Here is a 71,654-nt window from a genome sequence, read left to right on the forward strand (position 1 = left end):
CAGCGGCTGGACTGGTCTGAAGAGATCCAAGTGTAGCAACTCTAGTGGACGCTTAGTTGAGACTGTAACGACCCGATCCGGAGTGGGTGGCGCCGGGGTAAGAAGGCCTGAGCAAGGAGCGGCCCTAAGGGATGGCGAATGGGGCAGGAATGAACTGAATCCTACATCGAAAATGGAGAGGGACTGATTGGGGCTTATTAGTAAAATGTGAATCCAATACATGCAGATGCGTTTTAAAGCCGTGAGGCCCAATGTGTTGGAATTGGGCCAGAGCGGACAATATCTACATGGTATTGGACCTGGGTGTTACAATTGGTATCAGAGCCGACTCTCCATGTACGATGTGTGGTTCGGGGACGAACCAGGCGGAAGCTGGTGGGCCTGTAACGACCCGATCCGGAGTGGGTGGCGCCGGGGTAAGAAGGCCTGAGCAAGGAGCGTCCCTAAGGGATGGCGAATGGGGCAGGAATGAACTGAATCCCACATCGAAAATGGAGAGGGAGTGATTGGGGCTTATTAGTAAAATGTGAATCCAATACATGCAGACGCGTTTTAAAGCCATGAGGCCCAATGTGTTGGAATTGGGCCAGAGCGGACAATATCTACATGGTATTGGACCTGGGTGTTACAGAGACAATGTTTTTACTGTGAAAAGATTTTTTAGTTTGTTTTCCATACTGACAAGCATTGCATAATTGATCCTTTTCGAACTTAAGTTCTGGCAGTCCCTCAACTAATTGCTTTCTTGCTAATTTGGCCAGGAGGTCCATGCTTAAGTGACCAAGTCTCCTGTGCCATAGCCAGGAATTTTCTTTCTTTGACACTAAGCATATATTTTTTGAAAATTTCTTTTCCAAATTCAGCATAAAGACATTATCAACACGAGGGGCAGTTAAAATTAATTCATTTGTTTTTTCCTCGAGGATTTTACATCCAGTGTCATCAAATATAACTTTTCTGCCGTTGTCACACAGCTGAGCTACGCTCAGTAAGTTATATTTAAGTCCACTGACTAGGGAGACTGACTCAATAGTAGGATTACCACCAACGGTTCTTGACCCTACTATCTTACCCTTTTTGTTGTCTCCGAAACTTACGCTTCCACCTCGTTTATGCACAAGTGTGATGAACTAAGTTTCATCACCAGTCATATGCCTCGAGCATGCGCTGTTAATGTACCATATCTTTGACTTCTCAGCACACCTCAGGCTTACCTGCAATATAGCTAGTTATCTTTAGGTACCCAAGTCTTTTTGGGTCCTTGTTTGTTAGGCTCAGCAGGTAAAACATCATATTTAATCTTATGATGACACACTTTGGCAGTGTGCCCATTTTTCCCACAGAAGTCACAGCTAACCTTCCATTGGGAATATCTCACTGGCTGGTCAGCACCCCAATGCTGAGCATGCCAGCACACCTTTGTGGTGTGTCCTTTCTTCCCACAGAAGTCACAATGGACATTCCGCTGAGGATTCCATCTCTGCTGACTAGTACTTGCGGTACTGAGTGTTCAGAGGAATATTTCTTTTATTCGAAACCTTGAATTGGTTCTGAATAGATGTGATGTCCTTTCTCAGTTTCTTAGAATCTGATTGGACCTCAGAGACAAACTGTTGCATAATTTCTATGTTGTTATGCAAAGTTGAGTTGTCTTGGAGAAGATATCGAAGGTCAATGAGTTTGACCTCTTCAATCTCATCACATCGCCTGCTGAGTGCTCTAACCTTCTTGTTACACTTTTTGATAAGTGTGTAGAGGTCACTCAGGGCATTTATCAGTTCATTTCTAGGCAGGGATAGTGACATTACCTCAGTTGAGTGTTCCTCATTGTCAGATGCAATGGAGGGGTCAGCATGCTCAGAAACACAAGGCTCAGCAAGCTCATCAGCCATGAAGCAAATCTTTGCTGACTCGATGGCATCAGCTTCTGATGATGATGACTCATCACTGTCACTCTAGGTGGCCACCATTGCCTTCTTGCTGTTCTTCTTTTCCTTTCTCAAGGTAGGACAACTTGATTTGATATGGCCAGTTTGATGGCATTCAAAGCATGTGATGGGCTTTGAACTGTCCTTTTTGTACTTGCTGTTGATGGACTTAGCTTTGTACTTATCAAACTTCTTGTAAGGCTTCTTGGAATATTTATCATTCTTTCTGAACAGCCTTTTCATTTTTCTAGTGAACATGGCCATTTCTTCATCATCTGTTAAGCTCCCATCAGTGGAGTCAGCTTTCATGACAAGAGACTTTTGCTTCTTGTCCTCAGACTTCTCCTTCACCTCAAAGTTCTTCATTGAGATCTCATGGGTCAGCAGAGATCCAATGAGTTCATCATACTTATAGGTGGTTAAGTCTTGAGCTTCCTCAACAACAGTTTTCCTGGCTTGCCAGCTTTTGGAAAGACTCCTCAGTATCTTCTTGACTTGCTCTTCCTCAGTAAAGATCTTGCCAAGTCGTTTGAGCTCGTTGATTATGTTGGTGAATCTTGAGTTCATTTCAGAGATTCCTTTAGCATCATTCATTTCAAACAGCTCGTATAACCTCATGTGTTGGTTTACCTTGGACTCCTTAACTTTGCTGGTTCTTTCATAGGTGACCTCCTGTTTCTTCAAGATTTCCTGTGCTGACTCACAACCTGAATTTTTATTGTACTCTGCAGCATCTAACGCACACTGAAGCATGTTTATAGCCGAAGCATGATTTTGTAGCTTTTTGAGGTCATCTTCTATCCACTTAGCCTCAGCTTTAACAACCGTTTGGCCGTCAATAGTTTCAACAGGAACAAATGGGCCTTGGACTATAGAAAGCCATGCACTCATATTTGTTGCCTGAATGAAATTTTTCATTCTGTTCTTCCAAAAGGTGTAGTTAGACTCGAAGAACAGAGGAGGCCGAGTAATAGACAATCCCCCAGGAAGAATCTGAGTTGACTGATTTCCTAGGAGGAAACGAGTGATGTTCTCAGCCATTGTGGGGATCAGCTCAAGATAGTTATATCTTGCTCAGTGAGCTTTTAAGCTCTGATACCACTTGTTGGTCCCGTGCAACGTGACAAGATTAGTTCCAAGGGGGGGGGGGGGGATAGGAACTATTCTAAATTTTTGTCCGTTAAGGCTGACTTTTTTTTCTTAAGAGAAGATTTACATAGCGGTGCTGAGTAATTTAAGACACAAGCTTAGTCAACTAGTGACTAAGATTGTTTCTTTTCTTGAGTCAGGAGATAGCACTTGAGTCTATTCCTGAACTCAGCTTCTCAGTGCACTAAACTCAGCGTGAGTCCGTTACTTAGTCAGTTTTATAGCAAGCAATTTATATAAAGGAGTTACGGGTTAGAAATATGTTACTCAGCAGACGTATCCTGGTTCGGCCTCTCCGCCTACGTCCAGTCCCCGGAATTCCTTCCGAGCTTTTTGAATCCTCTACTGAGCTTTTTAAAGGTAGAGCACGAAACCTTTTACAACAAAAGCTGAGTATACAAGAGTACCTTCCTCTATTCCTCTACTCACTCCTATCTCTACTACTGAGTACTATACTGAGTACTCAGCTTCTCCTTTCTATACTTCTAGAAATGATAAATGTTTGTCCTAAACAACAATTGCTAAGACACTTTAGATGAATGAGATCACTCTAGACTTTTACACAAGATTGGAATTGGTGTAAGATTTGCTTTACTTTTCTCACAGAACTTCGAATATCAATTTGGTCAGCGTTTCGACTTGATTGAAGATCTGCATCGAATGAAGCATTTGAGAGACCTATTTATAGTGACACTTGAAGCACCGATGATTTCAAATTTCGAAATAACTGTTGGAGGGAAACGGCTTCCTGTCGCTTTCACTCAGTACGTGCTCAGCGTCCTCGGCCAATAACATTCTTGTATCTTCTGTCTTCGACAGTGCTTAGCAGCTTTTCGTCAGACAAAATAGAATGTTTCCACATTTATAGTAAAGTCTTCCAGACAGCTTTCTGCGTCTTCTGAGCTTTACCCAAAGTAGAAATACTTTGTCTCTAAGTTTGTTCTGTTCTGCCGCTGACCTGAGTACCTTGTCGCATAACTCAGCAGCTTCATCTTGAAGCTTTTGGTAGAAGGCTTCTCGATCCTTCTTAAAGCTGGCCTTGCGTTTTGACTCAGTACGACTGTGTTTTGGTCCTCTTGGGCCGTGAGGCTTTGATCTGTTGACTTGGGCTTGATTCTCTTTCATGGGCCTTGGGGCCATTTAACTTAATGTCTTATAAATCAAATAACTCAACATTGAACAAACACATTAGTGTGAATAAATCAAAGCATTTAAATTTAATGTGTTAGAATATTTTTTATCATTTAATATGAATAATTTTGTCAAATCAAAATCATGTGGAAAGGTGTTTCAACAAAGCCTTTATTAGAGGTGTGTACTTCTCTGCCGCCTCTGGAGATTCATAATTGGAGTATTACTGATGTGGTGGACTCGGAGGGAGATTGGATTTGGTCGAATTTTGAGGCCTACCTTACTCTGGAAACGCTCCTGAAGATTAAGGGGGTTAAAGTGAGCAGTAAGGAGGAAGATGGGGATATTCACTGTTGGTCCCTTACGAATAACGTGACCTATTCTTGTAAATCTGCGTTTGAGGCATTCTATATCAACTTGAATTCTCCTCCTTCAGTCACTTGGAAGAACATTTGGGCCTTGAAGGTTCCCTATCGCATTAGGAGTTTCCTGTGGCTTGGTGCTAAAGACAGGTTGCTTACAAACGTGGAAAGGAAAAGGCGCCATTTAGTAGAGGCTGATACTTGTAGTAGGTGCATATTCCAGACTGAAACTACCTGCCATGCTCTTAGAGATTGTGTGAAGAGCAAAAATGTGTGGAGGGAAATTCTGCCGGGTCATTTGCTTCCAAATTTCTTGGCATATCCTGGTCATGATTGGTTTATAGATGGTCTTATGGGTTTATTATTGTCTGAGCTGGAGCATGGTACTATTCTCTTTGCCGTTGTTTGTCACCAGCTTTGGCAGTGGAGGAATGCTGATATTTTTGGAGAAGGGGCAATTATCTTTCCTAATTTACTTGCTTTTTTCTCTAAAAAAAATTAATACTATTATTAAGAGCTTTAAGGAGGAAAGTTTATCTAATACTAGCCAGAGGAATGAGGTTCATTTAGTGGGTTGGAGTAGACCTGGTGAAGGGATAGTGAAGTTGAATACTGATGGTTCCTGTCTGTCAGATGGAAGGATTGCGGCTGGTGGGGTCTTGAGAGACGCTGGTGGTGCTTGGGTGTCTGGCTTTGTTCAGAACCTAGGTGTGGGATCTTCCTTCACTGTTGAGCTCTGGGGAATCTTCTCTGGGCTTAGGCTCGCCAAAAGTCTGGGTGTAAAAATTCTGCTCGTGGAATCTGACAACTTAGAAGCAGTTAAAATTATCTCTGAAAATAAAGCTTTATGTTTGAGCAGCCAAAATTTAGTAAAAGGGATCAAAAGGTTATGTTCTTCCTTCGACACCATCAACTTTGGACATGACTTCAGGGAGCAGAACAAGGTTGCTGACCGCCTTACTGCTGAGGGCCATGTGAGGATGTTAGGAGTCTCCACATTCTCGTCGCCCCCGGACTTCCTTTTTTCTATGCTTTCTGATGATCGAGTTGGGGTTAGCTTTCCCAGGCTAATCCCGGGTTATTTTTTTAGTGTTTTGTTTGTCCTTTCTTTCATTTTTCTACCAAAAAAACTGTGGTTTTAGCTGATTTGTAAAGATAGTTCTTGTGGTTTAAAAGTTTGCAAATAAATATTTTGTACTTTCCGTAGTTTACAAACTCAGATAGTCAATCAAAAGTTATTGTCGCGACTATTTAACCAAAAATGAGCGATTTTGGCAATTAAAAATACTGACTTTGTAAACTATCCAAAATATATTGTCTAACTTTACAAATTAAATAAATCACAAGTATTGTTTAACTAAAAATTGACCCAGTCATCTTTTAAATGCAAATTTCACAAAACACAGAACTCATGTTTGCAAATTTTTAAATTATAATGAATGTCTTTGTAAATCGGTTAAACCACATGGTTTATTTTTATAGTTTTCTCAAATAAAAAATATATAATCTAAGAAATAAACCTTATACCTAAATTATAAACTCAAATATTAAAATATATGATTTGTCATCAAATTATTGTCCCGACGCACGAATAGTGTGGTGCGCTGAACATATAGTGTAATTTATCATATCAGGGTTTGAGGTTGCTCAACCTTACTTTAGGTGATCATTATCCCAATTAAAATATATTGTGTACATTAAGATACAAGTTTGAGATGTTCAATTTAAACAACTTGAGATCATTACTTCTCAAGCTAACACTATAAGAAAACATAATTTTTTGTGCGAAAATATTTCGCTACTAAGACCAATATTTTGATATTAAAGCCCTTTGTAGAAAAAAAAAATGTTCTCCCAAGATCGCCTCATTAGAGCGTCTCAAAAGATCTTTATAGGGAAGATACATTTTGCTACAAAATGTGTATATTTAGTGGCAAATTATTTTGGCCACTAATATTTACTCTATCCATAAATATTGATATTCTAGGATTAAAAAAATAACTTCCGTGGGGAACAATTTCTCCTGAAATGATCAATATCCATTGGGGAAAGCTTAATTCGACAGAAATGTTATTACTGACACAATTTTTTGTTAGTGTAGATGAATATTATTTGGTAATTATTTTGCCAAAAGGGATAACCAAAGGGATTAATTTTTAGGTAAATACAAATGATAATCCTAAATTAGTTTCCATTTCGAACAAGATAACTTCTGATGAACGTTGCGAGATAATAAAAACTCTAAAGAAACATGTGGGTGCTTTCGTTTGGTCATATGACGATATGCCCTGAGTGGTTCGAGAAATCACTAGACATGCATTCTGATGGATCCCAAATTCAAGCTGATAAAAGAAGTTGAGACTGCTCCGTCGAGAATGGGAAACACTGGCCAAGGTTAAGGTTGAAAACAATTGAAGGCTAAATTCTTAGAGGTCGTTAAGTCCAGAATAGCCGGTGCACAAAGTACCAATGGTTAAAAAGGATGGAAGGGTTCAAACGAGGTTGGATTATCGAGATCTGAATAAGGCTTCCCCAAATGATGACTTTTCACTTCTACATATCGATGTTCTCATAGACATTACGAACAGAGCCGTGATGTACTCCTTTATGGATGGGTTCTTGGGGTATAACCAGATGGATGTGCTCGATAGGCTCAAAATGGAATTCATTACGGAATCAGGGATATATTGCTATAAGGTGGTGACGTTTGGACTGAAGAATGTTGGAGCAATATATGAGAGGGCAGTAACCACATTGTTGTACGATATGATTCATAAGGAAGTAGACACTGGTTGATTTGGCAACACAAGAAGAGCGTCGTGCTATTCTCAACATATTATTTACTTGCATTGAGAAATATCACCTCCAATTGAACCAGAAAGAGTGTGTATTCAGAATTATCTTGAGAAAGCTGTTAGGTCACATTGTAACTTAAAAGGGAATTGAAATAGACCCGAACAAAATCAAAGCAATCAATGAAATACCAACCCCTAAGACAGAGAAAGAGGTCCAATCCTTCTTAGGATATTTGGAGTATGTAATCAGCTACATTGCCCAACTCATTTCCACGTGTGAACCCATTTTTAAGCTTCTAAAGCAATAATAGTTAGTTGTTTGGAATGACTAGTGCCAAATCGCCTTTGACAAAATAAAAAAGTACTCAATGAACCCTCTAGTTCTTAAACCTCTAATTCCATGAAAGCCTTTGATCCTGTATTTAGCCATTGAGGAGAACTCGGTAGAGGCAATGTTGGTATAAGAGAAAAGGTAGTGTGAGCACGTTGTGTATTATTTTAGCAATAAACTTCTTGACTATGAATCTCGTTGTATAATCGTGGAGAAGACATGTGTGACCATAGTCTGGCTCACAAAGAAATTCATACACTATTTCTAATCTTATAAAATTCAAATTGTAGTGAAGGTCGACCCTTTGAAGTATTTATGTGAGGCCTCATCTTTGGTTGGAAAGCTCTCTAGATAGTTGCTTTTATTATCTAAATCGTGAAACCACAGAATTTTTTTTAAAACTAACCCCCCCCCCCAACACACACACACACACACACACATATGTTCTAGCTAATGGTGCTCACTTGATCATTTATTGGTCAAATCAATTTGGCATGTCACCGTTAGATTTTACGCTTATTAAATCTAAACTTTAGAATAAGATTAATCTTCACCATATGATTTCATCTGAATACCCCTTTACTTCTAGCAGACAACCAAAAGGATGTCTGTTGCAGCCTTTTCATCCATCCATCAACCAATTGGTATATACCAACCGGTTGATAGAGATTAATCCTATTAAAATAACTGAAATTTCTTTTAGTTTAATAAAGTCATTCTAACTAATTTAGATAGGAAAAATGACCTGAATAGTGATATATTAGCCATATGGAAATGATTTACTTTTCCATATCTACATGACTGTCATTTATGTTCCACGTGGCAGAATTTTTTTTTTTTTTTTGTTTAGACATTATAATTTTAAATAGTTGAATTAAGTAAATAAAAATTATAATTTTTTATTATTATATAGGTGTCTAATCATATATAAAAAAATAGTTTTATTTTTTTAAAAAAAAATAGTTTTATTAATGTGGTTGTCATGTTACTATTTTGATTATTTGAACGAGATAACTCTGTTGAGATAAAAAAATCAATAAATTCATTGAAATAAAATGAATTTGATTAACATTTTTGAAATATTTGAAATATTAGATTTTTTTAATTAAAAAATATTAGATTTTTTAATATAAAAGTTATCCAGCTTTTCATTAGATTTTTCATATAGTCATTTTACCTAGATTTTGATAATAATTATAAAAAAAAAACACATATAAACCATATTTTTATACATAGATTGAAAAATATTTTAAAAATATATGTCAACAAATTCAACCTAATCAATTTCATTCATTCTTTCCTTTCAATTCTCATGTCAACAGAACCTAATAACATCAAACTATATATATATATTTTTTTTATTTTTCAATCTGCGTTCAAAAATCCGATTTATGTGTTGTTCACGTATCATTTTCAATGATTGTTATTTTCAATGACTGTTATTGCTAAAATCTGGATAAAAGAATTATACGAGAAAAATATGATTTTGATATTAAAAAATAAAAATTTATGGTATTAATGTTCCATTCCCGATACTTGAAGTACTATAGATGCAATTAACCCCAAAACATAGCTTTTCCTATCTCTTATGTTTCTACGCCGTCATGCCACCCCATCCCCCATAGCATTTCCTCCTCTACTGGTGTTCTCTTCCTCTTTCTAGCTGGTCTCTTCTCTGATTCTCTGGCTTTCCTTCTCAATTTGCTGTTGGTCTTGCCGCCGTTTGGCCTCTCCCGTTCTCTGTTGGACCGGTAAGCATCCTCTTTACATAAACTTCCCTAATTTTTTTTTTCCTTTGTTTTTTTTTTCTAGTTTTTCTGTTATGATTCGTAAGAGGTCAAAATTCTCGCATCTCATTTCAAGGCATAAAACTGAAATCGGTACTCATTTTCATGAAACTGTTTTTGTACTTGAGATTCATTTTGGGGTCTCAGATGCCTTTGCCTTTTCCTTGATGCGGGTTCTACTGTTTGGAGTTTATTTACAATTAGAAGAATTTTAAATTGATTTGATTATTCTGTAATTTTGATGAAACATTTATTCATCCATAATCCATTCATATGGATATGCTGGTTTCAATTTATATAGAGAAAGCTATTTCTAGCATTTCCTCGACGCTCTCAAATCTCCATTTCCGAAGAATGGCAGCTTATTCAGCCTCAAAGATATTAGCGGCTGCAGCAGAGAAGGTGGGACCGACGGCCAGAAGACAAGCCTTAAGCCTAACGGAAGCTGCCGCTGCTAGAGTACAGCAGCTGCTGCAGCAGCGTCAACGCCCTTTTCTCCGGTTGGGCGTCAAGGCTCGTGGCTGCAACGGCTTATCCTATACCCTCAATTATGCAGGTTAGACCTACCAATATATCCTAATTATCATGTAGAATTGAGGTTGCATTTGATTTTAAAGCAACTATATTAATTAGGGTAAAAGCTTTGTAATTGAAAAACGCAGATGAGAAGGGAAAGTTCGATGAGTTGATTGAAGACAAGGGTGTGAAGATTTTGATTGATCCCAAGGCTCTGATGCATGTCATAGGAACTAAGATGGATTTTGTTGATGATAAGCTCCGGTAATTACCATTATCATTATTTTCTACTCTCCAGTTTTATTTAAATTTTGTCTCAGTTTAAGATGATTATGATTCAATACCTTGAAAAAGTGATAGTCTCATCATGAGCTGAAAGCTTGCTTGGACTTTTTTTAAATGTTTTTCCCAATTGTATTCCATTCTAAGGCATCAGGAGCTAGCTTTGAGTAATTCAGATGGAAAAAAATATCCATATGCATCTGTTTGAGTATCTCTCTTTTTCTTTTTCTCTGAGCTTTAAGCATTCAATTCAAGTAAGTTCTATTTATACCAGATCTGTTGTTTTGAAATAGATAACATGAAAGAATTCCAATATTTTCTTCAGAAAATAAGCTAAAATGAGGGAACTACATAACATGTGAGAATTTAATTGAATCAATTTCTTTCGTATGATCTTTTCTGAACAATGTCTTGAATGAAGTGTTTCTATATGCATATTTGCTACAAATTACAAGTTGGGAAGGAACTGTTGAATTTCAATCCCAGGATGTTTCAGCTCTTTGCTTTTGTTGCTCTAGATGTGTTGCAATGGACATATGATGAATTCTCTTTTGTTGCAGATCTGAATTTATTTTCGTCAATCCCAACTCTAAAGGACAATGTGGTTGTGGAGAGTCTTTTATGACAACAAGTAACCGCTGAGACTGCTAAACGTGGCGCTCAATAATATGGTTTCAGCCTTTTATTTGGTATGACTCTCACATGATGCGGTAGTATGGTAGGTAGGAGAAGATTACTTGTATACACGATGTCGTAAATATTCAGTGATCATACAATAAGATTTTAACTTAAAAAAAGAAGGTTGTATTTTCTTTTCCTTCAAAGTTTTGCATAAATAAGCCATAGAGAGAGTGAGTTCGGTGTTTGAGAGCATTGGAGTTTTCCTTTTAGTCTGAAGGAGCTGGTAGATACAGAAGAAAAAAAAAATTGCAATTTACATTGCTCAGTATCAATAAGTGAATGAACAAACATGTCTAGATACATCACTTTGTCCAATATTAATTGCTGTTATCCCTCTTAAATTTGGTGACCTCTTCACAATTTATCACATGGATATGTCACCTCCATGGTTGCTGAAATATGATGGTTATGGTGTAATTTTCTTCAAAATTCTCTAGTATGGACTCATATTATTTTTTTCGGTTCTAGAACGTCCGAGAATTGATTGGGGGGAAGTAGTTTTAGAATTTAGAGTCTGCTGAAGATTCTTTGCACGTAGTTGAAGCATTAAGGTATATGTATTAACCTATGAAGCACAGACTCTTCCTCGGGGTCGCCGTGGCCGAGTCGGACTCGCCGGACTCGGGGACTCGGCGGGACACGGCCGGACACGGCGGGACACGGCTAGGGTAAAAAAAAAAGTTAAAAATTAGGGTTTTTTTAAATTTTTTTATAAAATTTAAGGATCAATTATGCAATTTGTCAAAAATCCTAAATTATAATCTCTAGCGCACGAATTAGAATTAGGTCTTATCTCCTTCCTGCGCAAATCGCGATTTCAACCCCTGTGCTGCGTACATCGCAGTTCTCCTAACATCACGATTTCGTTTTTGTTTGGGAATAATCAGAAACAATTTCTTCTCTCCTGGGTTCTTTCTTCTCATGCGCTGCGATTCTTCTCCTGGGTTCTTCTCCTAACATCACGATTCTGAATTGTGATTTAGCATGTTTTTTATATATTTTTATATCTAATATATATATAATTAATTATATAAAATTTGCCGTGTTCCCGCCGCACCCGTGTTTCATATTTTCTAAAAATGCCGTTTGCCGTGTCCGCACCCGTGTCCATGCTTCACAGGTATTAACTTGACTGTAGAAGTTACTGTGTCACATGAATTTATTTTTGTATTGAATACGGGATTTGGATTTGTGTTGTCAATGGATATTGCAGCATCGTAATTACTGAACTTCACCCTGATCAGGCCAAGGCTCTCTCCAATTATAAAGCTAGATAACCGCTGTGTAATATATATATATATATATATTGATTGTGATTCTGGTTTAGTGTAATCAGTTTTAGTTGAAGATGTAATGAACCTGCAAAATTTGATTATGTCTTTCTCACCATAGCAAATTTGACTTCTCTCCAGTTCTTACGGATTTTGTTTGCATAAAAGAGAGGATACAATTGCCAAAATTTAGAAAATCATTCTATCAGAAGTAGAATTTGCCTATTCAGTTGCATAAATTGCACTTGTTCGCCTTATGGTAATTAATAATTGATGCAATGACAAAACAAATGTCTACATACTCGACTTTTGTTTTTCAAATTTTAGCTGAAACAACTATCATATGTTAGCTCCAAATCTTATGTAATAGAGCATAAATTTTTGTATTCAAATGGAACGATTCTGTCTGTCATGAAATGTAAATTCCATCAAAAGCAAGAAATCCATTGATGTGTAAATTAGCAAACATCTCGGAATGCTTTACTTCTACTTTAAAACCAACTCTGGAGTTTTACATTATTATATAGTATTTCATATTTGAAAAGAATACATGTAAAAACTTGGGAAATGCAAAGAACTTCAAATGTCTAATAATCAACTTCACTGTAGAGAAGAGTCCTTAGGCTTTATATCAACAGCAGCATATTTTTTTCACATGCCATTTGCAAACACAATAACAAAAAAATTGCAATTGCATCACGGATCATTTAACATCCAAGTATTGACTAGGAAGCACCTTGATGCTCTTTAACATCATCATCACTACGATATCGATCCGCAAAAGTGATATGAACTGGTACACACTAATTTGATCTTTGAACGTACTAAGTTGGACTGGTGGACTCGTAAATCCAAATGCTGAGATATTCAAACAGAGTTCTGGTCTCTGTCGGAACTGTCAGGTTTCCAACGATCCTGCTCAATGGGATTGCGACTTGAAGAATGATCCACATAACTGCTATGATTTTCCCTTGTTCTCAAATTCTCAACATCAGAATTTCTTTCAATACTTCTCCGGCTTGAATGACTTCTTATGCTCGAATCCCCGCCAGTTTTCTTTCTTTTTAGGTGAGATTTTCCTGTTTCAGTTTCTTCACGGTAGTTCTTTTTGGATCTCTTTGCACCAAAACCTTCATCATCTGAAACATCTTCATCACTTTTCCTTCCATGCCTCCTTTTATGAGTCTGATATCTTTCCTCGTCCTTGTCCAGCAATTCACTCGAATCAGTATCATGAGTTCTATACTTATCGTCCCAATGATCATCTAAGAAATTGCTCTGGTGTCTAGAGCTGTTCTTCCTAGGATGAACACGCCTTTCTCCTCCTTTATCTCTATAAGATTCTTTGCCATCCCCAAGATTATCCGCAGACTTTATTTTCCCCTGGTGTCTAGGACTTCTCCCCGTGTGACCATGGTGGTTTTCTCTACCTCTACTTTCAAGTGATGCCCCCGTTTTTCGGTGTCCTGAACTTCCACTATGAGCATGCCGTGCTTGTCTGCTCCTGTTCTCCTCAGACCACTCATCAGAATCAGCCTCCCAGTCCTTGGTCTTCCCACCAGCCCAATCAGGGGATTGTTCTGACATTTCATCCTGTTGTTTTGACCTGATCCTTGGACGAATACGACGTTTCTTTCTTTCTGTGTCTACATCAAAATCCTTGTCAGATGAACCTATATCAGAATCAGAATCATGGCTTCTGTGATCACTATGATGATTGTCTTCTTCATATGATTTCTCATCAAGGTTTCTGATTCCTTTTCGATTATCATCCCTGAACCTGCTAGTGCCTTCTCGAAAATCATACTCATTTTTACTCTTTTTACCAGAGGATGGCAAATGATCTATGTCACTGGATCTAGATCTTGTTGAATGAAACCTGAATAGGATTTTAGAAACTGAAAAGGTCAGAAAACAAATTGTGCGTGTTCCCCTAAAGCCCTAAAGGGTAAAAACTAAAAAAAAAAAAAACTGGATTCACTTGTATAGCCTTAACAGCACATATATATGAGCCTAGCCATCAAAGGCAGCTTCTTCCTCAAGAGATTTGCTTACTCATCTCAGGCATTCCTCCTCCATCTATCAATGGTGGACCAGATACTCTTCTTTGGATGCATAGTCGTTCAGGAAAGTTCTCAATTAAAGATAAAAGCCTTATAAAGCAATTTCAACAAATAAAAAGAACAGATAAATCACAAGCTTTACAAATTATCACCTAAAACAAATTAGAAGATTTAACTATAACCCTTACATAGTTTTACAAATTTCAGATTATTATTTTTCGGAAGTGCATAGCATGTGCAGTTTTCAAAATGAGTAGTACAGAGACAAGCTTAGATTCTGTTACTCCAAACCAAACGCAAAATGAGGACTATCAAGCCAGATTTTAGGAATAAGAGATGATATTCTGATATATTGCTCAAAGCCATAGTTTACCTGTCTGTATCTGATTGTATCTTCCTGCTAGACATTCTCCAATGCTCAGTTTTTTCTGGATCCATGCGTCTACATTCATCAGAATAACCAAATAACGCTGCCATTTTTTTCACCCAATATCTGGGTGGTGGTTTATCCCAATCAGCCCATTCGTAGTCCCCACCCGGATTACGGAAACAGTGGATAAAATTGCAAGCAGTTCCACGAGAACATTCCTGATGAGTACAACAAAAATCCATAATACTTAAAAAACTAATTGTCAAATTGTTAGGAAAATAATATCTATTTATTTGTTTATTTCTTCTCAAGGAGATAATACCTATTTGTCCATCTAATTGGATTATTTTAACTTTTCGAATGAAAAGATCCATACTTTCTTTGTTTCAATAATGTAATTGTCAATTGAAGAGGTTTGGTTTTGAACCTAGGACCTCCAACTTCTATTTTATGGAGATGATGTTTGTTTGACCATTAATAGAAGATAAGTCATTTAACCCTCAATAAAGACGAACTCATTTCAGTCTTCATATATCATATTACATGGTTACTCGAAACTACTCGGTGCACTTACATATTAAAACTAAACTAGAGGAAATCCAAATTGATCAACAAGGAGCTCCGGACTTGATTGAATACTACACACAGAAGTATGCCCAATAACTATACCTTGAGTCTTGACTTCATATACTCCCCGCATATAGCAACCTTCCACCGCGTCACATTGATATATTCACATTGTACCTGTTACACAGAAGTATGTGATTTTTGTCCAATTTTGGAACAGTTGTAAGCAGTCACATAGAAAGTCGCTAATAATACAAAGCAGGAATCAATTAACCACTACAAAGGAAGGCATGGGAATTAGAATAGCTCATATATTGGAAATGTTATATATGTATCTAGGGTTAAGTCGGGTGTGCTACTGAATTTGGGTGCTGTTTTTTCCTTTGTCAAAAGCAATCTGGGGGAACATGGGGCTTACATGATACTAAACCAATCAGTCTTGTAATAGACCATGTAATACACTAGGAATACATGGGATACCATGTAGATTAAGAGTCTACATTGATATATTATTTAAGAGCAATACACACATATATATACAAGGTTCTCCTTCAATCAAGGACACAAACTGGCCCTACCAGTAGTTCTAGCAGCCCTACAGCAGCCTTAGGCATGCTATTCATTAATTCCATTGACTTGTGCTCTAACAATTACATTGACTTATACTCTAACAAGTCTATTTAATACATACACTAAGATAAACTGCCCTAAGAAAATCGCTAGTGAAGAAATAGGCCTGAGCTGTTTAATTGATAGTATTCTGTAAATTAACTTCTATATGTTATCTTCAATTGTCAATTTGTTTATATCCTATTGACAAGAACTTAAAGTTTACTTTATAAAGCTTCTCTAATAGTTTTGCATTGCACCATAGTTTTAAAAGGCGAAAGGCGAGTCAAGGCGACAAGGGCAAAATATCGCCTTGAGGCGAGGCGACGGCCTCTCGCACGTGAGGCGACAAAAAATTAGAAAATCAAATGCAATTAAATTAACTCAATAAAAACTAGTAGTACTTAAAGATAGTTTAATTTTTAAACTTGTAAACCAAAATAACTTAAAGTCTAATAATAGAGTGCTAATTCTTAAATCAAAATAGCATAATATCAAGCATCTTCATCCCCCAAATCCAACTCCTCATCAACTCCTCATCAAGATCTATTACACCTGCAAAATTCAATCAATTGAAAACATCTTAATAACAAAAATGATACACAAGTAATTTATTATAATAAAATTCCACAAAACAGAAAAAAAAAATCAATTCAAAGCATAAATTCAAATCACATCTCAAAGCTAGAATTTCCCTCAAAAATTCGGCAGCATAACAGCACAATTACATGGAAAGAAAGAAAATATAAGAAGAAATAGTGAAGAAGAATTAGAAACCCTAACCCTAAACAGAAAAAGAAAGATGAAATAAAGAGGAAAGGAAATAAAAAACATACCGGTGGTGCTTGATGACCGGGCGCCGGTGAGAGAACCGTTGGAGAAGAATCGGTGGTGTTGTGAAGAGAGAGCCGTTGGAGAAGAGAGAACGTTTCTGTTCTGCTTTTAATTGTATCGCTGGCTGTCTTTCTTCTGTCTATTGGTCTTAAAGTCTATTAATTAGGGGTTTTTTGTTTTTTTTTTTATAAAAATACTGGTTTATCGCCTGACCTACAAGAGGCGACCGCCTCTCGCCTCAAACCGCCTCTCGCCTGAGAGGGTGAGGCGGTCGCCTCTTGCAGGTCCATCGCCTTCCATTCTGGAAGGCAATGAGGTGATCGCCTCTGTCGCCTCTCGCCTGAGGCGACCGAGGCGATCGCCTTTTAAAACTATGCATTGCACTAACATATATATATATATATTGAAAGACTTCCGAATTTATTCCTCAACTTGCCAAATGCCTCAAATTATGCAACTGGTTATGAAAATAGAGAAAACCTTTATGACTTATTTATAGAAACATCAACATCAGTCATCTATTTATGGTGTCCAGAGATGTTGATATGCATATGAAAGTGATTCCTATAATAAGCTATATCATAATATTGTAGCTAATGTGTCCCATAGTGTAAAGATGAATTTGATTTCAACACAGAGTCATTCTATACTCACCTCTGATTCTAAAAGGCCCTTTTTTTCTGTGTTTTCTAGCCGGGTTGGTAAAAAAAAAAATCCTTTATGACCCCCCAAAAAATATATTCCATTAGATTCAGGACTGCTGGCCAAATATGTAATCCATCCATAGAGCAAAATATCTAGCTAGAAGAAATTACCACCAGCAAAGTTACAGCAACTAACCATGACCCATTATCATATTGTTTCTGGACAGTTTACTCTTAGTAAGTACAAAAGAGAGTAAAACTCGTCCTAGAATTCCTTTAAAGAAGAGGGAAGCAAATCATATGCTAGCTTCAAACCAATACAAATGCTAGTAATAACCTTCTGTAAAAATAATAATAAAAACAATAAGTTTGTACCTAAAACTCTAGCAAAGCGAAACCACAAGAGCAGTTATTCAATTTTGAGTGACAAAAAGTACCTGTTTGCCAGCAAAATAGCGACCATTGAAAGAATGATAAGCAACTACAGCTGAATCCAATGACTTATACTGCACATAAACATTTCCTCGCAGGTGGAACGAACTATTTTTACAAACCTGCCATGAGCAACGAATTTATCATTCCAAGGGAAGAGCAAAAACAATCATGCTAAGAGGAGAAGAAAACTTTTCAGACCTCAAAACTAACATAACAAACATTAGCCAATCTTTAGGCAACAAATGAGTTAAATAGATATTATCTTCATCAACATACAACAGATTGAGATGAAAGGAAGAGAAGAAAGAGGAATCAACTTCATGTACTATTTTTTACTAGTGAAATCCATCTTCATGGTACTAATAACAACTCTTTTTCAATCTACAAAACTCAAAATAACAAGATACTCAGATAAACAAAGCAGATAATCGAATTCCTCAGTGACAAAAGGAAATAAAACACCCAACTGCGAGAATTGATAGCAATTATATAAATAACAGACTACCAAAAAAATTGATTGCGATTAGCAACCTTTAAATTTACTATTTCCCCGTACTTCAAAAACTCTGTATGCACATCCTCATAAAATTCTTCATAACATCGTTCAATCTCTTCGTCAGTATGCTGAAAAACGGAAAATGGTAACAAAATCAAGAGAATTTTTCTTCTATGCAAGTATAGTGAATCTACATGGACAAAATCGTAAATCTGGAAATCATAAAATTCCAAGATGTGTTACATATATGCAGTGTGCAAAATAAAATTAATTTCCAAACTTCAAGAAGACTCAGAAGGAAGCCCATATAAACAAGATAAGGTATCAGATGAAAAATAAAATAATTCAACTATCTATCTAACTAACAAAACAATGAAGCCCTAGTTAATGCTGTATAGTGATGCCTGTTTACAGTGGTGTCCAGACTTATCTAATTTGACAAAATATGATTTATACTGCATAATCCAAGCAAAAGACACAAAATATAAGTGCACTCTTCAAATTTACTTTTTCCTTCAGCACATTCTTAAGTCAGTAATGAGTTCCAACTGCGCACACTTATAATAGGCATAGCTGCCTTCTGTCAGAATCCTTGAGAAGTAATAACTGTCCTCAAGAACACTGCTCCAGCATCCCCAGATATGCCCAAGAACTACTAACTGTCAAGGAGTGAGAACTTCTGGCGAAAATTTTACCCTAATTCACTACAAAAAAAACTGCCTAAGCCAATGTGAAAAATAAACCACAAGAAAACACTAAAAACATTAAACATGCTAACCAAAAATGAAAGGAAAAATAGGTAAAATTCAATTCTTCAAAACAGCAGCATCATAAAGCAGACACACGGTATACCACATCTAATAAATGACGAGAAGAATAGACAAAAAAAATTGTAATTATACCAAATAAGTATCTAAGGTCAACCCTTAATTGATAAGCAACAATGAGATAAACATATAATAGAGATACTCAGTAATACCAATTCCATTTCCAATAAGTTGGGTACAGCCAAAATCTTTTCTTCAACCAAGCCCATAACCATGGACTTCCATCGAAGTGAATCTTGTGAAGAACCTCTGACTTAACTAAGGTCAAGCACAACAATAATAATCTTAAAGTGGAAAAGGAGAAAACGACTATACGTAATTAAAAGGATGACCATCAATGATGCAAAAGATTAAAATGATCCTAAAACTACAATGTCAGAATTTTTTTTGTCGTTGGCGGTAAATAAAAAAAATGAGAACATGCAATTTAAGCAAATGGAAAGAAGAATTTGCAAGTTTAGAAGTGACTTTGCCCCAAAACAATAATGCACCAAAGTGGCAAAGTCAATAAAGCATTTCTACAAATCACCTTTAAACGCTAAAAAATGAGGATACAAGTCTTAAAATACCACTCCGTCATTTAAAATTTCAGTTACTTTCCTAGAGATGTAAAATAATTAATCTGATCCACTTTTTCCACACATAAAAAATATACTAAATAGAAGCAGGGCAATGAAGAATATGCTTTCAACAATTCTGCCTCAGCAGAATTGCTGGATTTTATATCAGGATACATTACACAGGAAGGCAGCATTTAACAGACCTCGAGCCCCTCATCCTGCTCCCAAGCAAGGCCAGGACCATTATACATGTTCTTCATTAGTAGTGTACATGCTTTATCAGGATAAAAATGAACTCTGCTGCAGCGCTGGCCAAACCGACAGGCTCCAGTCTTCAAATGAAAAGGACAGTGTGCTTTATCCTGCCACATATACATATGAAATATTAGCAATGATTATAATTATTAAACTGACAGGAGCTTATGTTAGGACATAAAAAGTATGAACCAACAGCATGAATCAAGGTTACTGAAAAAAGTACACCAGCACAAAAGCATACCTGTTCAGTACCAAAATTAGGTACTTGTTGAGCAACATTCTCAAGAAGCTGTTCTGCTGAAGTCGTAGATGCACTATGGTAATCGGCAAATGCTGTAGATTGTGGAGGAAGAGGATTTGATGTAGGTCGATCAGAAGCCTGCTCCAATAAATAAATAAAATGCTGTCAATTAAAAGGTAAAGAATAGCGGACAATGAAATGGTTAAAACTAAGCCAAAAAAAATGTTGCTTCACCTCATTTCTACTTTGTTCATCTGCATTCTTCTTTGGAACCTTGACCCTTTTCTTTCTTACAATTATCTCATTTCCTTTCCAAATTATTTCTGCAGGACCTTCTTCTACATATTCCCAACAGTCATCCTCATCACAATTCTCTTTTTCAACCTGCAAGATGTAAAATTATTTAGTTCCACGTACTTACAACACCAACATGCTCCCAGATCCTATTCAGTGACCATTTTTTATTGGTATCAAACACAAATTGGTATCAACCATTTTTTAGTAGTTAACATGATAAGAAAAAGCATTATCAAGTGTACATAGCAATATCAGCATGAAGAAAATGTGCACACAATAAGTCATTAATCTCAAGTTGTCACATCAACTTTACAACCACAGCAATTATCCATTTTCTATTCTCTTATTTCCATAAAAGACGAAATCTGGCCAGAAGATAAAGAACATGTACCAAAGATGGGAAAGAAAACTAATCAAATTGTTTGACATTTCAAACAACATTTCCAATTCCATGTTCTTCTTCATACTTCCTCAGCATGAAAGCATCCAAACAAAACAAAAGAACATAAAATAAAAACAAAAAACTACATGAAGCAAGGCAAATTAATTCCACTCATCAATCTCAAAATACCAGCAAACAAACAAATGTCAGTACTGCAACTGCTGAACAGATAATGGAACAGTTGGTTTCAAAATCTAGCTAAATAAGGGTACATTTGGTAAAACTCAATTAATGTGTATAGATTGTATCAAAACATTATGTATTATGAAACTAAAACACTTCTCTCCAACGTCATCTATTTGAACCAGATGGAGTGCATAGTAAATGCTTCAAGACAATTCTCTGTGTCAATAATATAGGGACCCCTCATCTGTGACCCAGCCTGAATATGCAGCGTGAATTTCGTCCGATTCTAACTGTTTTCACACTTCACATTAATATAATTCTTTCTCCAACCTTGACTCAATGCTTTCAACTGAGAAAGCATGTGATGAGTTGCTGTATATATGGCCAGGCTCGACCTACACCTAATTAAATTACTCTTGGCTATTTCCCTTGTTCACTAGAATCAATGGCAGGCCTACAATTCCTTACTATCATCATTTTGCTTCTACTTGTAAAAATCCATGGCCACAGCATTAGAGCAAGCTCTCATCAAGAGCTAGTTCCAGCTAGAGCACTCAATCACCTTGAATCGGAGGCAAGAAAATTACTCCAGCAATTGATTGATGGGGTGGACCATTGTCATAACAATAGGGAATGAATAACCAAACTGTAGGGAGTCAACCTTAGTCCAAGGAAAGTAATTATCAATATAATGTGAATAAATTTTTAAACAGAGAAAGTACCTGCAATCTCTTCGCATCTTCCTCTTCTTCTAGAGCTCTTTTGCTCTCCTCTTCTTCCTCCTCCTTCCTTCTCTTCTCCATCTCTTCCAACCACTTCCTTTCTCTCTCCTCAAATTCCTTCCTATCCCGCTCCATTCTCCGTTTCTCTTCTTCCTCCAGCTCCATAGCTCTCCTCTGCTCCTCCGGATCATTCAGTTTCGCCTCCTCCTGTTCCCTCTCCTTCTCCGCCATCTCTTTCCTCAACTGCCTCCTCTTCATCTTCTTCATCTCCTTCCTCTTTTCCTTCCTGTTTATTTCCACTCCAACCGCCGATTTAGCATCTTTCCCTGTCTCTCCTTCTCTTGCTCCTCCTCCCTCTTCTTCCTTAGCAATCGACTCTGCCATGGTAAATTTGACTAAGATTGTTTAATTATCTGCACTGATGTGGTATCAAGGGTTAATTTTTGCAGCAGGTGTAAAAGAGTGCTTGGAGTGTGCTAGAATTTCAAAACCAGATTTGCAATTTGGTGCCACTTTCACGTCGCTGCAAAACCCCACAGTTCGTTCTTTCTTCGATTTTCTTGAGGTAATGGAACGACGTCGTCTTTGTAGTGTTTAGGGATATTAGGGAAAATTTAAAAAATAAAATATGTAAATCAGTACTTAAACCTAGGGAGGCCATATAGGTCCAACGGGCCAGCTACTGATTGCCTCTGGCAACCGCCATGCCTTTGCTCGTGCGTATTTACCAAGCTAAATACCTGATGCATAAGGCTCCTCCCGACTCGGACAGAAGTGGCCTTCTTATGACCGCGTTGTATGGGAGTATAGTATTTACTATGAAGAATTTTGCTTTACTCTGCCACCTTGGTCTTGAATCGCCAACCTCTACTTCTAAACAGGTGCTGCCCCCATTAAGGGCATTGTGTGGCCAATGATTTCTATCAAATGTGGCACGCCTTCAGCCAACTTCTCTCTTTCAATGCCTAGATCCTCAAATATTCTTCGTGTTATGACGTTGACAGAGTTACCGATGTCTACAAAGACTCTCTCAATCCTGCACCTATTAATTAGCATATTGATCACCAAAGCGTCGTCATATCCCTCTTGGGTCTGTTTTTGACGATGCTGAATAAAAAATCCAAGTGTGGCTCATTGGTTTGGACGACACCAGTTTTATCCTGCCTTCATTGGGTTCAGAAACCTCTTGCCACTATATTTATTACACCATGGGAAATTCAGCTATCTTGCCTTTTCTTTTTCTCCTTTTTGCTCTCGTCTCCATATTTTTTTTATATCTTACCACCTTCCACCACCTTCTTTAATTTAATAGCCAGTTGTCTGTGATCTTCCGCCTCATGTCCTTCGCTCTTGTGAAAGTGACAATACTTTCCGTTGCTTCAGCCCTTTATGAGCTTAGACAAATATTTGATTCACATCTTATTATCCTCCACCCAAAAGAACATCTCCTTTCGGGGAGCGTTAAAGGTAAGATGTGGCTTATCCATTTGCTCCCGAGGCCTATTCATATTTCGGTTCTTCTTGTCTTTATCTTTGAAAGGTTTGTCATTATCGGGGTCCATTCCTTCTTCAGCAAAGGATTGGGTTTATACTCGTCCCACCGAGTATAATCTTGGGCTCTTTTCATAAGCTCTTAAAAATCTCTCGGGACAAGCAGTGATGATACTTTGCTGAAAAGCACGGCTTCATAATTACTAACTGTGGCATCTATAGCTCCTCCCACATAAAATTCCTTAACTCGAATCGCCAGGGTTTGGAACTTCTCAATGAACTGGGCCATGGTCTCTCCCTCGGTTTGAACCGCTCAATTGAGATCTAACATGGTCTTTCCCTCTAGAATCGAGGTGATGAAGTGGTCAACGAATGATTCTGCCATTTGGTTGAAGTTGTAGATCGACTCAGATAAGAGCTGCTCATACCAAAAGGTTGCGGATTCTTTTAGTGTCGTAGGGAAAATATGGCATAGTAATGTATCAGTAGTTGTAGTTGCTTCCATTATTCGCCCAAAGTTCTTGACATAGGTGACATGACCTCCCACTCATTGTCCGAAGGTCGGAACCCGAAATCCCGGGGCATTGGCTACTGCCGGATCTCTTTGGACAAAGGTGTGTTTGTCTCTGCCAAATCGGAATATCCGTCCCAAGAGATGGATTAAAGTAGAGTATTCATTTTTATGAGTTCTAATATGTCCCCTTTGCTGAGTGGTGTGTCGTCTTTCGCCTTCACCTTTTCAAGTTCGGACTTTCAGTGGCGGTTACTTGGGGGTTTCAATGAGGAATGACGTTTGCTTCGCCCAAGGGATTGTCCCTTGTCTTTAGGGTCTTTCTGCTTCGTATGGAGCCTGAGTGGGCTTCTTGATCGGGAACCCCTTCTTCTGGGAGACGGGCTTTGGGAACCTACCCTAGGAGTCCTGGTGGATTCCTTACTAGATTCTCCCATTTGGACGGGTTTTCTCATTCGTCCTCCTTTGCTTTCCGCAACTGTCGTCAGAGATCAGCCATCTCTAATTCATATGTTGCTTTTGCATCATCCATCTTCTTTTGCATGGCAACTAGGTTCTGGATGAACCTCTGGGATACTTCTTTCGCCAGAAGTTGGTATTGAGGATCCAATTGGGGTTAAGGCTCTACCCGTTGATTGACTTTTTGATCGTTGTTTCGGTGAATCTCCGAGCGAATGCGACTGAATTGAGCCAATGCTGAATATTCTGATAGATCGTGGATACCAATGTCCACACTCACCGCACTAATGATAACTTGTTACCTTATTTGGTTTACGTGTCCAAGCCGTGATGATGATCTGATGTTTTATTGATCCTACAAAATAGTATGCATGTCAGACGGGACCGGAGTTCGGCAAACCCGCTCCGATGCGTAAGTCAGTTTCTGATTAGGACTGAATGGAAGGGTATGAACTAGTTATAAGATAGTAGTTAATGTACCGTCATTGTGTTTATATGTATATTGTTTGAGTAGGTTTAAGGTTGTCACCTCCTTAGGTATCTTTATGGAGCTAGAATTCTTAATCCCTTAAGGAGTTTTAATCCTGAGAGAAATCCTTTGTCCGGAAGATCCCTTTGTGTTTGGAGGTAAGAGCCCCGTTAGTCGTGTTGGGCTTGGGCCGTTGTGGCCACTTTCAGGCTGTTGAAGTGGGCCACGGACCGTCATAGACGTTGTTTGGGCGTTTATTACTTTGGACTTGGGCCGTAATGAGGTTAGTGTTGACGTCATGCATGTGACATCATTTAGCATGATATCGAAAGCAAATTTAGCATCTATGTACAAAATAGTACTCTATCTGTTCTATAATATTTGTTTTTTAAGGTTAAGTCACAAGAATTAAGAAATGTAATTAATTTTAACTAAAAATACTTTGCTATCCTTATATTAGTTGCATTAATTAATTAATTTTTATCTATTCCCAAAATAAAAGGCAATTTAAATAGGAGTATATTTGGTAAAAGTCAATTAATGTGCATGGATTGAATCAAAACATCATCTATTATGGAACAAAAAAAATCTCTAGAAAGACAAATATTGTAAAACAGAGGGAGTACAATTTTAAGTATAAGATTCACTAGACGATACTATTTCAACATTATTAACAGATGATGAGTTTTTTTTCGGTAACAGAAAAGCCTTATTAGGTGGTCATAATGCTAGAGCTTGAAGGATAACCATAACATAAAATTGTATATGAAACAAAAATACATCTTTTATTAATGAGGCTTGAAATTAGATTGTATTCTACATAAGAGTTAAATAAATACCCAATAACCATATGTGTTTTAAATTTGTAAATAATCTAACAATAATAAGCAATTAATTATTTCGTTCTCTGTAAATTGTCAAAAAGTTTGATTTTCAATTTGTTCTTATTGATTCAAGAATTAATTATATTTCATATATATTAAATTTAAATTTGTAAAAAAATAGAGTATGAGAGTTGCCAATAGCCTCTTAAAATACTGAAACCGTCCCAATATCTATATATATTGAAGAGCAGTAATGTTCACATGGACCTTAATGACTACAGTGAATTTGGTCATCCGCTGTTAGATGTAGGCTGATTAAAATCTTAAGGTGGTAATTCAAATCATTCTAAGGCTTAGATTTAATCAGCTTACATTTATCGTGAATGACCAAATTCACGTGGTCATTAGGGTGATGTGAAAAATAATGTATTGAAGAATAATGACATTGTCATATAATTTGGAATCCTTTTAAACATGTTTTGAATATTATTTATGGATAAGTATTAACGAAAAGCATGTTCTTTCAACAATTGACAAAATGGGGATTTTATACATAAATATCATAAAATTACAACTAAGTCATATCACCAAACTTAATTTTTAATATGTCATATATTCTCTATATATTATGATTTTACACCCTAATTTAAAAATATAGACTCCAATTCATAAATCATAAACTCTAAAAAATATGTTATAGACTTCTAATTTATAAATTCTAATTCTTAAAATATATTAAAAGTACTGATTTTACTAGTTTGACATAATCCAAAATTATGGCTTGACATAGTTATAAATAGTTTTTAAAAGATGAATTTCTGTGTGATTTTCCCTTTATGTTAACCCTCATAATCCTTATGAAATGGTTCGTCTCTCACTTTAAGGCTAAGTGATTTTGGACTCTTCTTATGGGCCAACTATTTTCTTCTCACAGTCCATAATCCTTTTGCTTATGACAGGGTTCATCGACACTAATAAAAGCAAGGGAGAGATAAAATCAAATGTTTTTCAAATTTGAGGGACTCCTCCTAACCTAATATATCTCCACAGCATCGTGGGACTGAGGAAATGGGAAGCAAAAGGGTGAAGGAGTTGGGGGAGAACGAAGACAGAATCAGTGATTTGCCAGATTCGCTGCTTCAACACATTCTCTCCTTTTTACCCTCGACCAAACAAGCTATTCAGACCAGCGTTTTATCAAAATGATGGTAGAAACAATGGACCTATGTGCCTGTTCTCATTTTCGATTCCTCTGGTACGTCCTTTCACGATATATCTAGAATCATTGACAATACTCTAATTCTTCATGACTGCTCCAAGATCAAGAAATTTCACATTAAATCAAGATCGTATAGCTTCACTGAGGATTCTAACTCTATTGCGAAACTCCGATTCGCGCTAAGAAAAGAGGTGGAGGAGCTAATTTTGCACTTTGAATACATAGAAAGGTTTCTGTTGCCGAATTTCTTTTTCATCAATGCTTCCTTAGTTAAACTACATGTGGATACTTGCATTTTGAAGCCTAACGGGAGGATAAATTGGCCACATCTCAAGAATTTGTCTATAGAGGGTTGTTGGTGTCCTAATCAAGCAATTGAAACTGCTGTATCTGGCAGTCCTTTACTTGAATCTTTGAAAATTAATTTCTGCGATGGTTTTGACCAACTTGTTATTGCATCCAAATCTTTGAAAATATTGGTTTTAGCAGATATGGATGAAGAGTTTGTTCTTACAATTTCATGTCCAAACCTAGTAGAATTCTGTGCTTTCAAGTCAAGTGGAACTACAGTCCGTTTTTGTTTGTCTGATGGAGCAATTGAAAATGTTCTATCTGGTAGTCCATTACTTGAATTGTTGGAATTAATCGATTGTGAAGGATTCAAATTGCTTGTTATTAATTCAAACTCTTTGAAGAGATTAGTTTTAGTAGGTATTCCAACTGATGCAATTATAATTTCATGTCCGAACCTTGAAGAACTGAATCTGCATTCTTTGTATATTAAAACAATTGAATTGATCAATCTGCCATCATCAATCTGTGCTACTCTTGATTTTGATTTCTCTGAGGCGTGGTACGGTGAAAATTTGGGGAGGATGATTCTTGAGCAATTTCACAATGTTAAGGAGCTAAAGATTGGGCCTTGCTTTATCAAGGTAACTGTCAGGTAGTGAATCTGACAGTAAGAGTGTTTTAAGAAGGAAGAAGAAGATTGAATCAGATGGAGTGAGAGAAAGAGAGAGAGAGAAAATAGAAGAAGAATTAGAGAAGGAAATAGTATTGATATTTCATTGATAGATTGTCATGTACAAAGCATGACCTTCATATAGAGGTACAAGAATTACAGCTGGCAAGGACAAGGACAGCTGTCCCTTCTACTAACTAACAGCCAAAATAGTAAACCTATAGTAATTTCAAATAACGAAATAACCAACTTGAACAGTAATAGGAATATTGAATTGGCTAATTTTCAACTAAGTCCTTGAACTTTTGACTTTTGTCTCCTTGCATACGTGACAATACCTCCCCCCTGAGAACATTCTTGACCCCAAGAATGAATGAAATCAGGAAATTGAGCAGCAAGCATTGCCTGATCCTCCCAAGTAGCATCCAGTGCAGATAGGCCAGACCACAGGATAAGAAGTTGAGGGACGGCCCTATCGTTAACCGTTACATTTCTAGTATTGAGGACCTTCTGAGGTTGTAACACTGCTAAACCATCATCCAGTGGAGGCAATGTAGTGAGAGTAGTTCTAGTAGAACTCGCTTTCTTTTTGAGGAGGGAAACATGAAAAACAGGATGGACCTTGCAAGCATTTGGAAGTTGGAGCTTGTAAGCAACCTGTCCAATCTTAGTTAGGACCTTAAACGGGCCATAGCATTTCGCGGACAGTTTTTGTGAGCCACGAACTGCCACTGTAGACTGCCTGTAAGGTTGTAATTTCAAAAATACCCAGTCTCCCACCTGAAATACTCTGTCAGACCTGTGTTTATCTGCAAACTGCTTCATGCGGTTCTGTGCTTTAGTAAGACACTCCTTAAGGGCCAAATTCATCTCCTGTCGAGTCTGTAGCACATCCTCAACTGCTGCTACAGATTGTGAGTGGAAGGAAGTATAGGAGATGGAGGAACAATGCCATACAATGCCTGGAATGGCGTCATGTTTAAGGAACTGTGGAAACTGCAATTATACCAATACTCAGCCAAGCTGAGCCATTTGGTCCACTGTTTGGGAACCAGGAAACACATGCTGCGGAGATACCCTTCAAGGCATTGGTTCAAACGTTCAGTTTGTGGATGGTATGCGCTACTGAATACTAATTGAGTTCCCAAGTTCTTCATGAGTTCTCGCCAAAATAACCCTGTAAACACCCTGTCCCTATCAGAAACAATTGTGCGAGGCATCCCATGTAATCGGAATATCTGATCAAGAAATTTCTTTGCCACTATGGCTGCTGAAAATGGGTGTGTCAATGGAATGAAATGACCACTTTTTGTAAATCTATCCACCACTACAAAAATACAACCATAACCACCTGACTTTGGAAGTCCTTCCACAAAGTCCATTGCAATGTCTTTCCAAGCTGCATCAGGGATAAGTAAGGGTTGTAGTAAGCTAGGGTAGGGAGCATGGTCTGACTTGCATCGTTGACAAGTGTCACAAATTGTCACCCAGTCCTGAATTATAGGGCCCAAACGAGGCCAATAGAAGTGTTGTTGCACCTTGAATATAGTGGCACGTATACCAGAGTGTCCTCCCAAGGGAGAGCTATGACATGCTTGAAAAACTTTGGCTCTGAGGTCAGTGTTGGCCCCAATATAAAGCCTTCCTTTGTAATATAAAAGACCATTCTTGAGAGAGTAGGGCTCCTTAGAACCTGGTAGTATGGTTAGTTGTTGAAGTAATGCAGTTGCTTCAGGATCCTGCATGTAAGAGTGGTGCACTTCTTCTATCCAAGTGGGAACCACAGAAGAAATGGCATATAGTTGGGAATTTTCTCTCCCAACACTCTCTTCAAATTGTCTAGAAAGGGCATCAGCAACCCTATTTTCACAACCCTTCTTATACTGTATAGAGTATTCAAGCCCTAATAACTTAGATATGCCCTTGTGCTGTAGAGCAGTATGAAGTCTTTGATCTAACAAATGTTTAATACTCTGGTGACCAGTCTTAATGATAAATGGAGCATTCTCTAGGTAGGGTCTCCATGTAGTTACTGCTTGGAGAATTGCCATGAATTCTCTTTCATATGCGGATAGCCTTTGATTTCTAAGACATAACATCTTAGAGAGATAGCATATAGGGCGTTGATTCTGCATTAACACTGCACCTATTCCACTGCCACTTGCATCACATTCAAGGACAAAAGGCTGACTGAAATCTGGCAAGGCCAAAACTGGTGCTTGTGTCATCCTTTGCTTAAGCTGGGTGAAAGCTTCAGTTGCCTCTGATGTCTAGATAAAGTGATCCTTCTTTAATAACTCAGTCAGGGGCTTGCATATCATTCCATACCCCTTTACAAACCTCCTGTAATACCCGGTCAGCCCTAGGAATCCCTTGAGACCCTTTAGAGTTGTAGGTTGAGGCCATTGTAACATAGCAGAGATCTTCTCTGGGTCTGTAGCAACGCCTTCCTCCGAAATGATGTGACCTAGGTATGAAACTTGGCTAACTCCAAACTCACACTTCGAGGCTTTAGCATAGAGTTTATGTTGAGTAACTAATTGGAATACTTTCTCAAGATGCTCCAAATGTGCCTCTAAGGTAGGAGAGTAGATCAATATGTCATCAAAGAATACAAGGACAAATTTCCTGAGGTAGGGTTTAAACACAGAGTTCATGAGTCCTTGAAAGGTTGTAGGGGCATTGGTGAGCCCAAAGGGCATCACTACAAACTCATAATGCCCAGAATGAGTTCTAAAGGATGTCTTATGAATGTCATCCTCCCTCATTCTGATTTGATGATATCCAGCCCTAAGATCGATCTTAGAGAATATTGTTGCCCCATGTAACTCATCTATCAGCTCTTGAATCACAGGTATAGGAAATTTGTCTTTTATAGTGGCCTTATTTAACTCTCTAAAGTCCACACAGAACCTCTAGGAACCATCTTTCTTTTTAACTAAGAGGACTGGTGATGCATAAGGGCTACTACTAGGTCTAATGACTCCAGTGTTCAACATCTCTTCCACTAACCCCTCTATTTCATTTTTCTGAAAATGAGAATACCTATAAGGCCTTATGTTTACAGGGTCTGTATCTTGTTTGAGGGGTATAACATGGTCTTGTATTCACTTTGGGGGTAATGTAGTAGGTGTATGAAAAACACGGGTTTGTGTTTGAAGGAAGATTTGAATTGGAGCAGGGGTAAGAGATTTGGGTGGCTGTTTGGGTGTTAAATCATGCTCAGGGGCTTCACTTTGCATCACCATTAAGAACAGTCTACTAGTAATTCCTTTCCACCCTTTAGTCATTAGTTTATTCATTGACTTAAGAGTCATCATCTTAAGTGTCATCTCTTCCAACATACCCTTAAGCTCTATCTGTTTTCCTTCCTTATGTACTAGCAACCTATTGCCCTCAAAATCAAAAGTTACCGGAGTATGGCTCCTCATCCAATCAACTCCTAATATGATATCATAATCACTCAAGTCTAGTACCCTCAAATCAAAACTAAACTTAGTATGTTGCATAGACCAATGACAACCATTGCATTTAGAAGTTACAGTCAACCTCCTCCCATCTGCTACTGTTATAGCAGCCGGTTTAACATTTATTAAGGGTAATTTGACCTCCTTAGCCAACTTAGCATCCACAAAACTGTGAGTGCTTCCACTATCAATCAATATCATAATAGGCTTACGATTAAGGGTACCTTTGAGCTTCATAGTATTGTCTGTTAGCCCTCCATCTAAAGCATTGATAGAAACTAGGATATGTTCTTCCTCTGGTTGGTCGTCCTCTCTTTCTACTTCATCTCTTGTATTCTCAGTGATCATCTCTGACTCTTCAATTTCATCCTCTGCAGTTATTGCTAACAATTTCTTAGTAGCACACTGGTGGCCAGGCACATATTTATCTCCACATCTCCAACAAACGCCAGGGAGTCGTTTTTGGTTAGGGTTATTGAGTTTTGGATCAATGATTTTAGGTTGAGTTTGAGGCTGATAACTATTGAATTTGGTTGTGTGAGGAGTGGAATTCCAAGGTTTAGAGGTAAGGGGAGATCTAAACGTTGGTTTGGGTTTGACAGCTTCCAGGATATCCTTGAGATGAGTCTCCTGGTATTTTGCCTGTTTAATAGCAGAGTATACCTCTTGTGGTTCATGAGATCTCACCGCCGATCTGAGTTCCGGTTTGAGTCCTGCCACAAAACTCTTGGTATAGTATGATTATGTGATCTCTGGATATTCCTTCTCCATCATGAGCTTCAATTCTTCAAACTGATCTTAGTAAGCACCGACAGTGGTCGTCTGTCTCAACTGAGTTAACTGCTCCACCACATCCGCTACTTCAGTATCTTGGAATCTCTTTCCGATCTCGATGATAAATTCCTCCCACTTCAGGTTAGGATGAGAGGGAATCCAGTTTTTAAACCATTTTTTCGCTCGTCCCGTCAAGAATAAGCCGGCCAACTCCACCTTCTTGTTCTCTTCAACTTCGAAAAGCTGAAAATACTTCGTACACTTGCTGATCCAGTTTTCAACCTCCGATCCGTTAAAGGAAGGAATCTCACACTTCGGCAAAAGTTTTTGCAAGTACAGTGGTTTGGAGTAGAGATTTCACCTGTTTGGTTGATCGGTGGTTTTGGAGTAGAGATTTCACCTGTTTGGTTGATCGTCGGGAAACTTCCGAGAATTCCTTTGTCAGGAAATTGACGAGATGAACGAGTTTTTGGATCAATCTGGGGTTGAATGAGCCTGGTTAGAGTAGTAATGGAGTTATGGACTAATTCTTCCAAACTCTGGTGAGAATTAAGCTGATCCTTCCGAAGTTGGGATTGCTCGAGAATGAGCGTCTCCAATCTCGATTGTTGAGCGGCTTGAATATCCTAGAATTGCGCTTGCATTTTTTCCAGTTTCTCCGCCGTCGCCTCCGACCTAGCGTGAAACCGGTTGGTCAGCTCCTCGAGTCGTTGTTCTAATGCTTCCATGGCTGCTCTGGTTTTAACAAACGAATCCTTTACCATTCACCAATTTGCTAGAGAATCAAATCTCTGATACCAATGTCAGGTAGTGAATCTGACAGTAAGAGTGTTTTAAGAAGGAAGAAGAAGATTGAATCAGATGGAGTGAGAGAAAGAGAGAGAGAGAGAGAAAATAGAAGAAGAATTAGAGAAGGAAATAGTATTGATATTTCATTGATAGATTGTCATGTACAAAGCATGACCTTCATATAGAGGTACAAGAATTACAGCTGGCAAGGACAAGGACAGCTGTCCCTTCCACTAACTAACAGCCAAAATAGTAAACCTATAGTAATTTCAAATAACGAAATAACCAACTTGAACAGTAATAGGAATATTGAATTGGCTAATTTTCAACTAAGTCCTTGAACTTTTGACTTTTGTCTCCTTGCATACGTGACAGTAACTCTTAAAGAAAAAAAGTTCTAACCAAATATTTATAAATAGCTAGTTGTTAGAATTCAATATGGCTAGATGTGTTTTTCTTAGTTTTATAGATGAAAACACACAAATAAATTTCTCAGCTAATTCAAATCTGAAATGCAATTTTCTGAATTTTACATTTTCCTTATGCTTGAAGAGGCTATCAACTATGGAGATGAGAGGTTTATCATGTCCATCATTAAACAACAAATGTTTGACTTTTGATGGTGGTCCTAATTTTGTTGAGCACCTTCGTGGAATTGCATATGCTCTTCGCAGTTCACCAGAGCTTGAGAAATTAGTGATAACTTTGCGGCTCATTGAGGTACGTAAATTTTGGTTGGAATCAATCTTAACTTCAAATGTAGTCCAAACATTATGTTGTTTGTTGCAATGTGCAAGTCTTAACATTTCATGCATTTTCTCAATTTTCATATTGTCTAGATAATTTGGGGAGGATGATAGTGTTAAGCATAAAGTTTAATGAGCTACTAAACTAAATTATGACATCAGAAGATTTTCGTGCCAAATATTGAATTTCTTGGGGCTAATAAACTCTATCTTCAGTGTTCTACGGATGAAGATCTTCCAAACTTGAATGTCTCTGCAGAGAACTACTGGAATACAAATGGAATTGCTTTCAATTGTTTGGTGTCACATTTGAAGATTGTTAAAATTATGGGACTCTCGGAGAAAGATGATAAACTTAACCCTGTGCTCAACTTTGTTGAGTTTTTACTGAAGAATGGAAGAGTGTTAGAAAAGATGGTTGTCGTACTAGAAGATGGTGCATCTGATTTTCTGTTTAAAGTTTCTCAAAAGTTGTTAGACTTCCCAAGATATTCTAAGTACGCCATTGTTGAGTTGTTATGTTCTAAGTTGCCAAGTATATCCAAATACTCAAAACATGTAGTTTAGTAGTTTAGCTTGGCTGTTGTCTTGTCTTGTCTTGTGCATCTGATCCTAGTTTGAACTCTTACTTTTAAGCAAAATATCCGTTGTGTTAATAACAGAGTCAAACAAATGTGAATTCTCTTATATTGTTGTTGCTAACTTTTACTTTCTATTGGATCAAGGTAGGTTATGTTATGGTTACATGAATTTTCAATAAAACTTCTTGCCTTATAAACAAGACTCCTGTATGTATGTATGTATATCTCGAAATTGGATTCCCTTTATTTTCAATTGGCATTTGTTGTAATTAGATGAAACCTATTACACCTACAGAGTGGATTGGTAGCAAAGGAGGAATGTTTCTGTTCTGCTTTTAGGAAAACTATTTTTCTGCTCTCAGTTTTCCATGTACGCCAATCATCTTCCCATTATTCATCCTTCTTTTGATTGGCCGGGTTTGTACAGTAGAAGTTGGACGATAGATGTAAGTTTTTGTTTGACTATATAATGTGTTGTGGAAAGTTTCTCAAAATTTTAAAACATGTTTTTCAAATGCAATTCTTGAGTTGAGTTGTTATGTTCTACCTAGCAACATTTATAAAATTTTCACAAGTTTCTTTTTTAATCTTTTTTAAGCTTACATTCAGGAATGGATTTAATTTTTTTTAATGGGGACACAACTATATGTATGTAAGATAACAATATTACAAAAAAATAAGTAAATAATAACAATATATAAACTATTTTAATTACAATATATATGTTTCTTAAAAATAAAAATAAATTAGTATGTTTTTTAATTGCTCTTTGAGATTTCATATTATGAAAGCCTTAGATGATTTTTTCCTTATTAATACTATAAAAGCTTATAGTTCTTACAATTATATTTAGCAATTTGAAGTTTTGATAATATATAAATTAGGGGACTTTGGAAGTACTAGATTGGACCGAATATTCAAGAGAAAAGATACAGGTTTGGATCGAACCGTTGAATTTTTTTAGAGAACTTGATCAAACTGTATTGTTGACTTTTTGTCAAAGAACTGGATTAAATCAGATCTAAATTTATCCAAAACCGAATGGATAACTGAATTGGATTGGATTGGGAGCGAACTGAATTGAAAAAATTGAAAAATTATGTTTCTATGTATTAAACTTTATTTTCCCTTTATATATAATTTTATAAGTTATTTTAAATTTTAATATATATATATATATATATATATATATACACACACACTTTACAAAGATATTAAATCAAATCAATATTTAATTTTATTAATAATTTTTAAATAGGGCTAATTACTAATCTAGTCTATTTAAAAGGGTGCATGAACATATTTATTACACTTCCCTTCAATTTGATAGATCTAGACACTTTCATCTATTTTGGACAAGAATACCCTTACTTCAATTCGTGCTTTTTCCCCAGACTCTCAATCGTCTTCTTCTCCCTCTCTTCGTTTCATCTTCTATCTTTCATTCCCTTCTCCATCTTCGTCATTTCCGATTTCCTCCATTTCCGTCGATATGTCGCCCAGTTGTTGCATTTGCGGCAGGAGGAATGTTGTCGCAAATGCAATAAAAGTTGTCGCAAGTGCAACAAATGTTATCCCAAATGCAACAACTATATGCGGCATATCGACAAAAATGGAGAAAATCAGAAATGATGGGTTCAACGAGAAATGTCACGAACACAGCCTCCCGTCTATCTATCGATCGTGCGGCACTAGTAATTTCTCCCCGATTACTAGTTCAGCCTTAACCTCTCTTGCTTAGCTTGAATGCTAGGCAAAGTAATGCAGTGGAAAATAGAATCTTGCACAAAGTCTAAGTGAAGCAAACACTCTTTTATTGAAGAAAGAATGCGTTACAAAGGACCTGTCAAAGGCACTCAACTTGCTAAGTATATCACATTTTTTGTGGAATTGGTTGGATGCTCACAAATGAGCCCAACACTCTTATTTATAGACTACAAAAGTCACCTAGGAAGATTCTAGAAAATTACATACAAAGAAAGACTAGAAAAATCTACATACAGAAGAGTTGGGGTATTTCTTAGATGCCCCTAGAAGGTTCCCGAGCCATTTATGCCTATTCTAGCAAACCCCAGGTTCGACCGACATATTCTTGCACACTCTGGACAATTCTGGTCCGTTCTGGCATGTCTCAGTTGAATCTGGCCCGTTTAGGCACACTCCGGGCCTGTTTGGAATATTTTGGGCCCATAGCTCGTGGACCTAAGGTTCATTGGGCGAAGTTTCTCGCAGCTCCTAGCCCTTTACCGCAGCTTCTGGGTCTATTTCCTGCTTGCCCCGCACAAACCGTGGTTAAATATGCCTTTTGGCTCGCACGCGGGCCCGTTGGATCCGTCACGGGCCATGTAAATTTTTCTTGTCTTTAATATTTTTCCGCAGTTCCCAAATACCATAGGTCCATAATGACCCTAAGGATATTCATACCAAATATGAAGGCATTTAGAATCCTCTAACACCCATTGTGGAAGGCGAGTGTTCAATGCAACATGACAATGTCTACTGTCACTGGCTAGAAATTGGTATAAACCACACTATAAGGGAACTATCTCTTGGACAAATTGGCCCTCAGTAGGCACAAGCCCATTGACTGACTGATTTTTGCACGATGGCACATAAAGACTTATTTATTTATGTTTGTGATGGTACTTTTCGATTTTGGAAGTTAACTCTTAGGTACTTTTAGATGTTAATTTTTAGGTACTTTTGGATGTTTATTTAAAGAAGCGTTTCTTTTTGGATTATAAATATCAGCATTGTATTTATGTTACAAAAAATATCGCCTTCTACTCTAAACATCATTGCATTGGTAAACTAAAATTGTTACTATAATTTAAATTCGTTGCCTTTGCTTAAATCTATGTTGCTTTTGCAAACCAAAAACCGTTGATTAGAAAAATAATGGTTTCCTTTGCCAAATAAAGTCGTCGAATTTGTATAATAAAAGGTGTTGCTAAGGGTTAAACAATCATTGCCTCAACTACAAAATACTGTTGCTTTTGGACTTGAAATAGCGTTTCCACATTTACAATAGGCAAGAATTAATAAATGTAAGATTGTTGCTTTATGGTTCAATTTTTGTTGCCTTTTAATTGTATCTTTCAACCGTTGCAAAAAGCTGAAAACTAAAGTAACAATATTTTCATTGTTGCATTTGAGAACCTTTTGGTTGCCTTTAAAAGCAAAGTCAACCGTGAATTTATCAATGACCAAAGAATGGCTAAAATCGTTGCCTTCTAAGTCCAATTTTAGCCCTATTATAACAGCTTTGGATGCTAACGCAACGCATCATCCTTGTTGCAATAAGCATTCTTGGTTTCATGTGGCTGAAATCTTTTAGTCTCGTCTATTGGGCAAGCAATGTTGGCATTTATTAAAGTCTCCCGATTCATTGTGTTCTAAAGTATTAAAAGCTAACGATTTTCCTACATCAGATTTTCTAGATGCTTCCCCTTGTTTGAATCCTAGTTACTTTTAGCGGAGTATCTGGCAAGCTAGAGAACCATTTCAGAAAGCAGTGGCGGAGCCAGGAATTTAGATTTGAGGGGCTAAATTTAACCGTACGGTTGTGGCAGTTTTTCACTAAAAAAAAATAACATTTTGACATTTTTTTATTTTTTAGTTTTATTTTTTTTATATAATTTTATAAAATATAGAAATTAAGTTTCAAAGATAATAAATTGATTTTTTAATAAAAAAGACATAATAAAAATGAGTTTAAAAGTGTTATGAAAATAAAGAGTCCGTTTTAAATTAATTAATAATGGTAACATTAGAGATTGAATCTAAAACCTCTTACATAGGAGCATGGATCTTAAACCATCTCATCTGCTTTAAAAAAAATTGAAATAATACTATATAAAAAACTATATAAACTAATATCAAGGGGCTACAAGGAGCCGAATTACTGACACTCAAGCGTAGAACCGGTGGCAGAGAGGCTCCATCTTTGTCAGAAAGGTATTATATGGAGAATTGAAGATGTCGCATTTGGACCGACAATTGGGTTCCTAGCCTCGATAGAATTCCAATTTTATGTTGATGGAGGATAGTCCGAATATTTCTTGCAGCTTAGTTTGTAATGATATTTCGTAACTGATTAATAGAACGATTTTTTCATAAAAATAGAAAAAAAAAATTCTCATGTTTTTTCTTTTTTGAGGCAAAAAAAATTACTCATGTGGTAAACCTTATTCTTTTTTTTCTTTTAGATTTTATTTCACTATTTCATAAAAAAAAAAAAAAAAACTAAAATAATTAGACCGAAACAAAATTAAGAGTAATAAATTGTTAAGCAAATATTGTAAAGTAAATGGAATTTGACTTAAAGTAGAACTGTAGAACTGCTGACAATTATATATGAACTTCAATTATTTAAATAGGACTACGCCATGGTTTTATTTTATATTGAAATTGAAGGAACATTGTCTTCCTTAATTTAGGGTTCGTCTTTCTCAATTGGGGTTTCATTGTTTTTCAATTCAATTCATTATTCTTCACTGCAACCATAGTAATGGATGTGAAAAGACTCAAGTTGGTGGAGGAAGAAGACCGAATCAGCGATTTACCAGATTCCATGATTCACCATATCCTCTCCTTCTTGCCATCAACCAGAGAAGCTATTCAAACTGGCATTTTATCGAAAAGGTGGAGGAATCAATGGACTTGTGTTCCGGTTCTAATTTTCGACTCCCCTTCATATGGTATGTATTCTAATCAATCTGATCAAAATTTCCTTAGATTGATTGAAAATTCCCTACCTCTCTACGACTGCTCTAAGATGAACAAGTTACAGCTCGGTTATAACTTCAAAAAGGATCCTGATTTTGCTTCGAAAATCAGTTTTGCAACAAGAAAGCATGTGGATAAGCTAATTTTGGATTGCTATTTTCCTTTTAGTGTTGATTGCTACCTGTTGCCGGAATTCCTTTTAGACAATTCTTCGCTGGTTGAATTAAAGATGTCTTACTGTTTTTTTAGGCTTGATTGGAGTGTAAATTGGGGATCTCTCAAGTCATTGGAGATAGTGGGTTGGGGTTTGATTTGTAGGCCATCAATTGGAAAACTCGTATTTTGTTGTCCCTTGCTTGAATCCTTGGAATTTAGAAACTCTAATATGGGGATGAATGGAGATGATGATGATGATGATGTTATTGCTTCCAAATCTTTGAAAAGATTGATTCTAGTAGAGATCACAATTGATCATCATATGAAAATTTCATGTCCAAATCTGGCAGAATTAGTTATATGTCCAAATCATTCTTATGGTTTGCCTGATAAAATGATTGAAATTTCATGTCCGAACCTTGAGTCAGTGGAGTTGCATAGTTCGGGCATTCAAACGTATAAATTGGTGAATTGTCCGTCTTTGGTTTATGCTGATCTTGATTTTGAGATTCATACATCTGAGAATGGTGAAAATGTGGCAAAGCAAAACCTTCAGCAGCTTCAACATGTCAAGGAGCTGACAATCAGGTCTTGGTTTATCAAGGTAACTTCTAAACTAGACAATGCTTTCAATTCTTCACAGGATAACAGAGTAAATATGGAAAAAAAAGGCATTTTTAAGCTTTTGATTATCAAGCCTCTACTTGCCCTACTTGCCAAATTAATTAGCAATGAAAATGACGCATCCAAACGCTCTCTTAATCAAGTTTTATGATCAAAGTTTATTTTACTATCTACCAGGGGCTTAATACGCTGCCGTTACAATTAATCTATAGCTCAATGTGTTACATTAAAATATTAAGGACTTAATCAACAAAAATAATGAACATTACGGTTCTCATATATAATGCCTTTTTTTTAAAGTAAGTATTTGATAGCTAAATATTACTATAGTAGAATTCAATACAATTGTAAGTATGTTTTGAGTTTTATTTTTCAGCTAAATATTCAAGTTTATGAAATTGAATTACTACACTATCATTTCTTAATTTTCATTTTGATTGTGATTGAAGATTCTATCAGCTTTGGAGATGGAAGGTCTATCTTATCGAATGCTCAACAACAAAAATTTGACTCTGCGTCTCACTAATTTTGAGCAATTTCTTGGAATCGAATGTGCACTTCGTAGTTCACCTGCACTTGAACGATTAGTTATAAAGTTGCCGGTCTATGTGGTAAATTTTGTTCGAACCTATTTAACTTTGATGTTCTGTTGATTAAGTTCTTAGGTTTAACAAGCTCTATTTCCAGGGTCGAATGACTGCAGATCTTTCGGATTTGTATGAACCCTGTTGGGACTTGAATGATTGTGGAGAGAACTACTACTCGAACTCAAATGAGACTGATTTCAATTGTTCGGTGTCGCATTTGAAATTTGTTAAGATTTTTGGCCTCAATAAGCGAGATGCTAAATCTAAACTTGTGATCAACTTTATTGAGTTCCTACTCAAGAATGCAAGGGTGTTGGAAAAGTTGGTTTTGGTGATATCAAAAGACCGGGGAACAGATTTTGGGTATAAAGTTTCTCAGAAAGTGTTAAATTTTCCAAGACGTTCTCGGTATGCTATTGTTGACTTATTGTATTCTTGAGCAGCTATGCTTTTTATATATATATATATATATATTTATGAATTTAGGGCATTTTGCTAATAATTAGGCATATGATCGTCTTATATATTGTAAAGGGTTACTCAATTTTATTTAAAGTTTCAAGGTAATGTGAAATATGGCCATTTTTAGTTTGTCTGACGAAGCAAATTGCAAATGGTCTATCTGGTAGTTCTTTTAGAGAGTGAATTGGAAGATGCAATTGTAAATTAATCGATATATTGGATAAAGTAAACAGAAAGAAAGTATATGGGGATGTAGTTCAAATGGTAGAGCGCTCGCTTTGCATGCGAGAGGCACGGGGTTCGATCCCCCGCATCTCCAATAATTTTTTTAAAGTATTTTTAAAATTAATTCTCCGATACTTGAATTTTCAAATCAAATTATTGTTATTAGGAGTGGTAAAAAACCAAATGGATCGAAATAACCGACTGAACTGATGAATTTCGGTTTTTAGGTTTAGTATTCGATCTATTAAGTATTCGAGTATATGAAATATATTGGTAAATATTGGTCGGTTCCATTAAAAATGTCACAAAGCTCCATCCATGACAAAGAATTCAAGCTTTTAACATGATAAGTTAATTGAGTTTGCAAGGCAGCATAAATAGCTCTTTGCTTCCCCAAAAATTAGTCTGAAAGTTAATTTGAAGTGTAAAGAAAAGGAAAATAGAGTTGCATACAAAACATGTGTTTAATGAATGATTCAACTTAATCTCAATAAAACTTCCAAACCACCCAAGACGTTTAGATGGCAGCACAAATGAAGATTATTGAATAATAGCAGGTCTTCTAGGAGGACAACCAGAGGATTTGGGAATTTTTGAGAACCTAAGTGTATGCTTAATCATACAATATTTAGGTGGCTAGGTGCTTACTCTCATCTTTATACTTGTCTAAAGTTACAATGAGTTTGGATGTTCATCCGAGTACCTATTGTATGCCGCCTGGTGAAAGTGCAGCCTACCATTCAATCAATAATAAGCCCAGTTGTCGGACCTCTTGTCCCTCTAGACATAGAGGAGATCCTGGAATCCAGGTTTTAGAGGTTTCTTGATAAAAGAGCTCTCGATGGGGGTAATGGGTGGCAACGTCACATCCAACAAGACCCCATTAGTTTATAGGATCATAGATACCCATTTCCCCAGAGATTGGAAGACTCCCAAGTTGACCCCCTATTTTAGGGATGCATTCCGACACACGATAGATTACGGGCTTGGGGATAGCTGATTATGTCTCGATGTTGCTTATATGAGACGACTACAAAATCTGGGGATAATCTCTTCGTTAATTGTCCGTTTGCGGTTGAGGTGTGGCAAACTTCGTTGTTTGGGAGAAGAATCAGTTTAGACTCCTCTATGCAAGTTTTAATTACTGATGCGTAGTAGCAAAAATTTAGCTCACAGATTCGAGTCCTTTGGTCAGGAGCAATTGTCAACGCCGTCTGGTTAATTTGGTTTGCCAGAAATAGGAAACTCTTCCTTTGCCTTTCATATGGATCTATCATTCTCTTATTTAGCAGATTTGGCGGCTGCTATTTTCACCATATGCATGGCTATCGAGAGGGTTGGACTTGGCTTTGGGTTGAAAGCGACCCGGTCTATGTAGTGAATACTTTAAGGAATGGATATACTGACGTTATGTGGACTGTTAGACAAGATTGGATGTTTTGTATGTAGAATTTGGACTCTCTGAACTTTGTTGTCTCGCATATTTATGGAGAGGGGAATCAAGTTGCTGACTCACTGGCAAATTTTGGCAGAACCGCTTCAGGCATAGTTTGGTGGGATGCTCTACCATCTTTTTGTACTTCTGCTTTCATTAGTAATTTAGAGGGCATGCATGTTTATCGTTTTTCATAACTCTTTCTTGTAACTTTCATTTAATTATATATCTTTTATATTATCTCGACTCTGGTTTTGGACGGGCTCTTTTGGGGTGCCAATCTAGTTGGGATGTCAGTGGCCCGCCCTTACCAGTTTTCAGCTTTCATTAAAAAATTGAAATATGTATTTAAGTTTAGAATATATTTAAGAGAAATGTTTAAGAATTATGATATTTATCATATTTGGATAATTTGGAGACTCTTAGATGCTGAATGTGATCTCTTATTATCACATTTGATACCGATTAAGGTCATTTCGGGTTGGGTGTGATATCATATTTGTTTTTCAGTGTTTCTTGTTGAAACACCTTTCCACATGATTTTGATTTGACAAAATTATTTAAACAAGAATTAAATCTCCATGATAAAAATATTCCAACACATTAAAGTTAAATGCTTTGATTTATTTGTACTAATGTGTTTGTTCAATGTTGAGTTATTTAAATCTATAAGACATCAAGTTGCAAGGCCCAAAGGCCCACAAGAGAAAGTCAAGCCCAAGTCAGCGTGTCAATGCCTCACGGCCCAAGCAGATCAAAACGCAGGTCGTACTGAGTAAAACGCAAGCCCAACAATGAGAAGGATCGAGAAGCCTTCGACCAAAAGCTTCAAGACGAAGCTGCTGAGTTGTGCGACAAGATAGTTAGGTCAGCAGCTGGCCTAAATAAACTTGGAGACAAAGTATTTCTACTTCGGGTAAAGTTCAGAAGACGCAGAAAGCTGTCTAGAAGACTTTACCATAAATGTGGAAACATTCTGTTCTGTCTGACGAAAAGCTGATGAGCATTGCCGAAGACAGAAGATACAAGGTTTTGATTGGCCAAGGACGCTGAGCACGTACTGAGTGAAAGCGACAGGAAGCCGTTTCCCTCCAACTGGTTATTTCTACATCAAGTGTCACTATAAATAGGCCACTCAAACGCTTCATTCGATGCAGATCTTCAATCAAATCGAAACGCTGACCAAATTGATATTCGAAGTTCTATGAGAAAAGCAAAGCAAAATCTTATACCAATTCCAATTCTGTGTAAAAGTCTAGAGTGATCCAAATCATCTAAAGTGTCTTATCAATTGTTGTTTAGGACAAGCAAACACTTATCATTTCTAGAAGTATAGAAAGGAGAAGCTGAGTACTCGGTCATAGTACTCAGCGGTAGAAATAGGAGTGAGTAGAGGAATAGAGGAAGGTACTCTTGTATACTCAGCTTGCTATTGTAAAAGGTTTGTGCTCTACCTTTAAAGAGCTCAGTAGAGGATTCTAAAAAGCTCGGAAGGCATTCCGGGGACTGGACGTAGGTGAAGAGACCGAACCAGGATACGTTTGCTGAGTAATATCTTTCTAACCCTTATCTCCTTAAATTATTGCTTCCTATAATACTGCCTAGTTAAACGCTAAAACGAACATAAGCTGAGTTGAGTGAACTGAGAAGCTGAGTTCAGGAATAGACTTAAGTGCTATCTCCTGACTCAAGGTTAGATTCAGACTTAGTCACCTGTTGACTAAGCTTGTATCTAAAAATTACTCAATTCCACTGTGCTAAAAGACTTCGAGAAAGTCTAAGTTAAAAATTAATAGTCAGCCTTACGTGAATTTTTTTAAATAGTTCCTAACCCCCCCCCCCCTTAGAACTAATATTATCACGTTACACGGGACCAACAAGTGGTATCAGAGCCTAACAGCTCGCTAAACAAGATATAACTATCTTGAGCTGATCCCCACAATAGCTGAGAACAGCACTCGGTTCCTCCCAGGAAATCAGACAACTCAGATTCTTCCTGAGGGACTGTCCATTACTAGGCCTCCTCTGTTCTTCGGGTCAAACTATACCTTTTGAAAGAACAGAATGAAAAACTTCATTCAGGCAACAAACATGAGTGCATGGCTTTCCATAGTCCAAGGCCCGTTTGTTCCTGCTGAAACTGTTGACGGACAAACGTCTGTCAAAGCTGAGGCTAAGTGGTCAGAGGATGACCTCAAGAAACTGCAAAATCATGCCGCTGCTATAAACATGCTTCACTGTGCGTTAGATGCTGCAGAGTACAATAAAATCTCACGTTGCGAGTCAGCACAGGAGATATGGAAGAAGCTGGAGGTCACCTATGAAGGAACCAGTAAGGTCAAGGAATCCAAGGTGAACCAACACATGAGGCTGTACTAGTTGTTCGAGATGAATGATGGTGAAGGAATTTCTAACATGAACTCAAGGTTCACCAACATTATCAACGAACTCAAGAGGCTCGGCAAGATCTTCACTGAGGAAGAACAAGTGAAGAAAAATACTGAGGAGTCTTCCCCAAAGCTGGCAAGCGAAGAAGACAGCCGTTGAGGAAGCCCAAGACCTAACCACCTACAAGTATGATGAGCTCATTGGATCTCTGCTAACCAATGAGATATCAATGAAAAACTTCGAGGTGAAAGAAAAAGCTGAGGACAAGAAGCAAAAGTCTCTTGTAATGAAAGCTGACTCCACTGATGGTGACTCATCTGATGATGAACAAATGGCCATGTTCACAAGAAAGATGAAGAAGCTGTTCCGCAAGAATGACAAATACAACAGAAAGCCATTCAAGAAATATGACAAATACAGTAAAACCTCTATATAGGAATACACTTGGGACCAGACTATTTATATAACAATTGGGAGGTTATTACTAAATAGAGGTTGGTATAATTATGCCTATAATTATGTCTATAATCAATACCCAAAAGTTTACAAAATTAAGCCTTATAATTATGCCTAAGTTTACAAAATCAAGCCTTATAATTATGCCTATAATCAAGCCCTATAATTATGCCTAATACAAATCAATCAATAATATATTTCCTAAATAATAATAGGGTGTTTCCCACTCATAGATAATTTCAATAGTTTTTTTTTTAATATTTTATAATTTAGTTTGAATTCTTAATATATATTACTATATAGAGGCATAGTTTCTAAAGGTGGGACTTGAAAAGTGTATAACAAATAACATTTGGGAGGTTATTCCTATTTATAACCGGGCCCAAGTTGGGACCGAGTTTTTTTTATAACAAAATAGAGGTTATTCCTATATAGAGTATTCCTATATAGAGATTTTACTGTACAAAGCTGAGTCAAGCGACAACAAGTACAAGAAGGAGAGCTCAAAGCCTATCACATGCTTTGAATGTCATCAAACTGGCCATATCAAGTCAAGCTGTCCTACCCTGAAGAAGGACAAGAAAAGTGGGAGAAAAGCAATGGTGGCCACATGGAGCGATAGCGATGAATCATCCTTATCAGGAGCTGAAGCCATTGAGTCAGCAAACATCTGCTTCATGGCAGATGAGTCTGCTGACCCTTGTCTTTCTGAGCAAGCTGACTCATCATGTGCATCTGACAATGAGGAACAACCAACTGAGGTAACAACTCTACCTTTGCTAAGAAATAAAATTATTAACGTCCTGAGTGATCTTTACACACTTGTCAAAAAGTGTAACAAGAAAGTGCGTGCACTCAGCAGGCGATGTGATGAGATTGAGGAGGTCAAACTCAGTGACCTTCGTCATCTTCTCCAGGACAATACTAGGCAAGATGAAAATCTAAAAATCATGCATAGTTATGTCACTGAGGTCAAATCAGACTCTAAGAAGCTGAGGAAAGACATCACATCTATTCAGAACCAGCTAAAGGTTCCGAATAAGAAAAATGTCCATCATTACGCTGAGTACTTAGGTACTAGTCAGCGGAAATGGATTCCCCAATGAAATGTCCAATATGACTTTTGTGGGAAGAAAGGCCACAATACCAAGGTGTGTTGACATGCTCAGCACAACGGTGCTGACCCGCCAATAAGGCGTCCACAAAGAAAGGTCCACTGTGACTTCTGTGGTAAGACTGGTCACACCACCAATGTGTGTCGTCATAAAATGAAATATGATGTCTCACCTGCTATGCCTAACAAACGAGGACCCAAAAGGACTTGGGTACCTAAAGATAACTAGTTATATTGCAGGTCGGCCTGAGGTGTGCGGAGAAGTCAAAGTTGTGGTATATTGACAGCGCATGCTCGAGGCATATGACAGGTAATGAAACTCAGTTCATCACACTTGAACTTAAACGAGGAGGAAGCGTAAGTTTCGGAGACAACAAAAAGGGTAAGATAGTAGGGTCAGGAACCATCAGCGGTAATCCTACTATTGAGTCAGTCTCCCTAGTCAGAGGACTCGAATATAACCTACTGAGTGTAGCTCAGCTGTGCGACAGCGGTAGAAAGGTTACATTCGATGCCACTAGATGTAAAATACTCGAGGGGAAAACGAATGAATTGATTTTAACCGCCCCTCGTGTTGACAATGTTTTTATGCTGAGTTTAGAAAAGAAATTTTCAAAAAACATATGCTTAGTGTCAAAGGAAGAAAATTCCTGGCTATGGCACAGGAGACTTGGTCATGTGAGCATGGACCTCCTGGCAAAATTAGCAAGAAAGCAATTAGTTGAGGGACTGGCCGAACTTAAGTTCGAAAAGGATCAATTATGTAATGCATGTCAGCAAGGAAAACAAACCAAAAAATCTTTTCATAGTAAAAACATCGTCTCAACTAAGCATCCACTTGAGTTGCTACACTTGGATCTTTTTGGACCAGTTCAGCCGCTGAGCTTGGGTGGTAGGAGATTTTCCTTGGTCATTGTAGATGACTTCTCGTGGTACACTTGGATCATCTTGCTGAGTAGCAAGGATGAAACCTTTGAGACATTTTCAACATTAGTTAGAAAACTTGAAAATGATAAAGACCTAAAACTAGCTCACATCCGAAGTGATAATGGTGGAGAATTAAAAAACCAACAGTTTCTTGAGTTCTGTGAAGCCAGCGGCATTGACCACAACTTTTCTGCTCCTAGAACTCCTCAACAGAATGGGGTAGTTGAAAGGAAGAATAGAACCTTAGTTGAAATAGCCAGGACAATGCTGAGTGAGAATAGGCTTCCAAAGTACTTTTGGGGTGAAGCTGTCAACACAGCCTGTTATATACTCAATAGGGCTCTAGTCAGACCCATATTGAAGAAAACTCCTTACGAACTTTGGAAAGGACGAAAACCCAACATTGGATACTTTCGTGCATTTGGTTGTAAATGTTTTATCTTAAATACTAAAGACAACCTTGCTAAGTTTGATTCAAAAGCTGATGAAGCTATCTTTTTAGGCTACTCAACAAACAGCAAAGCATATAGAGTTTTCAATAAACGAACTTAGGTCTTAGAAGAGTCAGTACACATTGAGTTTGATGAAACTAACCCTGCAGGGAAGGTCAGTCAACCGAATGAGGATGATCCATACTCAACAGAAGCTGACCAAAGTGGAGCCGCTGAGTTACCACTTCAAGGGCTGACCAAAGGTAAGAACGACACTCAAATTGTTTTCAATGACCAATCCATACCTGCAGAGATTGTCGAAACACAACCAGCTCAAGACATCACTCTACCGAAAGAAATCAAAATCCCAAGAGGACACACTGAAAGCGCCATTTTCGATGCTACTGAGAACACCCTGATGACAAGAAATCAACTCAGGAGATACCTCAACAATGTAGCATTCGTCTCAATTCTGGAACCAAAGAATTTCTCAGAAGCTGAGAACGACGAGTACTGGATGGGTGCAATGCAAGAAGAGCTTGATCAGTTCAAAAGAAATGAAGTTTGGGACTTGGTGCCAAATCCAAGAAGCCAGAAGACCATAAGAACAAGATGGGTCTTCCGCAACAAGCTAGATGAACAAGGGAATGTGGTCAGAAACAAAGCAAGACTTGTAGCTCAAGGCTACAGTCAGCAGGAAGGTATTGACTACGGTGAGACCTTCGCCCCAGTGGCAAGGCTTGAAGCAATTAGAATATTGTGTGCATATGCGAGTTTTATGAATTTTAAATTGTTTCAAATGGATGTCAAGAGTGAATTTCTTAATGGAGTTATAAATGAGGAAGTCTATGTTAATCAGCCTCCAAGGTTTGAGGATCCAAAATTCCCAAACCATGTTTATAAACTCAAAAAGGCTCTATACGGTCTCAAACAAGCACCACGTGCTTGGTATGAGAGGCTGGCCAGTTTCCTGCTGACTAGAAATTATGTCAGAGGCAAATCTGGTACAACCTTATTCATTAAGAGAAACGGTAAAGACACCCTACTGGCTCAAATATATGTTGATGACATCATTTTCGGTGCTACTAATGAATCTATGTGCAAGGAGTTTAGTAAGCAGATGCAGACTGAGTTTGAAATGTCAATGATGGGAGAACTCAACTTCTTCCTTGGACTTCACATCAAACAAGGAAAAAATGGCATCTTCATCAGTCAATCGAAGTATGCTAAGGAGATATTGAAGAAATATGAATTAGAAAATTGTAAGCCAATATCTACCCTAATAGGCACTGACACTGTTCTCTGTGATGATGAAAGTGGTAAGTCAGTAGACAGCAAATTATACCGAGGTATGATTGGCTCTTTACTTTACTTAATAGCGAGTAGACCGGACATTCAGTTCTCAGTATGTTATTGCGCTAGATATCAATCTAACCCTAAGGAATCTCACTACATAGCTGTAAAAATAATCCTTAGATATTTGCAAGGCTCAGTGAATGCAGGCTTATGGTATCCCAACACTCATGACTTTACACTTCGCAGATACACTGACGCTGACTATGGACGAGATAAGCTGGAGCGAAAAAGCACTTCAGGAGGATGTCATTTCCTTGGAAGCTGTCTTGTATCTTGGTTCAGTAAGAAGCAGTCGTCAGTAGCCCTGTCAACCACTGAAGCTGAGTACATTGTTGCTAGAAGCTGTGTTGCTCAAGTCCTTTGGATCAAGCAACAGTTAGAAGATTATGGTGTTCAGACCAAAATGATTAAAGTCAAATGTGACAACAAAAGTGCCATTGACCTATCAAAGAACCCAATCCAGCACAGCAGGATGAAGCATGTCAGCATAAGGCATCACTTCATCAGAGACCATGTACTCAAAGGGGAGATCAAGCTGACCTATGTACCAATGGATGAGCAGCTTACTGATATCTTCACCAAGCCACTGGCTCGTGAGCAATTCAACATACTTAGAGAAGCTATCGGTATGTTCAATCCTCTTCAATAAATTCTAAGTATAATTCATGCTGAGTGATTTGATTACATGCTGAGTGACTATGCATGCTGAGTGATTTTACTATGCAAACTTATAAAACTGACCTATACACTCAGAACTTGAACTGCTGAGTAACTACGTTGCTGAGTAAAGCAACTTGCACATTTAGGGTTTGCACGCGTATTTAAGTAGCCTCTAGGATGATGTAAGCGTCATCATTAGTAAAACCACGCGTAGTTTCTCGCAATTAATGTCAGTAATAACTGACTATCGATGGTTCAAATTCCCACCGTTCTCCCCGACCTATCAAATCAACGCTTACCGGCTATAAATAGTGAAAGATTTCTCACTATTTACTTTCTAGGCTTGATTTTCGCACTCGAACTCTCTCTCTCTCTCAAATCCCAAATCTCTAAGCATTTCCAAAGAAGTCTTCAAGAACACCATGTCTGATTCCCAGAATCTCTCCGATGACCAATACGAAGACAATCTATCAGATATCAATCCTGGCTCTCCAACTGAGCAGGAGTATGAAGAAACTTCTGATGATGAAAATCAAACCGGTCACGGTCAGCACGACAAACCTATGGATGAAGTCAGCATCCTCGGGATTGACCCCAACACGGAACACTCAACTTCTTCTAAGAAGAAGAAGAAGGACAAGGGAAAGAAGCCTCAGGAGAGGACCTTTCTATCCGTATTCTCTGATGTTAAGAACCTCGAAGTCATCCCTTCACGATGGTTCTCCAAGAGCTTCGTTGAAGCTGAGAAGCCCTACAGCGACTGGATATCCAAGAACGGATGGACCAAACTCTTCTCTCTCAGCGGCCTGACTTACCCAAGGCTAGTAACTGAGTTCTACACAAACCTATTGGTTGCTAAAGACGATGTTGATTTCATGGTCACATATGTAAACAAAAAACAAATCATCATCGACCCCTCATACATGTCCATTCTCTTAGACCTAAAGGCGGAAGGAGCTGAATTAAGGAAAACCAATGACTATAAACGAGTTAAGTACAAAGCTGAGTTCTGTAAGCCAGAAGGTCATGTCGGTGAAGTATCGTGCACCTCACTTAGTTAGCATCAAAGACACGCTCACTATCTCCTAACCAACTACTTGTTCCCAAAGGTCAACGCCACATCTTCCGCATCCAACTTCGAGCAGTGCTTCCTCTGGCACATGCTGAACTACAAACCTCTAAACATGCCTGTATTTCTGATCGGAGCATTTCAACGAAGCACTGGAGCTCTTCGAATGGGATCACTCATCACCGAGATCCTCAAGGATCATAAGATCAGTTTCAAAGGTGAAGAGAGCGTAGTAGGGACAAAAATGACCGTTGAGATCCTAGCTGGACTAGCACACAGTCTTCCCTTCAAATCAAAATCGAAGAAAGGAAAGGAAACAGTGATAGAAGATGAAGAGGAAATTGAGCTGCCGAGTAAAGGGAAAAAGAGAAAAACAGACATGTCAGCTGCACAGAAAGCTCAGCCGACAATCCAGACTGCCAAAAGAATTAAAGTGGTGCTGGCCAAACCTTCTCCCGCTGAGTCAGCCAAGAAGAAAGCTGAGCCTGCTAAGGCTGCCCAAAAACGACCCGCTGTTGTCCAAGAGATTGAGGATGAGCATGAGGAAACTGAGCCACCCCTAAAGATGAAGAAGGCTTCTAGAGATACACCATTGAACGCAATTCCTCTTGGTTTTGCTGTTCCAAGGGACTCCTTCTTCCTACGAGCTCAGGAAACTGACAATATTGAAACCACCTCTCAAACTCAACAGGAAAAATCTGTCTCTGCTGAGAAGACAAATAAGAATGCACCAAGTAAATCAACTGCCAAAGAACCAGCTGCTGAGCCGGAAATTAGGTCCCCTGGTGACACAACGACTGTTGAAGAACAAGCTGAGGATGTCCAAAACATCATCACTGTTGACCAAACCCCGTCTCCAAAGCAATCAAAAGATGGAAATGAAAGGAGATTCAAAAAGAAATCATGCAAACCACTCGTGTTTGATATCTTGGATGATTCCCCTCTGCATGATCTTATTGTTAATTTGACTGACTTGGAGTTCAATTTCTTCTCCAAACCTATTGCCAAGTCCTCTCCAGTCAAGGAAAAACAAGCCTCTATTTCTCATAGTCAAGAACATGCCGAAGCTGACGCTCCTCAAGGTCAGAAGTGTCACACTCGACCCTAAACACCAAAATGTCACACCCGACCCTAAACAACATCGGGCATGAAGGAAAAATAGGATAACGAAAGTCTATCTGTCAAAAGGTGAACCTATTTTCTAATAAATAAAAATTTATTTGGACTACCTAAAGTTTTATTTAATTATTTGGCTTGGACTTGATAATTCTATCAAGCTTCCTACGTATCCTGAACTTCTTTTAATCTTTAAATCGGGAATCAAAGCCACGTAGTTCTACCTATTTTAGGTAGTTCTCTTAACTTATTAACTCGTTTTAACTTATTGACACGTTGAATAACATGCTAATACTTTAATTGTATGTTTCACTTTGTTATAGTTTATAAATCATTTTATCAAAACGAATCGAATTAAATAAATTACTTTAACAAACCAACTCGTAATCAAATAAATATTTTATCAAACCAACTCGTAATCAATCAAACGTAAAACCATATATCAAAATCAACTCATAATCGATAACATAAAACCTTATATCCATTCTAGAGTTTCTCCCCTTATGTATCAATCCATAACCACACATATCAAGAATCACATAGTCGAGACGTCTCTTTAACATTGCCTAATCCCGTATTGGTCTTACCACACACTTCGCTGCCAATACCCGACTAGGTCTTTACACTGTGTACACATGCCATGTCCCTCACTGAACATGGTCTTCAAATATCAAAACCACCCGTCCGGATTACTCTAGATGGATATATATATAAAATAATAAATCACAATATGCTCAAATCTCTTTTCACAGTCAAACTTCCAATTAATTCCATAACCGTAAAACCATTTGGCATCAATTGACTATTTTCGCAAAAATAATCACAATCATTAAAATCAAATAATCTTTTAATATAACTAAAATTGTTAAAAATTCGTATAAAATCATCGATTCATAATTTAATCGAACTCCAAGAATTAAATAGCTCAAAATATTGTATCGATAAAATTTAATATTGTTAAAAGTAAATATTCTTATCGGACTACTTTCAATCACCAAACAAAAATTCTGAACCGAATTACTATTAGACTCGTTAACTACTAAGACTATATTCGTCCTAATTTTATATTCAAATTATTCTACTAATTTTATATTCAAACTATTCCACCAACTTTTATATGAAATTTTACCAAATATCGGTTTTAATCCTTCTAATTTATAATGCATTTTAACTCGATAATTTAAAGTCACTTAATTATAAATAACTTAAAACTAAATTTTAAACCAAATACTTTATCGACTATTATTCTCGTTTGTCACCGAAATTGTAACGTGTAAACAAAATTGTATCATCAATTCCGAACGAAGGTTCAATTAGACTCGTGACACTGCTACGAGTCTATCCGTACAAATTTTATATTCCAGACGCTTGTGCTAATTTATATTCCGATTATATATTTAAACTCGTTATGCTGTTAAAGGTCTTAATATCGAATTTCATATCGATAAATCTAAAGGACAATTGTCTAAATTTTATATTTTTATTAGTAAATCATGGGCTTGATAAATTACTAATTTTAACCTTGCTAAAATTCAACGAAACTACCGGACTAAACTTACACAAAATCATACCTATAATATTTTAAAATTAAGTTGAGTCTAAAATATCATTACCGAAATGTCGACGCCGGTCACCGAAAATTTATCGTTGAAATGTCGTCGGTCACCAAAAATTTGTCGATATATCATCGATCAGAATGTGGTAACGAAGCGAAACCGGAATGTGGCATCGAACCGAACACTTTCAAACATAATAATGGAAAGAGTTGCTTTTCCATTTTTATTTGTAATAACTCCATAAAACCTTCCCTTTTTTGTATGTATATATTTTAAAACACCTAAGAATATATATTAACTTCGAACCTCATCTATACCCATATATATTTTCCTAAGGATTCCTAAGTATACCTCACCATCTTCCACTCATATTATATTCGTAATCCCCCTTTGACAATTAACCCCCTTTATATATATCTATGTGTATATATTTATGAAAGACCTTCAAAGTATAATTTTTCCATACCTAGCCATACACTTGGCAATATGAAAATCATTTTGTAAGATAATGGAGTTTAATTATGACAAATGTACTTTATATAGTTAATATATTGACATTTGGAATTTAAATTAGTTAAATATTGATATGTCATAAGGTAATGTGTCATTAAACATGATTTCAATAATTATTAAATTGTTATTAAATACAAATTCGTATATCTATATAATTTGGTAGTTGAAATAATTTGATTTTAGTCCTTAAATTCATAACTTTCTATAAGACATACCCAAAACTTTTAATTTACACCTAAAACATTATATTAAACCCAACAAAATAAACTCGATAGTTTTTTTTTTAATTCGTAATTAAAACTATAATAATTATATTATAACCTATATCGAAAATTTTTAGACACGGATGTGACAAGAAGTCTGCCGACACCGCTGCTCATGCCTCAACTGAGCAAGTGATCGAAGAACCTACTGTTCAGGAAAATGAACAAGTACCTGAGAAAACTCCTGCTCAGGACAATCTCGAGCTGACTCCTCCACAAGTCCATACTCAGCTCCAGAATGATACTGAGCAAGTAGATATTGCTGCTGTGTGATGCGTGCCGTCTAGTGTAGTGTTTTCTACGACAAAATGTATATTACGATAAGTGCGTTACGACTATGGATGTCATCTTTCTAAATGCTCTATATTTACTAGACGTCACTACTTAGGGGCAAGTGTACCCCGTCGTATCAAGTAATAATCTGGTTAAGACCGGGTATCGAATCCACGGGATTTATAACTGCAAGTATTAAACTACTCGGTTTTATACGTTATTTAAGCGATGAATACTTTGAGATTGATATGGAGAACAACTACAAACTACTCCTAACTACGGGTGAGGCAAATTTATATAACAAAACTCTACGAAGTGATGTGGATGCGATAAGTTATAACTATGACAAATAACGACTTCTAATGTTTATACGATTGATGGTTTGCTCTTGCAAAGACGACTACGTGTAGTGTAACCGACCCGTGAAGTACTTAGACTACGTTGTTCCTAGTCAATGTGTGTCTAATGCTTGGGACCAGAAATTTGGGCCCGTAAGTTCCGTGGCTTGTCAATTCCTACGGTTTCCGGTTTGTCACTTCCGATAAGACAACACCAATATGAATCCCTAAAGATAGCCCGAATGGCGTCGGAAATCGCGTTCTCCTACACAATAATCAATTATGAATATCAAAACAAGTAACAAACATCAACACATATATAGAAAATAAGATTATGAATCATATATTATAAATATGGAGAATGTAAATATGAATTACAACCAAGCCTAGTACATAGGATGAGTTCAAGCTAATTAGCAAGTGTAAAGGGAAGAATCCACCCTCGGAACTAGCTAACCGGACTCAAAGCCGTCTCTTAGGACTTGGATGGTGGAGCTTTCGAGCTTGGTGCACGGAGATGGAGCAGAACTTTGATGGAATGTCGAAATCAACGAACAAGCTCTCAAGGTGGAAGAGTTTGGCTATATAAAGCCTAAAACAAAATCAAAAACTACAAATGATAAGAATTACAAGGTGTCTAAGATATGTATGGTGTATGGTCTATATGGTAAAAAGTGTGTAAATGAGTGCTAGTCACTCTTATTTATACATCAAGCTGGGGGTAAGATTGTAATTCCACAAGGTGCAAGCATGGAGGAACATAATTTTGTGCAGAAATCCCATAATACGCCCCGCGTATGGTGGTATACGCCTTGCATGTGTGCCCATTCCGTCAGAAATCTTCTGCATGTGGACCAATTCCAAATCTTGTTGTCTCAAACACGCCCCGCGTAGACTGGGATGTGCCTCGCGTGTTTGAGACTCTGACTTTTTATTGCTTGATTTGGTCCTTTTACGCCGTGCGTAGCTTGAGGCACGCCCCGCGTAAATGAGTCTCTGAACTTTTATGTTGAAGAATTCCCTCGCACGCCCCGCGTGTAAGGTAGTACGCCCCGCATATGGATAGTTGACTCAGGGAGACCATGCAGTCTGACTTTCAGGATTAGGCTAATCATTTCTGACATGTGTTATACGCCTCGCGTAGGTTGGCATACGCCTCGCGTATGCTGACTAGATCCCACGTGGTGCTTGTGGATAGGGCAATTATTTCTGACTTCATGTTTCACGCCCCGCGTAAGGAATGAGGCGCCTCACGTATTGAGTGGATTTTCACTCCTTGCTCGTACCTGAAATATAAATCTCGAGAACCGAGTTAGCTTGATGTTTTTATTTCCTAAATTAATCAAAAACAAGGAAAATTAACTGAAAGCACGGAATTTATTTTTATTTCGTTATTTTATTAAAACTCTCTATTTTTTGCAATTAAACTTATTCATTTCTTCTAAAATTAATCCGTGAATCGCGCTAAAAGATAGGGGTAAAATACCCCTATCAAACCTCCTCGGACTTTAAAGTTTTACTTGTCCTCAAGTAAAAGAAATCGAAAGACAATGGATTGAGATTATTAAGAAACAAACCGTCGGTTGGTTTTACCAAGTGCGTGATTTCAAAGTTACAGTTTTATGCAAAGTTTTCGGTAAGTACCTACGCAAACAATCGAGTGACCAAAACTTGTTTGAAACCTCCATGATCAAAATTAATAGGCAATATTAACGGGGGTTGATTATCTTTTGAGAACCCGATAGTACCTCACCAAGGGATTTCACTCTTACGCTCAAACTTTGGTGGGTCGGTGTTTTGGCACTCTTCTTTGCACTTACTCGAGATCACTTTGAGTTTGCATTTTTATCCGGGTTTTTCCTCCTATGTTATAGTCTAGGCAATATTAAAAATGAACCCGGAGGGGGGTTGTAATGCGGGTGGCTTTTTAGTGGTTAATTTTTGGAAACTCGAGTTTAAATACCACTTTAGTGATCGCACCGTATTTTTATTTAGGCCTTGGCGAGTTCGTAAGGTATGGCTCGAAATTGCTCGGGTGGAGCTTGAGAATGCCTTTTTGCTCTTTATTATGTTCTTCTTTTTCTTTTTGTTTTGAGAGCGGCACAAAAACGATCTCGAGAACTTATGGTGCTCACTTATTAAGGCCTTGACTCATTTCGGGTGCGAATTAATTTTGTTGGTATTTAAACAAGAGGAAAAAGAGGGTTAATTGTTAAAAAGGGTATTGACAAGAAAAGTCGGTTAGTAGGCTCAAGGGGGTTTCCTAGAGGTTGATAAAAACGAGAAAAATAAATTAAGAAAAGAATTAGACTAAGTGGGCTCGTTTTATCATCTATTGCCATTTTAACCAAAATAGGTGTACTTAACCCGGTATTAGGTGCAAACTCTATGAGTCGAGTGAAGTCAAAGCTCTCGAAAAATTGTGAAAGAAATAGAGTTCTCGTACGAACTCCTTTAGGCTCAAAATTACCTCACAAAATTTTGGGTTCAAATTGTGTACTATCGAGTCTTCGCTAAACTTTCAAACATCCCGTTTTTATTGCCTTTTGAAATTTCATTATGGAGATGACATGTGGGTTAGGACTCGATGCTTTTGTTTAGTATAAACCTAGGCTTTGCATAAATTCTAGAACTTCAAAATTAAGACTAAAATTTCTTACTAAAACCAATCCTTTGTGTTCCGTCTTTTTATTTTAAGGACAAATAACAGAACTTTTATTTTATTTTCGAGGGGGAGGTAGTGTGTCGGAAAAATTTTAGAATCGATAAATTAGTTCAATTATTTTGTTGTTTATTTGATTTTTATTTATTTTTGTTTTTGTTAGTGTAAAACAAACTGAAAGTGCGGGGTTGCACGGCCCTCCGCGTTATTAAAATGACGTCTATTCCAAGGACGTCGTAAAAAAAGAGAAAAAACAAAAACAAAAATAGACATGAAATGAAAATTAGTCCCTTTAAAGGTTTGGTCCTACGCGAGGCGTGCCCTTGGGGGCGCCCGCGTAGGAGGTGTGTTTTGAGCTCTTTTTGGGCAGAGACTCAAATACGCGGGGCGCAGGAAGAGGGGCGCCCCGCGTGTTTGAGTTTCTGGGCATTTTATACATGAAAAACGGTGATCACGCAGGGCGTAAAAGGGAGTACGCCCTGCGTGAATGTTATTTATGGCATAGAAATCGAAAAATAAACACGAAACAAAAACGGAAATTACAAATATATTGAGATGGAAAAGAAAGTACAACAAAAACATAACAACGGAAACATCGAAAACAACATAAAAACGAAAAAGCAAAGAGAATACAAAACAAAGGAAAACATAAAAGAAATGGAAGCTATGGTTGAGGCGGAGGAGGATTGCCGTGGATGTTGAAGTAGGAGGCGAAGGAGTTGGTGAGGGCGTCAAAGCGAGCATCGAGGTGAGCCCGATCCTCATGTTGTTGCGCCTCGATGGAGTTGAAGTGGGTGATGAAGGTGGAGTGGTCCATGAGGCGATTAGCCTCAAGGGTGTCGAAACGGGTGTTGAGGGTGGCGAATTGGGAATCGTAATGGGCGCGATCGGCACGTTGGTGGCCCTCCAAAGCGTCCAACCGAGCATATATGGAATTGAAGTCGTGGTTGGGCGGAGGACTAAAATTTAGGCCCATATCCGAATCCGAACCTGCCTCCTCGTGTGAGTGGGCCGCCCCCGAGGTTTCACCCGGGCCCGAGGTGGAGCGCCTAAGAGATTTGAAGGCATTTTTCTCCAAGGGCCGAGGTTCAAGACTTGGGAGGCGATCAAGGGTAGCCTCGCCAAGAGCGGAGGTGGCGAAGAGAGTGACGAGATGTCCCAACCCGATCTTGCCACGTTTTCGGGTGGAAATGTGGTGGAGTTGGACTGCCACAAGATAGGAAAGGTCGTAGGCGCGGTTGTTGGCACAACAATAGAGCGCCAAAAGTTCATCCTTATTGACCTTGGTGGACTTCGACTTCCTCGAAAAGTAGAAGGAGATGAAGCGGTGGAGAAGTTGGAGGATTGGATCACGGATGAGGGATGGGCGGAGGTTGGAGACATCGTAATCCTCAGACCCGGTGATGGAGGTCCAAAAATCACGAGCGAAAACACCCTCGGGCCAATGGGAGATGCCACCCTCCGCTTGTTTGGTGAAGTTATTGCGGAGCCATTGGGTGTCAATGGTGAAGGGGTGATTGTGAAGGCGAAAGTTGAAGAGGGCGGCACCGGGGACGTTGTTAGAGGTGAGGGTGGTGTAGAACTCCAAAACCAAGGAGGGGTAAACGTGTGGCCGTGCATGAAAGTGATCGAGCCAAGAGAGGGCACGGAGGCGCTCCACGAAAGCCCCGCCAAGGTCGAAGCGATCAAGAGTGCTTCGCTCAATGTAAGGGAGGTCCATAAAGTGGGCGGCGGAAAGTGTTTGGTAGTTTTGGGCTTCCTCTTCGGTGAGGAGATGGAAAGGAGCCCGATATTGTCGGGTGAGTGGTGGTGTCTCCTCCCGTTCGGATGGTGGCGGTTGTTGTTGACTTTGGGTGCGGGCGGTACGGGCCCGAGTGGACCGTGGGGGACGCATATCGACGGTTTGTTTTCGCCTAACCATGGTGGTAGTGGGTGATTTAGAAAGAGTAGAAGAAGAGTTGGGGAAGTAGGAGTAAGTTGTGGGGGAGAGAAAGAAGGAGAAGGGGGAGTATTTATAGGAGAGGGATGGGAATCCAAGTAAAACTCGGATTCCCAGGGGGGTACTGATAGGAGTCAAAAACCCCTATCTTTGGGTACGGTTTTAGGACGGGTTTTAACGTTTTTTAGTTAATAAGCGAGCAATTCTCGCATTTAAATGCTTTTGTGTGAGTTAGTTAGAAATTGGAAATGTTTTATTTACTTTTCGTTGTTTAGGCTCGTTTTATGATCAATTTAGGCAAATACAGCCAAAATGGCATGCATATTATAATTCTGTTATCTTTTGAAGCTAATTGATCCGTCAAAAGTCGCACCAAACGAAGCGTTTGCTCAAATAAGCGATTGGCGGGTCAATTTAGCCTTTGGAATAATGCTATATGGAGTTTTTGTGCATGTGCAGGGGTAAGTTCGGGCGAAAAACACATTGTTGGCATTCGGCAACCGCGCGGGGGCGTATCGGGCAAGACTGCTCGACGAACTGGCCTATTTTAGGCCAGCTCACCGAGCAGGCCCTCAGAGGCCTGCTCGCCGAGCAGGCAGTGCCTGCTCGCGACGAGCAGTGCCTGCTCGTGATGAGCAGTGCCTGCTCACGATGAGCAGTGCCTGCTCGCCCTGCTCGACGAGCAGACCTGCGGGAATTGGTCAAAAAGACCAATTCCGCCCCACGACTTCACGATCGGCCCCACGACTTCCTACCTGCATAAGGACACGAAATAGGTCAAGAAAAGGGCCCGAGCCGCGTCTATAAATAGGATTTTTCCAATGTAAATTAGATATCTTTTATCTTTGTAATTTCCTTAGCTTTCACCTTGAGAAATCCTCTCCACCTCCTACATATCCTTCAAACCTCCATTGAAGACACCTCCGAAGCTCCGTTCACCGAGGATTGCTCAAGCTCCATCCTTAAGTCCTAGGAAGACGCCTGCATTGGTAGACAGGTTCCCTGAAAGGGATTTTTCTTCTTTTATATTCTGTCTAGCCTCTGATACATGTTATGAATCCTAGGCTCATTGTAACTTCGTGACAATACTTTTCATCTTTGATATATATTATAGTTTTGTTTCTTCAATTGTTTTATTGCTTTAATCTTTGTCTTACGCTTTGTCTGATTGGTTTAACTCATTCGATAATCCCAAAATTAAGTTGGCACATATTGCGAGCTGAATCTGACCTAGTCAGTGCCTATAGGATTGACGACCCTATAGAAGATTAAGCCCAAATTGCTGAGCCTTGGAGCTAGTTTCGGCCTTACAAGGGAATCACGAACTAGGGACTTTAGGAGGATAGGTTGGGTTAATTGCCTCGGACACAAGTGACTTAGATTAGGTTTTAAATCTGTTGTCTAAACAACCTATTTTCATTATCATCGTATCCTTTCATGTTCCTTCGGGTAATTGCATTGGTAAAAGATCACGTAGGAGTAGTTTAACTTAATTAGGGGTAGAGTAACTTAATTAGGCGTAGAATAACTTAGTTAGAATCAGATAACTTAGCTAGGAATTGTATAATTCAACCTAGGAGTAGATTAATTTAAGAAAAACAAACTCAAACCCCCTAAGCCTAGATAACACCTGAAACCAAGTAGCTCGATACTTGCAGAAATAAATCCTGTGGACGATACCTGGACTTTCCAGAATTTTATTACTTGATAACGACGGGGTACACTTATCCCTTAGTGAGTCTTCTTCACCGAAGGCGCATCAAGTTTTTGGCGCCATTGGCGGGGATTTATTTCTTCTGCAATATCGAACCAAAGGTTGATTTGTTAGTTTAGGCATTCATTGTAAATATCCTTTGTTTATATCATTTATACTTGTTTATATGCATACTTACGTATACAAATACTTGTTGATATATTACTTCATTTCTGTAACATTACTTATACTTATAAAAATCGTTCTTCCAACAATTATGGACAACAGAGCTCTAAAACCGTCCATGAACGATCTCAACGCAAAAATGGATTTCCTTATGGCTTCGTACAGTCGTGATAGCCAAACAAGGACACCGTTTTGCGCAAGATGTGGCCAGAATCACCCCGGTGAGGTATGCCACATCAACTACTACATACCTAGAGGTGAGAATGTAAGTTACTTGGATAATCGTCAAAGGTATAATTCTGAACCCCCAACTTACAACTTTTACGATCAAGAGCATACACGATATCCACCGGCGCCCTACATGGCACCCATGGATACCCTTCCATGTCCCCCTTCTAATTCTGATTTTTATGGTAGGCAAACAGAGTGTTCAGAAGGAATAATGACCCTCTTAAGAGAGATATCCGTCCGACTAGCAGCCAACGAGGAGGCATGTAGGACCCTGAGCAACCAACTCGCCGCAATCAGACAGGAAGAAAGGGAATGCCAAGAGGTTTTCCTCTTACAAGAGGAAACGGTTCAAGCCATCGCCCTAAGGAGCGGCAAAGAAGTGGACACACTCGTGGCACCTCAATCGCAAACACAACCATCACCGCAGGTAAGTAGGGAACCGGAAGTGGTAAGCAACCCCGGTCCCGTATCTGAAACTCCAGCTCCTGAAGTAGCTGTAGAAAAAAGTAGTTAGGCCTTATGTACAAAAACTGCCATTCCCTCAGAAACAGAAAAAGGCCAACTTAGATAAGAAATTTGCTCGGTTTTCGGAAATCCTTAGTAGATTAGAAATCAATATTCCATTAATGGAAGCACTAGAGGAAATGCCGAACTATGCAAAATTTCTCAAAGACATGTTGTCGAAAAAGAAAAAGTTTGGGGAAAATGAGATAGTGGCTTTAACAGAACAATGCTCGGCCATAATCACTCATAAATTGCCCCCCAAGCTTAAAGATCAAGGGAGCTTTACCATCCCGTGTAGGATAGGCAACATGCACATAGATAGGGCATTATGTGATTTAGGAGCAAGTATTAATCTTATGCCTCTATCAATTTTCAGGAAATTGGGACTCGGAGAGCCTAAACCAACAAACATGACACTGCAGCTAGCGGACATCGCACGACCTAGAGGCATAGTTGAAGATGTATTGGTGAAGGTGGACAAACTGATCTTCCCGGTCGATTTTGTGGTACTCGACATGGAAGAAGATGGCTCCGTCCCCATTCTTCTTGGGAGACCGTTCCTTGCAACCGGTAGGACATTGATAGACGTCCATGAAGGTAAACTGGTCCTAAGGGTGCAGGACGAAGAGGTAACATTTAATGTTTACGAGTCTATGAAATTTCCTCAAGAGCGTTCCAAAAGTTGTAATTTTGTGGATGCACTAATAGATGAATGTGTAGAGGAAGTTGACCTTAACATGAGAAACGCCTCTTTAGAACTCGGTCTAGGTGGTGAGGAATGTGAAAACTCGAATGAACCTTTTGAAGACCTCCCACCTGAAAAATGTTATTGGGTCAAGGGTCGAAAAGAGGACCTTGATCGTGAGATCAAACTTAAACCCAAAACCTCGCTAGAGGAGCCTCCAGAATTGGAGCTTAAGCCCTTGCCTAACAATCTAAAATATGTTTTTCTTCAACCTCCCACAGATTTACCCGTTATTATTTCTTCTTTGTTGACAGTTGAACATGAAGAGAGATTGGTGGAGGTGCTGAAGCAACATAAAGAGGCCTTTGGATGGTCGATCCACGACATCAAAGGCATTGACCCCAAAATCTGCACGCATAGGATTTTCCTTGAGGAAGAAATTAAGCCATCTGCCCAACCTCAATGATGGCTCAACCCTAACATGAAAGAGGTGGTAAAAGCCGAGGTTATAAAACTCCTCGACGCAGCTTTAAGATATTTGATGAGCAAGCAAGATGCAAAACCTAGGCTGATTCGTTGGATCTTACTACTCCAAGAATTTGACATCGAGATCAGAGACAAGAAAGGAGTAGAAAACGTGATAGCGGACCACCTATCCAGGTTAGAGTCAGATCAGCAATCCTTAGAGCATGAGGCAATCAAGGAGGTATTTCCGGACGAAACGTTGTATTCGGTAAAAACTCTCCCCTGGTTTGCAGACATCGCGAACTACAAAGTCGGTAACATTCTTCCTCTTGATTTAGATGCAAACAAAAGACGTAAGTTTTTGTTTGAAAGCAAACAATATTTTTGGGAAGAACCTTATTTATTTCGATTCTGCACCGATGGCATGATTAGGAGATGTATACCTGAGGAAGAGGTAGAGTCAGTGATTAACATGTGTCACTCTAGGGAACCAGGCGACCACTTTGGGCCAGATAGGACAGTGGCAAAAATCCTCCAAAGTGGGTTTTGGTGGCCACAAATGCATAGTGATGTCAATAGTTATATTAAATACTGCGATGCATGTCAGAGAGTAGGGAATATCTCTAGGAGGAATGAGATGCTTCAGCAAGGCATACTCGTTTGTGAGCTATTTGATGTTTGGGGGATAGACTTTATGGGACCTTTCCCTATGTCACACAACAACCAATACATTCTTGTCGCGGTTGATTATGTCTCTAAATGGGTAGAGGCCGAAGCCCTACCCACAAACGATGCTCGAGTAGTGATAAAATTCCTGAGAAAGAATATCTTTACTAGATTTGGAACTCCCCGGACTATCATTAGTGATGGGGGATCCCATTTTTGCAATAAACAGTTTGACACGTTGCTCCAGAAGTATGGCGTAGCCCATAGGGTCGCAACACCTTACCATCCTCAAACGAGTGGTCAGGTAGAAGTGTCAAACAGAGAGCTAAAACGTATTCTTGAGAAAATAGTGGGGAATGCTAGAAAGGATTGGAGTCTTAAACTGGACGATGCTCTCTGGGCATACCAGACAGCATTCAAGACTCCCATAGGAATGTCCCCCTACCGTTTAGTTTTCAGGAAATCTTGTCATTTTCCTGTTGAACTAGAGCACAAAGCTTATTGGGCGCTAAAATTTCTAAACTTTGACCCTAAACTTTCAGGTGACCTACGGTTAACACAACTACATGAACTGGACGAGCTCCGATATAACTCTTACGAGAATGCCAAGCTGTACAAAGAACGAACCAAGAGGGTGCACGATAAAAAAATACAGCGAAAAACCTTCCATAAAGGCGACCAAGTACTGCTTTATAACTCCCGATTGAGATTCTTCCCTGGCAAGCTCAAGAGTAGATGGTATGGACCATTCTCAGTTCTTGACGCACATCCCTCCGGTATGGTTGAGATTATGTTGAAAGATGGAACCACCCAGAAAGTAAATGGACATCGACTCAAACTTTATCTCGGTAAAGACAATTCGGGTGTCCAAATTCTCCGTTTTCAGGATGATCAGTAAGTTGTCTTCTCCACCCTAACTTTTTACACTTGTTCTTTACGATTTGTGATGCAATGTTGGAACTTATTGCATATTTTTAGTGTGAGGAGGAGGGGTAGACAAACTTACAAAAATTGTATAATTTTTAAAATTTTTGTTGCGTCGTGTCTAGTTTAGTTTTGCGTTTTTCGGGTTTTATTTATGTTTTGCATGTTTAGGACCTAAAACCATGAACCTCCTTCGAATCTAAACTTCGTTATTTGTCCTTGAGGGATGAGAACCGAATCTAAGATTGCATGACAACTAGTTTAGGTGTAGGACACAATCCTTGTATCTGTAAAAGCATGAGCTAAAGTTTGCATTTAGACCCTACTTTTGAAGAAATGCTAAAATCATTACTTAGGTAGATAACTTAAGAATTGAAGGCATGTGATGTTAAACTTGAGTTTGGGGAGAACTAGTGAACACAAAATTGAAACCCAAAGAATTGTGAGTTGAATTTGAGCCTAAGAGCAAACATCAAAAAGCTCTTTTTCTTGACATTTTTGTGTGAATGCTTTGAGTTGTGGAAAGATTACAGATTTTGCACCTAATACTGTGTTGAACCTACATGCAATGATTTGAGATGATAAACGATGAATCAGCCTCATTAGAATTAACCCTTTTCTTTACCTTATTTTCTTTTTTTCATCCACTCTAGGAAGCCCATTTGAGCCTATATTTTTGTAGTTTATAGATTTTTCTCTCGTTCTAATTGCAAACCATCATTTGGTTTGCTACTTAACCCTAAGTTTCTGCAAAGCTCACATCGAGCCTTTGTCGTTCTAGCGCTCTATCTTTGTTTATGGCACCATAGTGGCAAGCCAAAAGGCTAAAAAGTGAATGAGCATCACTATCCCAAAAAAAAGAGAAAAACAGAAAAAGAAAAGAAAAGAAAAGAGACGAACAAAAATGGGAGAACTTCATTCCCCAGTTCTTAAAATCAAAACGTCTCAAGAAAACGTCCTAAAAAGAGAATAATGAATGAATAAAAAGCTCAGTCACTTCATATTTGCTAAAGCCATTTGAACTTTGTTTTTCTAGCGCTAGAACTATTAACCCTTGTTGTACCTTTAACCCTCTAACCACATTACAACCCCAATTCGAGGCTGTTTTTGATATCATCGGAGTCATATAGCATAGTAGAGGAACTCGGATGAACGTGCAAAATCAACGTAATCCTAAGCAAGAACATAAGCCGAGAGTAAACACTTTAGCCACCAAAATTGTGTGAAATGAGTGAACTACCTATGGTGAGGTGTTTTACTTAGCGATCCCCTCAAGCTCGTTTAATTGAACATGTGTCCTTTGTCTTAAAACATATGACCTATGATAATTGAAATGCGGCTTTTGGATATCGTGTCTCTACTTTGTATTTCCGAATGCATGTAATTACAGATGCTCGAAATTGTGTCAAGCACCTAGTCAAACCGGGAGGTTTTCTAGCTTGCTTGTGATTGCGGGTTTAGTTTTTTTTAGTTTACTTGGGGACAAGTAAAGTTTTAAGTGCGAGGAGGTTTGATAGGGGTCAAAAACCCCTATCTTTGGGTACGGTTTTAGGACGGGTTTTTAACGTTTTTTAGTTAATAAGTGAGCAATTCTCGCATTTAAATGCTTTTGTGTGAGTTAGTTAGAAATTGGAAATGTTTTATTTACTTTTCGTTGTTTAGGCTCGTTTTATGATCAATTTAGGCAAATACGGCCAAAATGGCATGCATATTATAATTCCGTTATCTTTTAAAGCTAATTGATCCGTCAAAAGTCGCACCAAACGAAGCGTTTGCTCAAATAAGCGATTGGCGGGTCAATTTAGCCTTTGGACTAATGCTATCTGGAGTTTTTGTGCATGCGCAGGGGTAAGTTCGGGCAAAAAACACATTGTTGGCATTTGGCAACCGCGCGGGGGCGTATCGGGCAAGACTGCTCGATGAACTGGCCTATTTTAGGCCAGCTCGCGGCGAGCTGGCCTTCGTAGGCCAGCTCGCCGAGCAGGCCCCCTGGAGGCCTGCTCGCCGAGCAGGCTGTGCCTGCTCGCGATGAGCAGTGCCTGCTCGCCGAGCAGCTCGCCTTGCTCGGCGAGCATACCTGCGGGAATTGGTCAAAAAGACCAATTCCTCCCCCACGACTTCACGATCGGCCCCACGACTTCCTACCTGCATAGGGACACGAAATAGGTCAAGAAAAGGGCCCGAGCCGCGTCTATAAATAGGATTTTTCCAATGTAAATTAGATATCTTTTATCTTTGTAATTTCCTTAGCTTTCACCTTGAGAAATCCTCTCCACCTCCTCCATATCCTTCAAACCTCCATTGAAGACACCTCCGAAGCTCCGTTCACCGAGGATTGCTCAAGCTCCATCCTTAAGTCCTAGGAAGACGCCTGCATTGGTAGACAGGTTCCCTGAAAGGGATTTTTCTTCTTTTATATTCTGTCTAGCCTCTGATACATGTTATGAATCCTAGGCTCATTGTAACTTCGTGACAATACTTTTCATCTTTGATATATATTAATGTTTTGTTTCTTCAATTGTTTTATTGCTTTAATCTTTGTCTTACGCTTTGTCTGATTGGTTTAACTCATTCGATAATCCCAAAATTAAGTTGGCACATATTGCGAGCTGAATCTGACCTAGTCAGTGCCTATAGGATTGACAACCCTATAGAAGATTAAGCCCAAATTGCTGAGCCTTAGAGCTAGTTTCAGCCTTACAAGGGAATCACGAACTAGGGACTTTAGGAGGATAGGTCGGGTTAATCGCCTCGGACACAAGTGATTTAGATTAGGTTTTAAATCCATTGTCTAAACAACCTATTTTCATTATCATCGTATCCTTTCATGTTCCTTCGGGTAATTGCATTGGTAAAAGATCACGTAGGAGTAGTTTAACTTAATTAGGGGTAGAGTAACTTAATTAGGCGTAGAATAACTTAGTTAGAATCAGATAACTTAGCTAGGAATAGTATAATTCAACCTAGGAGTAGATTAATTTAAGAAAAATAAACTCAAACCCCCCTAAGCCTAGATAACACCTGAAACCAAGTAGCTCGATACTTGCAGAAATAAATCCTGTGGACGATACATGGACTTTCCAGAATTTTATTACTTGATAACGACGGGGTACACTTATCCCTTAGTGAGTCTTCTTCACCGAAGGCGCATCAGGTACGCGAGGCGTGAAGGGGCCACGCCACGCGTATCCCACCTTGACCGTTATTTATTCACAAAAAGGGTAAGGTACGCGAGGCGTGAAAGGGAACATGCCTCGCGTATTACACCTCCTGCCCCTTTTTGATGGAAAAAAGGGGAAGGACGCGGGGCGTACATGGGGGTACGCCCCGCGTAAAAGGCAGAAGTTGAAGGATTTTTCGGTTTTAATAGTTTTCTGATTTTTAATTTTATGGTTTATTAATGAGTAGTTAATGATTTTTTTATGATTTTTAAGTTTATTTAAGAAGGTGGTTAAGAGAGAGTTAATGTGGAGGGAAGGTGAAAGTATTTGAATTTGAAAGGAGGTGATGTGATTGGAGAGAAGAGGAGGTGAAGTGTAGAAGTGGGAAAGATATATGGGGAAGTGGGAAGAGTAATGGGAAGAGTGGAGAAGGGAAAAGGCTGCCATGGGGAGTTGTGATTCACAACTCCCCGAAGATACGCGAGGCGTGCCCTAGGGCACCGCGTGTCCTCCCACGTGGCATTTATTTGAAAGGGATTAATTTTCATAGACTACGCAAGGCGTGGTAGGAGAGGCGCCCCGCGTAATCGTGTCTTTTATTGAGAGAAATGGGCTAGAAACTCAAATGTGCGGGGCACACTGGGTTGTACATCCCGCGTGTTTAAGAATTTTTGGATTATCAATGGGATTTGTTTTTCTTTTAATTTATGAAAAATAAAAATAAAAATAGAAAAATGAAAATAACATGAAAAAGCAGAAATAAAAATAGAAATAAAAGTGAAAATAAAGATTTAAAATTTAAAAATAACACTGACTCAAAGGGGAAAAACTAAATCCACATAAAAGGGTAATTAAACAAAAACAAGTTTATGATACATATAAACAAGAGGTTCGAGAAATTCAAACCAATGCTACGTTTAGAGTCGAAGTAGCTTGACTTTCTCGTGCGGCGGCTCAATGTAAGTTGTCCGTGTTGGAACTTGACGGGTCCGAACTTCCACTATTCAGGAGCATTATCGCCTGTCCGGATTCCCGATTTTTACCCCGCGGATTTTGTTCGGTGTTCGCCGGGAGGGTTCCTAGTGGCCTTTCTTGTTGCTGACGGTTTAGATGGGCTACTTGACGGCCAAGATCCCTACAAAACACCTCGCTATCGGAAAGACGGGTTAATATATCCTTCAACAAAGACGTGACCGATTGGCCATGTACATTGTAGGGAGGTGGAGCGTTCCGATTACCGGGCATGGCTTGTGATTGCCCGAGCCCGTTTTCCCGATATTCTTGCTCAAAGCCGGATGGGGGCCTCAACACGTTATTATTATTGCCATATGACATGTTTGGGTGTTGGTATCGAGGCCGCCAACTGCTGTTATTATTATTGTGGTGATGATAGGAGTTCAGATTAGGATTATACCTTGGATTGCCTCATACATAACTTACACTCTCGATGTCGCCGACAAAAGGGCTACCGGCTTGGCAATTGAGTCCGTCGTGGTCTCCACCACAGTGATTGCACATCAGGACCTGTGCACTTTTGTTGAGGCTCAACTGGGCAATTAACGCGTCAAGTTTCTTATTCATCTCCGCTATGGAACTTTTCAGAGCCTCTTTCTCCACAGCGAACATTTGATGTCGCGACGGTCCGGTAAGCCGATCCTCTTGCCACTGCACGCTTTTTCTCGCGAGCTCATGAATGAGCTCGTAGGCCTCACTTGCTGACTTCCGAAATAGATCCCCACCTGCAGCGGAATCAACGGTCGCACGATTAGTGGGGGTTAAACCGTGGTAAAAGGTGCTTACCAAGTCGTGCTTTGGGATGTCATGGTGGGGGCAGTTTCGGAGCAACTTCCGGAACCTAGCCCAAGCTGCATGAAGGGCCTCGCATTCTAGTTGCTTGAAAGACGTGATATCAGTCCGTAACTTGACCGTTTTGGATGGTGGGAAATAGTAGGAAAGGAACTCCTTCTCGAGCTCCTCCCATGACGTGATGGATCCCGCCTCCAACGAGTGTAGCCACTCTAATGCCTGTCCTGTTAAAGAAAAAGGAAACAACTTTAATCTCACAGCCTCAACGGGAACACCATTTTGCCGAGAGGTGTCGGCACACATAAGGAATTTATCGAGATGTTCGTTGGGGTTCTCATGGAGTTCCCTTCTGAATTGACCGCATTGTTGTATCAGTTGGATCATGCCGATCTTTATCTCGTACGTGTTGGCCGGTATTGTGGGGGCGATAATTCCGTTACGGTTTTGGGGACGATGTGGAACAAGGATCTCCATCATCGAACGTGTGTCGTTGCCCCCGCGGATGTTGTTCACATGCGGCCTTTGGTTTCCTTCGGGCTGGTTGACCTCGGCATTGGGGTTTGCCATTTTCTCTCTCCGAATCCTACAAAGAGTACGTTCAATTTCGAAATCAATAGGAACGAGAGGACAACTTCGAGATCGGGTGTGCATAAAAAGAATGAAATAAAATACAATATCAACAAGAAAGAATGATGTTAGCAAAAGTATATATAAACAATTTATACAAAAAGAATGCTTAAACTAACAATAAAACGTTTTTGTCTAATATTGCAAGATGTTATAAATCCCCGGCAACGGCGCCAAAAACTTGATGCGTGCCGTCTAGTGTAGTGTTTTCTACGACAAAATGTATATTACGATAAGTGCGTTACAACTATGGATGTGATCTTTCTAAATGATCTATATTTACTAGACGTCACTACTTAGGGGCAAGTGTACCCCGTCGTATCAAGTAATAATCCGGTTAAGACCGGGTATCGAATCCACGGGATTTATAACTGCAAGTATTAAACTACTCGGTTTTATACGTTATTTAAGCGATGAATACTTTGAGGTTGATATGGGGAACAACTATAAACTACTCCTAACTACGGGTGAGGCAAATTTATATAACAAAACTCTACGAAGTGATGTGGATGCGATAAGTTATAACTATGACAAATAACGACTTCTAATGTTTATACGGTTGATGGTTTGCTCTTGCAAAGACGACTACGTGTAGTGTAACCGACCCGTGAAGTACTTAGACTACGTGGTTCCTAGTCAAGGCATGTCTAATGCTTGGGACCAGAAATTAGGGCCCGTAAGTTCCGTGGCTTGTCAATTCCTATGGTTTCCGGTTTGTCACTTCCGGTAAGGCAACACCTATATGAATCCCTAAAGATAGCCCGAATGGCGTCGGAAATCGCATTCTCCTACACAATAATCAATTATGAATATCAAAACAAGTAACAAACATCAACACATATATAGAAAAGAAGATTATGAATCATAGATTATAAATATGGAGAATGTAAATATGAATTACAACCAAGCCTAGTACATAGGATGAGTTCAAGCTAATTAGCAAGTGTAAAGGGAAGAATCCACCCTCAGAACTAGCTAACCGGACTCAAAGCCGTCTCTTAGGACTTGGATGGTGGAGCTTTCGAGCTTGGTGCACGGAGATGGAGCGGAACTTTGATGGAATGCCGGAATCAACGAACAAGCTCTCAAGGTGGAAGAGTTTGGCTATATAAAGCCTAAAACAAAATCTAAAACTACAAATGACAAGAATTACAAGGTGTCTAAGATATGTATGGTGTATGGTCTATATGGTAAAAAGTGTGTAAATGAGTGCTAGTCACTCTTATTTATACATCAAGCTGGGGGTAAGATTGTAATTCCACAAGGTGCAAGCATGGAGGAACATAATTTTGTGCAGAAATCCCATAATACGCCCCGCGTATGGTGGTATACGCCCTGCGTGTGTGCCCATTCCGTCAGAAATATCCTGCATGTGGACCAATTCCAGATCTTGTTGTCTCAAACACGCCC

General features: G+C 38.5%; 4 protein-coding genes and 1 non-coding gene across 7 annotated transcripts; 4 read left to right on the forward strand and 1 right to left on the reverse strand.

The window, feature by feature from the left end:
* The first annotated feature begins 9,256 nt into the window (after window positions 1-9,256).
* LOC136225802 (iron-sulfur assembly protein IscA-like 1, mitochondrial) lies at window positions 9,257-11,362 on the forward strand. Its single transcript, XM_066013919.1, has 4 exons — window positions 9,257-9,447; window positions 9,785-10,039; window positions 10,146-10,263; window positions 10,842-11,362. Exons 2-4 carry the CDS (start codon window positions 9,838-9,840, stop codon window positions 10,921-10,923), a joined length of 402 nt encoding a protein of 133 aa, XP_065869991.1. The 5' UTR covers window positions 9,257-9,447; window positions 9,785-9,837; the 3' UTR covers window positions 10,924-11,362.
* A 1,294-nt stretch (window positions 11,363-12,656) lies between these two features.
* Window positions 12,657-23,185, reverse strand: LOC136225801 (zinc finger CCCH domain-containing protein 5). 3 transcript variants are annotated; one of them, XM_066013918.1, is made up of 10 exons: window positions 22,465-23,185; window positions 21,725-22,101; window positions 20,372-20,521; window positions 20,138-20,275; window positions 19,842-20,000; window positions 18,287-18,379; window positions 17,758-17,874; window positions 15,336-15,410; window positions 14,670-14,884; window positions 12,657-14,112 (listed from the first exon to the last, which is right to left on the reverse strand). In XM_066013918.1, the coding sequence occupies exons 2-10, from the start codon at window positions 21,989-21,991 to the stop codon at window positions 13,101-13,103; spliced, it is 2,226 nt and encodes a 741-aa protein (XP_065869990.1). In that variant the 5' UTR covers window positions 21,992-22,101; window positions 22,465-23,185; the 3' UTR covers window positions 12,657-13,100. The 3 variants fall into 3 exon arrangements, with proteins under 3 accessions (XP_065869990.1, XP_065869988.1, XP_065869989.1); XM_066013916.1 differs by lacking the exon at window positions 22,465-23,185 and having other exon boundaries at window positions 21,725-22,441; XM_066013917.1 differs by lacking the exons at window positions 18,287-18,379; window positions 22,465-23,185 and having other exon boundaries at window positions 21,725-22,441.
* LOC136227132 (putative F-box/LRR-repeat protein At3g18150) lies at window positions 22,146-34,048 on the forward strand. The gene is made up of 4 exons (XM_066015830.1): window positions 22,146-22,289; window positions 26,691-27,632; window positions 33,244-33,411; window positions 33,654-34,048. Exons 1-4 carry the CDS (start codon window positions 22,146-22,148, stop codon window positions 34,002-34,004), a joined length of 1,605 nt encoding a protein of 534 aa, XP_065871902.1. The 3' UTR covers window positions 34,005-34,048.
* A 4,349-nt stretch (window positions 34,049-38,397) lies between these two features.
* On the forward strand, window positions 38,398-40,635 carry LOC136226595 (putative F-box/LRR-repeat protein At3g18150). The gene is made up of 3 exons (XM_066015171.1): window positions 38,398-39,506; window positions 39,976-40,137; window positions 40,214-40,635. The coding sequence occupies exons 1-3, from the start codon at window positions 38,529-38,531 to the stop codon at window positions 40,550-40,552; spliced, it is 1,479 nt and encodes a 492-aa protein (XP_065871243.1). The 5' UTR covers window positions 38,398-38,528; the 3' UTR covers window positions 40,553-40,635.
* Window positions 40,636-40,821: 186 nt separating this feature from the next.
* Window positions 40,822-40,894, forward strand: TRNAA-UGC (transfer RNA alanine (anticodon UGC)). The gene has a single exon. It is a non-coding gene; the product is annotated as a tRNA-Ala (tRNA).
* The last annotated feature ends 30,760 nt before the right edge of the window (window positions 40,895-71,654 follow it).

Source organism: Euphorbia lathyris, chromosome 4, assembly GCF_963576675.1.
Source record: "Euphorbia lathyris chromosome 4, ddEupLath1.1, whole genome shotgun sequence".
NCBI lineage: Eukaryota > Viridiplantae > Streptophyta > Magnoliopsida > Malpighiales > Euphorbiaceae > Euphorbia > Euphorbia lathyris.

Coding starts and splice junctions, on each gene's coding strand:
- LOC136225802 (XM_066013919.1), top strand. CDS start 9,838: ATGGCAGCTTATTCAGCCTCAAAGATATTAGCGGCTGCAGCAGAGAAG. Junction 10,040..10,145: donor CTATACCCTCAATTATGCAG/GTTAGACCTACC, acceptor TGAAAAACGCAG/ATGAGAAGGGAAAGTTCGAT. Junction 10,264..10,841: donor TTTGTTGATGATAAGCTCCG/GTAATTACCATT, acceptor CTTTTGTTGCAG/ATCTGAATTTATTTTCGTCA.
- LOC136225801 (XM_066013916.1), bottom strand. CDS start 22,108: ATGGCAGAGTCGATTGCTAAGGAAGAAGAGGGAGGAGGAGCAAGAGAA. Junction 20,001..20,137: donor CTAATTTTGGTACTGAACAG/GTATGCTTTTGT, acceptor TATATGTGGCAG/GATAAAGCACACTGTCCTTT. Junction 15,411..17,757: donor GCTATTTTGCTGGCAAACAG/GTACTTTTTGTC, acceptor TCTGTGTAACAG/GTACAATGTGAATATATCAA.
- LOC136227132 (XM_066015830.1), top strand. CDS start 22,146: ATGTGGTATCAAGGGTTAATTTTTGCAGCAGGTGTAAAAGAGTGCTTG. Junction 22,290..26,690: donor CTTTCTTCGATTTTCTTGAG/GTAATGGAACGA, acceptor AAATGATGGTAG/AAACAATGGACCTATGTGCC. Junction 27,633..33,243: donor TTGGGCCTTGCTTTATCAAG/GTAACTGTCAGG, acceptor TTATGCTTGAAG/AGGCTATCAACTATGGAGAT.
- LOC136226595 (XM_066015171.1), top strand. CDS start 38,529: ATGGATGTGAAAAGACTCAAGTTGGTGGAGGAAGAAGACCGAATCAGC. Junction 39,507..39,975: donor TCAGGTCTTGGTTTATCAAG/GTAACTTCTAAA, acceptor TTGTGATTGAAG/ATTCTATCAGCTTTGGAGAT. Junction 40,138..40,213: donor TAAAGTTGCCGGTCTATGTG/GTAAATTTTGTT, acceptor CTCTATTTCCAG/GGTCGAATGACTGCAGATCT.